We start from the raw sequence: 60,948 nt of genomic DNA, 5'->3' as shown, positions 1-60,948 counted from the left end.
GACTGGTGTTCCATGAGCTGGAAACAGTAGGCTCTTGAAACAGGCTGTTGACGCTTGCTCTACTCTTTCCAGAATGTGAGGATGGCACTCGGTTACACAGCTTTCTGAGATTTAGCAAGCACATTGACTTGCAATAAATCAATTAACTCCACAAATAAATGTAGATTTTTATTTGTTGGTTTGTTTTAATGTAGCCTATATAATTGTGACAGGCAGATGCCTGTATGAACACAACAAATAAAAGTTTGTTTTTGTGCTTAGTGCAGGGATGTGGGACTGGGAATGTGGGACTGGGAATGTTGCACAGGAAGTGGAGTGACACTTCTGCTCCACAACTTCGGCTTACAAGACTGCAGACTGCTACACGCTGGACGTGGAAACTCAGTGAAACAACGTGGATAGTAGAAGATTAAAGTATTATTTATTGAATTCAGCATTAACAGAGCATTACCAGCGTTATCGGTACCAGATCCGAAACAAAACTCACTTCCCTGTGGTGGTACCATGTTCCGGGGTGCCTAAGATCCTGCACAGGCTATAGGTATGATGGCGGTGTGTGAGTCCTGCCTCCCCACCCTCTTGAAACTGAGGGAGAGCATCTCCGGTCTGCGGGCCGACCTCAAGGAGAGGGACAAGATCTTCCTGGATTTCTCCACTGTCGCCACAACCCAGGCGAAACATATCGCCTACCTGGAGGGTCAGGAGGGTTCACAGCTTTTATCAGTCAACATTGTCCTCACTATCTGGTCCTGCACTTCAGCCACCTCCTGACTCACTGGTATCACTCATGCACACAGGCCCTCTGCCCCACACTCACCCTCACCCTCGGCCACTACATGTTTCACCCACACCATACGCACCTTTACATCAGTAACCCCCTCTCTGCCACCAAAAACTCAGGACATTCACACCATTAGAACCATCACGTCACACAGACACTTTTTAACATTCCCTTAAAACACCATGATGAGCGCACGTTCAGAACAGATATCAAATTAGCTGTGCTGAATGTACACTCTCTTTTAAACAAATCTTTTATCATAAATGATTTAATTTTAGACAAAAACCTAGATGGCATTCTCCTTATAGAGACATGGCTTGGCACCAATGCACCTGTTGTTGTCACTGAGGCTTCCCCACCAAATTTTAACTTTTTATTCTCTACTGAGGGGTGGCAAAAAAGGAGGCGGAACTGCATCTATTACAAAAATTACAATGTCTGCAAATGCAGTGCCTTTTAACAGTTTTACATCATTTGAGCACCATGCCCTTGTTTTTAGCAGCCCTCCTATTCTTTGCATAACGGTCTACAGACCACCTCGGTATTCCTCCTCTTTTATCAGCGAATTCTTTGAATTCTTATCAGTCATTCACACCACCTACAACAGGATTTTAATAAATGGTGATTTTAATCTACACATCAACAACATCTCGGACCCAGTATCCAGAGAAGTTTTAAACCTCTTAAACTGTCTGGATTTTAAACAGCACGTTACACAGCCGACCCACAGCAGGGGGCACACCCTGGACCTGGTCATAACTTATGGCCTGTCTGTGGGTGTGTCCTCTGTTGTGGATCTGGCTGTGTCTGACCACTACTGTGTGTTTTTTAACATCACCAGTTTTAATCAGCGGGAGGCTCCAGTGAGAACAGTGAGGAAACTCCTGAAGTGGCTGCAAATTTTATCCAGATTTTACAGAGTACTCCTGCAGAGACTTTACCTGCACCCTGTGATTTTATCATTGACAATTTTAACAGCAATCTGAAGTCAACGCTGGACTCAGTGGCTCCTCTTTTGACAAAAACAATTAAGAAAAAACCTATACCTCCGTGGAGAAATGAGGAAATTAAGCAACTGAAAAGAAACTGCATGAGTGCTGAGAGGAAATGGAGAAAATCGAAACTAACAATCCACTATGAAGTTTTACGTCAACACCTCAAAACTTACAATAACACTATTAAACAGGCAAGAATTTCTCACTTCAAAAAACTAATCTCTGACCACAAAAATAATCCCAAATTTCTCTTCTCCACAATTGATCTTTTAACAAACAGTAATTTTAACAGATCTCATAAGACAATAACAAATACCCTGTGTGAAGACTTTGCAGACCACTTCAGGCACAAAATTGATAACATCAGATACAGTCTTTTATCTCAACAGGTTTTAACTACCAACATGTCTGGATCACAGGTTTTGCCTGAGGAAACACTGGAGAGTTTTGCCGTGGTTGATGCAAGGACACTTGGTCGAGTTTTCTCCCAGGTAAACCCTACAACCTGCCTCTTAGATCCAATTCCCACACCGCTTTTTAAAACACTCTATGGATTCTTTGAGGAACAGCTGTTATACATGGTGAATTGCTCTCTTCAGACAGGTGTCTTCCCCACGTCCTTTGAAACAGCGGTGGTGAAGCCCCTTCTGAAGAAGAGCAATTTAGACGCCAACATTCTTAATAATGTATCCAACTTACCTTTTTTAAATAAAATTTTAGAAAAACTTGTTTTTAACCAAGTAAATGACTTTTTAAACAAAAACAACATTTTAGAAAGGCATCAGTCTGGTTTTACCGAGACAGCCCTATTAAAGATTTTAAATGATATCAGGTGCAACTTAGATAAAGAAACACAAGCTCACAGTCTACGTACTACTGGATCTAACCGCCACCTTCGATACAGTAGACCATTGCATTTTATTAGACAGACTGAGGCACCTGGTCGGTCTTTCAGGTACTGCTTTTAACTGGTTCGTCTCATACCTCACTGACCGACACTTCTTTGTAAGTTGGGATGCATATTCCTCAGGAACACATGAGATCAAGTGTGGGGTTCCACAGGGGTCAATTTTAGGTCCAACTCTTTTTAATCTTTACATGCTACCCCTCGGGGATGTTACATCAGGAGGCACCGCATCAGCTTCCATAGCTATGCTGATGATGCGCAACTGTACATTGCCGTGTCTCCTGATGACACAGGGTCAATTGATGCCCTTTTTAACTGCATTTTAGACATCAAGTCATGGATGGCAGAAAATTTCCTTCAGCTCAACCAGGACAAAACAGGCCAGAGAGAGAGACTTTTACCAAAACTACAAGATCTTAAACCAACACATTCTGTAAAAAATCTGGGCGTGATTTTTGACTCTGAGCTTACTTTTATTCCACACATCAAAAACATAACAAAGATAGAGTCTGCCCGTTTCTCTCTCAGGCCAGCACGGAGGTGCTGATGCATGCTTTTATCTCCTGTCGTTTAGATTACTGTAATGCCCTGCTCTCTGGTCTTCCCAAAAGGAGTATCTCCAATCTTCAATTACTACAGAATTCAGCCGCACGAGTGCTGACGAGGCCCAGAGGGCGGGAGCACATTACACCATTTTAAAATCGCTGCATTGGCTCCCCATGCATTTCAGGACAGATTTTAAGGTTCTTTTATTAATTTTTAAATGTTTTAACGGTCTCGGGCCTACTTATTTATCTGATCTACTTTTACCCTATCAACCCTTGTGGACCCAGAGGTCCTCCGGCACTGGTCTCTTAACCATACCAAAAGTAAGAACTAAAACACACGAGGAGGCGGCTTTTAGTTATTATGACCCCCGACTGTGGAACAGCCTGCCGGAGAACCTCAGTGCCGCAGAGACTGTTGATGTTTTTAAAAAGAGGCTCAAGACCCACCTTTTTAATCAGGCTTTCAATCGATATGTTTGATTTATCTTATTCCTTTAATCAGGCTTCTTATCATATTTAATCTTTATTCATATCTTATTTTAGTTGCATGTTTTAACAACATGTTTAATTATTGTTTATTTCATTTATTCATTTTATTTTATTTTATGGTTATGTCTTAGTCCCTTGGTTTTTAGCTCCAGTGTTTCCTCATGGGGGTCCTTGGTTTTTAGGTCAAGTGTTTCCTCATGGGGGCCCCCCCACACTGGGAGCTGCTCTTGGTCTACTGATGGGGGCGCTGCCGAGGGGACAGCTTGGCCTGGATGGCTGGAGGCCTCTGCACCTTGGTGCAGGGGCCTCCTGTCTGCCGGGGTCGTGGTGGTCTCGGGCGGCGTCCCTAGTCATGGGCCAGGGGCCCCCTCAGTGTGAATGGCCCCCAGAGGTGGCTTATTCTTTGCCTTGTCCGTATGGGTGCGTGCATGTGTCTCTGTATGTATGCATGGGGGCGGGAGGGCTGGGTTTTCTTCTTTGTTGTTTTTAGCCTCCGTGAGGTATTTTGTGTTGCTTTTAAGTATGAAAAGTGCCATATAAATAAAGTTTGATTGATTGATTGATTGAGGAAACACCGTTTCATTGTGGTGGTGGATGAGAATGCTCATGGTTTTTATTTAGAAAAAGAAGGTTTTTAACGGTGTTGGGGCTCAGACGGTTCCTCTTCTTAGAAGCAATCTCTGCAGCCTCGGAAAAAACCCTTTCACATGGAACAGAAGATGCAGGACAACATAAAAACATGAGAGCCAGCTGATAAAGGTGGGGGATGTTGGTGTTTCTGTCTACTCCAGTAGTGAAGGGGATCTTCTGTTCTTGCCCGGTTCACCTCTGCTACATAATGATCCACTTCCACTGTGGCATCTGCTGTGGCACTTGAGCCTCCTCTACTTGGATCCAATGTTGTGTCCAGCAGATGCCAAAGGTCATCTAATAATGTTAAAAGAAAAAAACATTAACAACGGCTCACATTGCTACCAATTAATGTTAATTTTGACAAAACAAAGAAACAGACTACTTATGTTGTTGCCACAAATCACACTTCCTGATTCAAGTTCAAGTTGTGATGAATTACATGAAATACGCTGACCCGTCAAAGCAGGTCCTCACTGTCTGCTGTCTTCCACTATCTGAAGTGAGCCCTTCTGACTTGCTGATAACCGTGTGGTTCAGCATCTTCAGCAGTGGAATAATCTTTGAGGCAGACACCCTCTTTTCAGCAGAAAGCTCAACTGTGGTCTGGTGGAATGGGGCAAGAACATCTTTAACTGTTTCGTACTCCAAAGCGTTTGGTGTTGGTGTGGCGCTCGATAATGCCTCGATAATGTATTGTTGCTGTAAGTCAGCTCCTTTTGACACAGCAGGCAGTTCACCTTTGAGATAAATAATACATAATAGTGAAGATTATATGGCCATATTGTGAGGATGTGCAAATAAAATATAATCATTCACATATACCTTATTGTGAGCAACCATGTCAAAATACTCAGGGGGAGCAGTGGGACAGGAGAAGACTTCCTCTTTCTTGGAAGCTCCATAGAAAGAGAGGATGAAATAATTCAATTCAGTTCAATTTTATTTGTATAGTGCCAAATCACAACAGAAGTTGTCTCAGGACATTAAACCACAGTATATCGTATCAAATCTCACAGTGTACAACACTGTAACCCTCCAGCTAGGTTAGGTGTAATTGTATGTACCCTAACTAATAGAAGCTAATACTAATAATAATACTATGACTAATAATAATAATTGCTATAATGGCACTAGTCCCTATCTACCTATATAATCTGGTTCACTCGCTAATAATCTTTTTATATAATCTACTGAACTCGCTACTAACTCCCTACTGACACGTTGAAACACTGACACCACACTGCCATACACGCTGACACACCCGCAAAGAAGCGCAAGTTTCGAACCCGCTTTATGCTGAGGCGATACTCGGAATGAGACAGTCACGTAACCCACACAAACCGAGGCCTAGTTTGTCATCAGTCACGTGATGTCCACAAGAACAATACAAGCCTCGAATCGGGGCTTCATCTGGCACATCCATTTTTACTCGACAGTCGCTCCGATGCCTCGAATTATTTGTCCCATCATTAATGTATTGTGCTGAATTCAGAACAACAACAACAACAACAACAACATATGATTACATACATATGACATTGAATATATTGTCTGTGTGCCTTTTTTCAATCTAGTATATGTCAAAAGGATGAGCAAATGATCACGTTCTGTTTTATTGAAACAATGTAAATTGGTAACAACTAATTGAAATTTAGACATGCTACACTGGGAAAGAAACTTCTTAAATATAACTACTTAATAGCACAAAGTATGTCAGATACTTGATATAACCATGCCATTACATGTCAAGTTTTGTTTTTGTATTTTTTTGTCTTTATGCACTACCACAGGTTACTAAGTAAACAAAAAAAATGGCGCTCACATCTACGCTACAATGTAATGATAATAAGAAAAAAGCATGTGTATAACAAAATAGTTGTTCATCTGTCATAATGAATCTCAGATTTTGCCCCAGCTTGGAATCAAACCTACGTCTAGATAATCATTCTTAAACATTCAGGGTAAATCTCTGCAGGATGAGACTGTTACTAGAATGAGGCCTGCTTCATCATCACTTTTGGCACATTTATGTGCTGGTGGTGCTGTTGTAGTTTTTACAGGGACTATCACATATGCAGGGAAGCATTTAAATTACAGGACTGTGACACATTTTTGCATTAACTGTATCACAGCACATTAAATGTAGTTGTGTGATCAATGTCTCAGGAGTCAGGCTGGATTATATTATTCTCATCATCAACTCCCATTCATACTTGGAAGTGTTTCTATTATTTTGTTCTCCCTATTTATACAATTGAGGGCAGGCTGAAACACTTCTCTGCATAATGCAGTGCAGTTCAACAATTTCAAGAAAAACTGAACTTCATACACTTCCTAAGTAGGTAGGATTTCTTCCTGTTGCATTAGACTAGCGATAGACAGATGTAAAGAAAAAGGTTCAGTGTCCTGAGTGTGAAAAGCAATGAAACACCAAATGAATAACAAATATCACTGTAGCATTTGCTTTATTGTAACTGCAAGGCTTGCAACAATGACAAACAGCTTGTGGGATGTGAGCACACAGAATTCATGTCACCTCTGTGACTGTACAGCAGAGTATAAACAGCATCTGAGGTCTTAACTGTGGCTGCACCAGACGAAATAGGGAAAGGATGCAGGCACTTCGATCAGAGAAGGAAACACGGGAGGAGTTTCCTTTTATCAAAACATGAATATACTGAAGCTACTCAACACCACAAGCTTTGCATCAATGGTATCATTTACAGCTGTTCCACTGTGAGATCTACTCCCACATATCCACATCCGCTTTTTCATCCTGTTGCAGCAACCCCAAGTCTCAGTTTTCTCTCAGTTCTCTACTGTTTTCCAAGGGTAAACAGTGTTGACTTACTGAGCAGGGGGCTTGGAGGTGATTCAGGGATTTAAGGAATAGGTTGGCATTTTAACAAAATTAGGTGTTCCATGTTTTGAGCTGATTTTCTTTTTCATTCTTGATAACTGGGACAACAGGTCTTCAAGTATGTTGCCAAGCATATCCTGTTATATGACTAGTCATTTACACTGCTTATTAATTACTGTACAACCACTATGATGTGTCACATCACATGAACATGAACTATAAAGATTTGGGGAAAAAAATCTTACTTACAGCTGGAAGATAAAACAACACTGGTTGAAGGTAGCTGGGGTGTTCTTCTTGTTTCCCTTATTTTTGTTTTGTTTCATGATACATATTAATATCTTAAAAATGTTTGATGATTTGATACAGGTTGTCAATACTTCTGATTACTTCTCTAACAAATGTGAACAAAGTTTCTCAATGCTGGCTCCATTCCACATCCTCATTGCAGTTTGCACTCAGAGCTGGATGGCAGCATCACCTGCTGGACACTCACAGCAAGTCTAGTTATAATTTATTGACATTTTTACTCTCACACAGACACACACACTTCCCTCCTTTGTGGTGATGTGTATATGCCCTCACATGTTTTAACCCCAGTATGTTACAAACATGAAATAATTTTTTTTGGTTTGACAAAATCATTTCAATTTAAAGTCCACTCACGTTTCAAACTGCATTTTGTGGTCCTCCTCAAGGGAATTTTGTTCAGTTGTCGTGGAGAGGGCTCTGCTGTCATCACATGAACTTTGGTCTCATAATAAGTTTTTTTTTCATGAGCCTTCAATGGTGAGATGCAGTTGAAAGCTCTGTAAATAGTTAGCAAGTGGACCTAGATAATTTTTAAGCCAACTACTGTTCAAAGGTGAACTTTAACATTCAGACCATTCAGTTCTATTGTTATATTGTTAAATTAATGCAGATAGTTACTGGTGTTCCAATCAGATTTGATCTGGTTTTTCTGTTCTCAGATGGACACACAGAGCGCATTGTTTACAGAAGAATTTAATCAATCGCAGAGCCAGTTCCATCAGATGTGTGACATCTGTATTTAAGCTTACAACACACATATGCTGACACATTTTCAGATGACTGTCAATCATCTGACACAACCTAGTTTATAATGTCTATGTGATCCCCCACTCTGCCACACCACTCCGAGTGACAGTTTTTTGACAGGTTAATGTACAGTCTTAAGATCACATTTTGTCCCAGTTCTCTAGAATGTGGCTTTCATTAAATGAATGTAACAAAATTCATTGTCTCAACGTCTGAACACAAAGAAGTTTGAAAATGTTGCCTTATGAAGAATATCTCAGCTATGAGGACAGAAATTTAGCAAGAGATAAACAAAACTCAGAACAAACTGATTTTTAGAATTCCATACAAAGGTTTAGTGCATCTTAATACAGGTCAGGTGAAGATGCCTCCTCACTGATATCGCAAGAGCAGATGTGCTGCAATGCTTTACTGATAGTGAAAATACTGAAGAACAGATGAGACCAAAGACACGTACAGACAGCACAGAGATGAAGTTGTGCTGATGGAGAAGTTGTATGGTGGAAATCAAGGTCCTGGAGTCCTGTGCTTCACAGCCACAGTCACAGTCTGTGCCTCTCAAGTCATTTTTACATTTGAGACCATTGCATTGAAGAAAACGTTCAAGTCATAAAAATAAACATAATGATAAAGTAATCAGAAATGTTATGTTAATTTGCATGGCAGTGGTACTATACATGATGCACAATGTTTATGAAAAATGTTAACACAAATCAAACATTTTGCCTGTACATCTAGAGGTTTCAACACACAGCAAATATTTTTATACGCGAGTGGAGAGGGTCAGTGGTGGGACATTTTGAGTCTTAGTAATGACAAAACTACTGACTATGTAGAACAAAAAAACAAATCTAGTTTTCATGGGTTTTGTCTCTTGTTTTTCTTTCAATTTCCATTTGGGAGAAAATTTTCCCAAATTTCCCCAGTTCCCATCATACTTTGGGCGATGTAAACAGAACTTTAACATTGCAAAATAAGTCCGGATGCAACCATGGATATACAGACAATTAGCTGGACTATGGTTACAAATAAAGAAGCTCAATTTAATGATTATGAGGAAAGATTTGATGATATGGGGAGCCTCTATTTTCTATTAATCCTGAAAGGTTTATGGGTGTTCATCCTTAATGGACAGTAACAGAGATATTTTATGTATAGTATGTGTAAGATGTGTGTGCTGTTTTGATTGAGTTTTTAGAAGAAGGCGTGCAAGTATTTGGTTCAAATTACGACTACCATTATTATTATTATTATTATTATTATTATTATTATTATTATTATTATTATTATTATTATTATTATTATGTGGCTTATTCCTGTAACTCAAATTTTATCTGCAATGCAAAAGTCTTACATATAAAATGTGTACGTGCTTTCTTTATTCTTCCAGCAGCCTAGTGCTTTCCTCAGTTCTATTACTGCTTCTCAGCAAACAAACACCTCAGGCCACAGAGGTGAGGGTATATTAACACACAATGTCATTACTGTCTGGAGGATAGAGGGATGTAGTCTGTGTTGTGAATAGTCGTTCCTGCTCACACTCTGTCCAGCTGTGTGGGATCAGCTTCTGGTCCAACAGGACTTAGTTCACACAGGTAGAAGAGTGTCTCTTCACTGGCCTCTGCCTCAGTCAGAGGCTCCAGGCGTATCAGGGAACTGCGAACTGGCTGCTTCGACTCCAGGGTGGTGTCCAGCAGCTCTGAGTGCAGCAAAGCCTCCCCACAAGCACCTGAGCTGGAACAGGGCTGGAGGTCGGTATTGGAGGAGCTGGTGCTGTTGATGCCCAGATCTAACTCTGGAGGAGGGGTGCAGCCATCAAGGAAGGCCAGCAGTGGACAGGAGGTGTACTGGATCAACTGCTTATCTGGACACGTGACACAGGGGGAGTCCAGTAAAAAAACTATAACAAAATCTGGCTGGGCTATGTCCAATTCAACACAGAAAATAAACACAATAATCACCATCTTCCTGAATATAATCGCTTTCTTTGACTGTGAACACTATTCATCATTTGTTGTGTGGAGAACAGCTATAAACGCTTGTTAAACAGCACTATCCACCACCATTATCAAAATACCATATGAAGGAATACAATCTACAAGAATGTTGTTCATCCCTACAGTTGAGTTCCACACATATGGAGCATCTATGAAAAGAGAATCTTCATGGTTGAGTCACATTTAACATTTGCTGACTTAACAGAACAGATGATGGGATGCCTCTCACTTTGACTTTTCTTTTTATACTTATCTCATTTCGGGTTACTAAAGTTTAAAATAAATAAATGAATAAATAAGGATAATAGCACTACGAATCATTTAAGGTATTGATGAAGGAATAGGGATAATTATAGTAGTGAGCTTTAAGGACACAGTCATGGGTTACCAATTTTGGAAATTTTTTCACCACCGTTTTTTGTAATTTTGTTTCAGCAACTTGTCTGTTCAGATTCCACTGCATTAGGACTGTCAATCCAAATATTAATAGACTCCATCAGTCTATTAATATTTGCTAGACAGTGAAAAAAATGCTATTTTTTTTCCTAAATTCATCACCCTCAGCCCTGGTAAATTACTAGGGCTGAGAGTGATGTCTTCAAATGTCTTTTCAGTCTGATAAAAACTCAAAGATATTCAATTTGAGTATCCTCACCTGTGTTGTCTTCCTCTGTCCTGCCTCTATTTAGTTGTGCAGTGTTCTCTTTTGAGGACACACTATCCTGAAAAGACACAGAGATCAAATCAGTACACAAAACTAGCTTGAACCTAACAAAGAATAATAGCATGGTTTTTAAAAACATAGATAGTAGCACAGATGGTGTACTGCTCTTGCACTGTGTTCACTTGTGCAATGCTAGACAGTCAGTTAACAATTTAAAATCCTCCAATAATCACACAAGGCTTGACTTTTCTTGTACTTTACAGAAGTCTTGTTTCCTCTCTAGGTTATGCTTTGTTTGTAAAACTGCAACATTACAAAAATAAAAACATGAATTAGTACAGAAGCATTTTCATTTGCATGTAAAAATGATGTGTTTTAAACACGCCCCTTAACCATGTTAAGCAAAACTGTACCATACAAAAAAAACTATCACAACAACTACCAGTCACAATCTAATGGCAGAAAAGCACTGGCCGCTGCTAGCCAGCAGAGCACATGTTTGACTAAAACAATATTTGCCATGACAAATCCCACATGATGCTGACCCTCACTGTCAGTAGCTCTTAAGTAAGCCACAGCTCCTATAGCAGTCATGGAAGCATCTGAAAAGATGCACAGCTCTTTTCTTTGTGTTGAGGAAAGTGAGATTGGAATGTAGCACCTTGGTATCTGCAGATTCTCAAGAGACTTTAAAGACTCCTTCCATTGGTTCCATTCTGCTTCCTTTTCAGGGAAAAGAGCAACATTCCACTCTCTCTCTCTTCAGATGACAGCTCTTGGACTAGTGCTTTGCCTTGTGTTGTTATGGGAGCCACAAAGCCCAAGGGGTCAAATAGACTATTGACTGCAGACAACATGCCTCTCCGTGTGAAAGGTTTCTCATCATTAGACATCAGGTAAGTAAAGCTGTCTGTTCCTAAGTTCCAGAACAGCCCAAGGCTCCTCTGAAGAGGGAGAGTATCAACTCTAAGGTCCAGATCCTTCAGATCTTTGGCACAGTCTTCTGCTACCAAGCTACCATTACAGCAGTGTGAAAACTGTCATGTTAACAGTATGTGTGCATTCTTCTGCACAGTGCTGAAATCGATTAGACATGTATTAAGTTTGAGGAAGTACTGATCAGGTGAGTGCTTTCTGGTTTAGTGTGTATGTGATATTATTTTACCTCAAGGGCATCAAAATCAAAGCCAAACTGTCTTCCATAAAGCATGGCCTGGAAGTCCTCCAAACTGCAGTCAATACTGTCCAGATAATCCATCAGCTCCACCCTGACAAGACAGACAGACAGACAGACAGACACAGTCCATCAATAACCAATAACTCTTCTTCTAGTCATCACCAACACTTAGAATGTTTTGCATCAAAAAAGTATCACCCCATTGCAGACCTGATTGACATACCAGAGGACATTATGAAACTGTCTAATCGGATACATTGGTTGCATTCTTTGCTCCAGAATAACTAATGGTGCAAGTACTACTATGAGCGCAGCTGGAGAAACCTTCAAATCATATGTACTTTACAACAGCCACAGTATAACTAATGGTAAGGTATGAGTTAAGTACAACCCTGATTCCAAAAAGAAAGGGATAAATTCTATAGTTAGGGCTGGCTCAGGCTTGCCCTGGACCAGCCCCTAGTTATGCTAAACCAAGCTCCTCTGTTCTTGTCTCCCTCTCCATCTGCAAGCTTTCATGTCCTACCATGGCGTGTTACTAACTTAGCTTCTTCCCAGGAGTCTCTGTGCTTTGTCGTCTCACAGGTTCCCATGGATGGTGGTTGAATCTGGATTGTGGATTACAGCTACGTCTCCTGCGATGGCTCTGCCTGACATCCACTGCAACTGCTACTATTACTACATCCACTGTAACTGTTGCTGTGATTGCACAGGAGCCAGTGAGCTTTCAGTTATGTTATGAGTCTTTGCAGCATGCATTGGGGTTGTGAGCTGTGGACTAATCATGTGACTGAATTCAGGTTAAAATGTAACGCATTTAATATCATGTGGGTTGAAAGTACAGTTAATAACGTGGTGTATTTTTGAAAAGTATTCAAGCTAAAAGTAATTTGATAAATATGATCTGTGTATATTTACAGGAGTTAAAAGCTGCTATATTAGGTTAAAATCATTATTGAATAGTGCTTTAAAATGTTTTTAATTTATTTTGGGTGCTTTAAATATGGGTATTTTCTACTTATTGTTTAGATTAATTTCTAGTAGCTTAAAAATTAAGTATTTGATTTAAGAATCAGAATCAGAATCAGAATCAGAAAAAGCTTTATTGCCAAGAATGCTTTTACACATACGAGGAATTTTTTCTGGTGAAATTGGTGCATGACACATCTACTAAAATATGACACATCTACTAAAATAAGAGCATAAAATTCAATTTAAATATATATACACAAGTCTGTTATTGTTGTTGCTATTTACCAGAAACACAGTACTGTTTTTCAGAAAGAAGTCCAAGTTGAGCATTAATGTAACGCATAGAGTTATATTTATATCAGTCAATGTGACAGAATGAGTCCGAGGTGGAGTGTGAAGAGTGTCAGGGGGGGTTCCGGGCCTTGTTGGTAAGGCTGACAGCAGACGGGAAAAAACTGTTCTTGTTCTTGTTTGGGTTATGTTGACTGATTATGGTTTCTTGGGTTACATTTTTCTTAACCTTCTATTTGTGTCTGTATTTTGAGGTTTTTCGCCTGTTATTGGCCTTGACAACTTTCAAAATAAAAGAAAGAAAAGAAAGAAAGCTGAATCTTGGTCATTGAGTGAATTCCAGGCCAATCTTCTGAAGCAAGCTGCCTTTTCAAGTGGGGCAAGCTGCAGGTTAAATCTCACAAGAGTGAGGGTCACTTGACACCGTCTCTCTCTCTCTGTCTGTCTGTCTGTCTCTCTCTCTCACCCGACCGGTCAGTTGGGCAGTTGGCCACCCACCCAGAGCCTGGTTCTGCCTGAGGTTTCTGCTAGTTAAAAGCAAGTTTTTCCTTGCCACTGTCACCAAGTGCTTGCTCATGAGGGAATTGTTGGGTCTCTGTAGATAAAAGAGCTTGATCTGTACCAGCTCTATATGAAAGTGTCCTGAGACAACTTCTGTAGTGATTTGGCGCTATACAAATAAAATTGAATTGAACTGAATTGAATTGAATTGAACTCATAACAGATGATAGTATCCCGATTGGGTGTGAAAGGGGCATCCTCGAAAAGCTCATCACTTTGTGAAACCACTGTTTCCAAAAAAGTTGGGACACTGTGTTAAATGTAAATAGAAACAGCATGTGACGATTTGCAAAACACTGAAAGCCCATTTTTAAATTGAACATAGCACAAAGGCAACATATCAAATGTTGAAACTGATAAATTTCATTGTTTTTGAAAACTATATTGTCATTTTAAATTTGATGGCAGCAACATGTTTAAAAAAAGTTGGGACAGTGGCGACAAAAGACTGGAGAAACACTAAGAGAAAACAACTGGTGGAAAATCTCACAATTAATTAGGTTAACTGGCAACAGGTTAGTAACATGATTAGGTGTAAAAAGAGCATCCCAGAGAGTCTTTATAAAGTAAAGATGGGAAGGGGTTCACCACTGTGACAGACTGCACTGGAAAGTAGTGCAACAATTTAAGAATGATGTTTCTCAATGTAAAATTGCAGAGGATTACTGGATGGCTGTGATCTTTGGGCTCTCAGGTGGCACTGCACTGAAAAAGGCCACAATTTTATAGTGAACATCCCTGAATGGGCTCAGGAAAACTTCCAAAAACCACTGTCTGTGGACACAGTTCCTCACTGCATTTATAAATGAAAGTTGAAACTCTACCATGCAGATGAAACCATACACAAACCAGATCCAGAAACGCTGCCTTCTCTGGTCCTGAGCTCATTTAAGATTAAGAGGTGAAGGGGAAAACTGTCCTGTGGTCTGATGAGTCAAAATCTGAATTTCTTTTTGGAACTCATGGATGCTAAGTCTCCCGAAAAGAGGAGAAAAGAGGCGAAAGAGGAGAGGGCCCACGCGGCTTCTTTTCTTCTATTAGCGTATAATTCAAAATCCAGCATCCATGATGGTATGGGGGCATTAGTGCATATGGCATGGGTAACCTGCACATTTGAGAAGGTACCATTACTGCCGAACGACAAATACAGGTTTTGCATGCAAAATATGCTGCCAAGTAGACACAGTCTTTTTCAGGGAAGGCCTTGCTTATTTCAGCAAGACAAAGCCAAATCACATTCTGCATGTATTACAGCAGCATGGCTCCGTAGTAAAAGAGTCCAGGTGCTAAACCGGCCTGCCTGCAGTCTCGACTCGACTCCCACATTGAAAATATTTGGCACATTGTGAAATGTAAAAAGATGATAAACGAGACCCCCAGCAGCTGATGATGTACATCAAGAAAGAATGGGAAAACGTTCGACTTTCAAAATTACAGCAACTGGTCTCCATTCCTAAAAACAAAATTTTTTTGAAATGTGTTGCTGGCATCAAATTCTAAATGAGGGTATAATTTTCAAAAACATTTGATATGTTGTGTTTGTGCTATTTTCAATTACATATGGGGTTTCAGTGTTTGCAAATCATCACATTCTGTTTCTATTAACATTTTATAGAATTGTTGGATAATATGTAAAGGTTTCATTTGAATATTTGACATTCCCATAAGATTAGTTGTCATCAGCCCTATCAGTCAGCATAAAGTCTCTGGATCCAAGCAAAAGGAAGAGAAAAGGAATGAAGAACAGATTTTGTTACGAACATACATACATTTATTCTGAACTCAATATTTTGAAGAGACACTTCATCTGCTTTTTTTTTTAATGATGGTGAGTATTTTAATCTGAGTCATGAGGAGCCCTGTAAAGTATGTCTACAATCATCTTTGGATACTATTTGGAGACCAACACCAAATAAACAAATGTACACATTTAGAAGAATCAGTTAGTAGCCTTGTGTGTTCTTTCATTTAGTGGAGACATTCCTTCATCAAAGGCCATAACGACATACATACAGTGGCTTGCAAAAGTATTCATCCCCCTTGGCTTTTTACCTATTTTGTTACATTACAATCTGTAATTTAAGTGTTTTTTAAATCGGATTTTTATGTCATGGATCTGCACAAAATGCACAATATGTGTGACAAGTGTCACAAGATCTGTCAGTATAAACACACCTTTTCTGAAAGGCCCCAGAGACTGCAACACCACTAAGCATGAGACATTACACCGTGAAGACCAAGGAGCTCTTCAAACAAGTCAAGGACAAAGTTGTTGAGAGGTACAAGTCAGGGTTGGGTTATTAGAAAATATCCAAATCTTCGATGGTCCCCTGGAGCAAATCCATCATCTTCAAATGGAAAGAACATGGTACCACAAAAAACCTGCCAAGAGAGGGTCGCCCACCAAAACTCACAGACCAGGCAAGGATGGTATTTATCAGAGAGGCAGCACAGAGACCAAAGGTAAACCTGAAGGAGTTGCAGAGTTCCACAGCAGAGAGTGAAGTATCTGTCCATACGACCACAATAAACCGTACACTCCATAGAGCTGGGCTTTATGGAAGAGTGGCCAGAAAAAAGCCATTAGTGTTAAAAATAAGGAGGCACATTTTGAGTTTGCAAAAAGGCATGTGGGCGACTCCCCAAATGCATGGGGGAAGGTGCTCTGGGGAAACATTTAAATGTGTTGGAATGGCCTAGTCAAAGTCCAGACCTTAATCCAACTGAGAATCTGTGGTCAGACTTGAAGATTGCTGTTCACAAGTGAAAACCATCCAACTTGAAGGAGCTGGAGCAGTTTTGCCTTGAGGAATGGGCAATAATCCCAGTGGCAAGATGTGGTAAACTCATAGAGATTTATCCAAAGTAACTTGCAGCTGTAATTTCTGCAAAAGGTGGCTCTACAAAGTACTGACTTCACGGGGGTTAATAGTTATGCACACTGAAGTTTTCTGTTATTTTGTCCTATTTGTTGTTGTTGTTGCTTCACAATTAAAAAAAAAAAAAAAAAATCACATCTTCAAAGTTGTAGGCATGTTCTGTAAATGAAATGATGCAAACACTCTAACAATCCATTTAAATTCCAGCAACAAAACATGAAAATTGCCAAGGGGGCTGAATACTTTTGCAAGCCACTGTGTTGATTATTGAGGTGTGTTTGTTTTGTTGCTTTGTGCTCATTTTTCCTTTTTTTCTCCCGTGTCAGCAGTGGAGGTGAGGCCTGGCAGTGCTGCACACAGCGCACCTGAGGCTCATCCCGCTGATTTACACCTGCACTTAAGCAACGTGGCAGCTTTGCCTCGCTGCCAGATTGTCTATGGTTCTTGCCTGACTTTCCAGCCTGTCTTCCTAGCATCCTTAGATCTCTTGTTCTTTTCCTAGTCGCCTTGTGCGGATTTTTGTTTGCTTCTTAGCGTTTGTAGCTTTTGGTTTTCTCGCATTTGTTCCCTTAGTGGTTCCTACCTTCCTACTTAGTTTATCCTTAAAGTTAGTCTGTTTTCCTACCCGGATTGTTTTGGTTGTAGTTGTAGTTTTTTGTTGGATTGAAATAAACCATTCGTGTGTCAATGGCTCCTTTTGTTCACTACTGTTTGTTTCAATCTTTTTTGGGTCTGATCCAAAAATCTTAGACTACTTGTCATAACACACTGTATGTTGGGTTTTTGCGGTGGTTCTCCATACATCTCCCATAGGATTAAACTGAATGGGCAGCAAAGTCTGGCATAAAGCAGAGCATTAGAACATTGATATTTTGATGTAATGACCCTTCCTTTTATAGTTTCCTTGGCCCAAACATGCTGACCTATTCAACATTATTCAACCATTAAAAACAAGTTGGAAAGAGAGCATTGTCAATCTATAAATCTAATTAAAACTACCACAGTTACCAGCTAGCAGGGCCTAAAATTTATATTTTGAGAATAATGAAACTGACAGTACTTGACGTTTCTGCCACTCAAATTGCAACGTCATCGACCCCGCATATATGACGTGAGTTCGGTAACTGAGAACAGCCATTTGAATGTTAATATGACCCTTAGCATAATTTAGCCCCATAGCAATGTTATCCATTTTCCTGAGCTCTGACTGATAACCTCATTCTGTGCTAAAGGAAAATAAGATTTTAATAATTTTAAAGCACAGCACAAGGCTTTCAAGGATGTTTTACTTTTTCTCTCATTTTCAGTTTCCTTTACTGGGAAATTGGTCAACTGTTTTCCAGGATGCCTGGGAACCCTGACTGTAGCGGCACCACAATCAGGAACTAAGTGACACATTGTGTTTTTATTTCTCACAACCATTAAACTTAACTTTTCATCTTCTGAAACTAATATATTAAACAAAATAAGACTTAGGCCTAGTGCAACTTGAGAAAATGTCAAAATGTTGTATTAAGGGGCCTCAGTAAATATGTTATTCCATTGCAAAATGCGTTTGAGATAAGAATTGCCACATCAATGCTCAGTGAAAAACACAGCCTTTGATTGGTTGGCAAGTTAAGAACATAATCTCCAGACTAGTCGACGGACTCCACCCCAGGCATCATAGGACTGCTAGAGGACAACAATGAAAACATGAAAAAAAGGTCTGCACATTGTCGGCCACAATTTAATAGTACGTCGACACTAATGTTTCAAACCCCTGCTCTTCAGACTTCCTGCAAGTGGATGGCTAAAATCCAAGCTAACAACAAGGATAATGGTTTTCAACATGGAAAAATGTATTAATTATCACAGAAAACATTCAGTGTTTTACTTATCATTATGGATTTATTTTTATTTTACTTTATTTTAGTTTATTCAAGAAACTGGATTACAAAGATTCTGAAAGGGATATGATTGCACTGGTGCAGTCATGGCAACGCCACAATGGTAACATGATCTTTCTGGCCAAAAAAAGTAAGTCTCTAGCATGCAGCCTACCAGAGATATTTGGACCAGCAAAACCAGAAACGACCTAACCCAACTGAGACACTTTATTTTGGTTTTTCTATTAATTTGTTACCCATGTGTAGGTAAGTAACTTCACTGGGAATGGAGAAAAAGCCTGAAACTTGTCCAGGCCCTCAGTGCATGTGTGTATATTAACACCATGGCAAATATTCATTTTCAAGTCAAATTAGGAAAAAGGTAAAGCTAGAATATATGGCTATAATATTATTATCATTATAATTTCATAAAATAAACATCAGAAACACATCATGATTTATACTAACCAGCTGTTTAAATATGTATTTCGAATAAAATGAATCATAATTAAGGTTTGCACTTACTTGCCCAGCAGGTTGATGTTCTGTGATATTGCTCCATTATCATTTAGTATGGAGTCCATCATCTTGACAGGGTCCTCCAAACTCAGGCCTGAGGGTTTATTGAGCTGTAGGGCACTGCTAGTTGGTCCACTGCTGTCTAAAGTTTTGCTCCTCTGGCTGTCATCTACTTCTACTGCTGCTGTTGCTGCTGCCACACCAGCCTCCGTCTGTTTCATTTCAGTTGTGCAGGTGGCGCTCACCTCCGTCTCAGCTGGCAGCACACAGCTGTCTAGTTCCACTTCCACGATTTCTACATCACTGAGGGAGAACATTTTCATACAGCATGTCATTAAGAAAGATACTGGTGCCAATTTAATATCCTGGCAGCAGTATATATCAACTTATTCAAAGTTTTGTTGTAAAAGATTCCCCTCACAACCTTTCCCTACAAAAGTTTTACTATTTCTTTACAATTCTTTCTCTCACAGCCTGATAACAGCAAAATGTTAATGTGGTGTACATAGTCAATAAATGCACAGAATAGACGGAATATGTTTAGCTTCTCTCCACTGCACCTGCAAAAAACTGGCTGCACTTCTTTTTCCCTGCTTATTCAAATGCAAACGCACATTTGGCTGTCATAAAAGAGGACTCATTAGGGATTGAACTGAATTAAGAAGACTAAAGTAATCACATGCTGTATTTTGCCTGACAGGAATCTTTGGCACAACAACGTGCAAATTTACTAGTCTTCAAAGGCATTAATTCAAGGGCTAAGTGGCTGACCAAGCAGAAGAGCTGCATATGTCAGTTTTGTTCAGAATCAGAATCAGAAAAAGCTTTATTGCCAAGAATGCTTTTACACATACGAGGAATTTTTTCTGGTGAAATTGGTGCATGACACATCTACTAAAATATGACACATCTACTAAAATAAGAGCATAAAAAATAACAATTTAAATATATATACACAAGTCTGTTATTGTTAGAAACACAGTACTGTTTTTCAGAAAGAAGTCCCAGTTGAGCGTTAATGTAACGCATCGAGTTATATTTATATCAGTCAATGTGACAGGATGAGTCCGAGGTGGAATGTGAAGAGTGTCAGGGGGGGTTCCGGGCCTTGTTGGTAAGGCTGACAGCAGACGGGAAAAAACTGTTCTTGTGGCGTGAGGTTTTGGTCCTGATGGACCGCAGCCTCCTGCCAGAGGGGAGTGGCTCAAAGAGTTTGTGTCCGGGGTGAGAGGGATCAGTTACAATCTTTTCTGCACGCCTCAGGGTCCTGGAGGCGTACAGGTCCTGAAGAGATGGTAGATTGCAGCCAATCACCTTCTCTGCAGACCGAATGACACGCTGCAGTCTGCCCTTGTCCTTGGCGGTGGCAGCAGCGTACCAGATGGTGATGGAGGAGGTGAGGATGGACTCAATGATGGCTGTGTAGAAGTGCACCATCATTGTCTTTGGCAGGCTGAATTTCTTCAGCTGCCGTAGGAAGTACATCCTCTGCTGTGCTTTCCTGATGAGGGAGCTGATAGTTCCCAGGAAGCGGAAAGACTCCACAGTGTCAATAGTGGAGTCACAGAGGGTGATGGGGGCGGGTGAGGCTGAGTTCTTCCTGTAGTCCACAACCATCTCCACTGTCTTTAGAGCATTTAGCTCCAGGTTGTTGAATACGGAAGGGGAAAATAAATGGAATACCTGCTTTAAAAGCCCAACTTACTGAAAAATTGTTGCCATTATATGAAGTGACATATAATCAAAGGATGTGTAAAACTTTTAAACTGGAGGGAAATCCTTATGATATTAGCTTTGACCAAGATTTTTACTATACAGAAATCCTACTGTAATTTCTTTTCTTACACTCCTCATTAAATTCCAACCAGTGTTGGGCAAGTTACTTTCAAACTACAATATATTCTTACTGTCACTGAAAGTAATAAGATACTTTACAATGTTACGGTTTGTGTGGAATAATGAGTAACTGATTACACTACTTTTGCGTTACTTTCACCTAGTACTAGTGTTACATATTACGGTTATATTACGGTTCATTATAATAACACTATTTACTAAAGCCTCAGCATAACCTGGTCTCTATGCTCCTTTTCCAATTTTAAGATTTCTGCTTGAAGTTCTTCTATTTCTGCCATGTATTTCTTTTTCATACCTTTTTTTTATTTGAGATTAATTGTCCCCTTAAATAAGCTTTTGGCATGTCCCATAATATGACACTACTGGCAGAGGAGGTGCAATTTGTGTCACAGAACACTTCTATCTGGTTAGAATTACCAAATGTAAGAAAGAAACTACCAAAGCAGTTTGGTTGCTTTTGTTTCACATACTGTCATGGTTGACTTGAAAATAAGTGACCAAGTATATTTTGCTGTCCCCCGATACCTTGAGAAAGATAAATATGATGATGAATAAAGGATTCATCAGCATAGTTGGGTGTACATGAGTTTAAGATTGTCCAAGATTCCAAGGTAATTTGACAGTTAACTAATACATATCAGCCTGATGGATCAATAATAGGGTTTCTTGTATAAAAACCAATATCAATTTACAGTTTTCTCAGGCATACCAATACTAAAACAATACTAAAATAATTTCCCAAATTGGAATAAATAAAGAAACCGTATAAGTCTACGTCTAAATCTCTATTTTCCTTTCAACCCATCCATTTAGCCAATTCACCTTAAGGTTAAGAAATTTCACTACCCTGTTCAGTGTTATGACAACTTTTGTAAAGTCGCTGTGCAAGTGAAAATGTGTCTCCTGTAGTTAAGTAACAAAAATAATAAAGCACTGACAATAAGAAAAAAAGGTGTTTTGAAGAATCTTTTCCTTCCATCAGGGAGCATTATCCTCAGTGCCACAGAATGGAGTAGCAAAATATTCTTAGATTGAAGCTCCCTGTTAACTTGGTTGCACTCCCTTCTGTATTTCACTGACCTGGTGCTCAGGTCAGGAAAGTCCAGCACCCTTATCTTGATAAGAAAAGATATTTCTTTATTAGTCCCACAGTGGGGAAATTTCCGGTATTACAGCAGCAAAGTGGATAGCAAAAAATAGAGGGCAACAGTAAAAAGGACATTAAATATCAAACAAGCAATATAAATAATATAAACAAGAAATATTGAAAAATATGAACAATAGGTACTGATATAGCACACTGGATGATAGTACTCTTGACTGGAGTATTGATATTGCACATAGGGGTAGTAATACACCTGACTGAAAGATTGATATATTGCACCTTAAGTTGAAATTCACCTGAGCTCATTATTTTCACAGTATAAGTGAACACAGTCGATGTGTATTATAATGCAGTCATATTGAAAGTCTTGGTGAGTGTGTGGTCTACTGGGAGCACTGCTAGTTGTAAAGTCTGACTGCTGCAGAAAGGAAGGACCTGTGATAGCCTTCCCTCACACACTTTAGGTGAAGCAGTCTGTCGCTGAAGGAGCTCTGCAGTGCTGTTAAAGTGTCCTGCAGGGGGTGGGAGTCATTCCCGATCATGGATGACAGCTTAGCCATCATCCTCCTCTCTCCTACCACCTCCACTGAGTTGAGGGTGCATCCCAGGACAGAGCTGGCCTTCTTGATCAGTTTGTCAAGTCTCTTCCTGTCAGCCGTCGAGATGCTGCTCCCCCAGCTGACCACTCCATAAAAGATGGCTGATGCCATCACATTGTCATAAAAGGTCTTCGAAAGTGCCCCCTGCACTCCAAACGACCTCAGTCTCCTGAACAGATAAAGTCTGCTCTGGCCTTTCTTGTAAAGTGCGGTTGTGTTGTGAGTCCAGTCCAGTTTATTGTTCAGGTGAACACCCAGGTACTTATAAGATGTCACCATCTTGATGTCCGTTCCCTGGATGTTCACCGGTGTCAGGGGGCAGAGTGTTCGTCTGCTGATATCCACCTCCAGTTCTTTGGTTTTCCCTGCGTTGACCTGGAGGCAGTTCCACTGGCACCAGTCCATGAAGTCCTGCATCAGTTCTCTGTACTCTCTGTTGTCCCCATCTGTGATGAGGCCGACGATTGCAGAGTCATCAGAGAACTTCTGCAGATGACAGGTAGGTGTGTTGTATGAGAAGTCTGCAGTGTAGATGGTGAAGAGGAACGGAGCCAGGATCGTTCCCTGCGGGGCCCCCTTGCTGCAGATGACCGTGTTGGACACACAGTCCCAGGTCCTCACATACTGTGGATGGTTGGTGAGATAGTCCAGAATCCAGCGTGTGAGGTGATGGTTCACCCCAGTGTGCTCCAGCTTGTCCCTCAGAAGTGCAGGCTGAATGGTACTGAAAGCACTGGAGAAATCAAAATACATGATTCTCACAGTACTCCAAGTTTCTCCAGGTGAGAGAGAGCTCGGTGTTGGAGGAAGATGACAGCGTCGTCCACCCCGATGCCAGGCTGGTAGACAAGCTGAAGTGGATCCAGCGGGCTCACCAGGGGGCAGAGATGAACAAGGACCAGCTGCTCCAGGGTCTTCATTAGGTGGGATGTTAGTGCCACTGGCCTGTAGCTGCTGAGGTCCTTGGGGTGCGGAGTCTTGGGCCCCCGTACCACGCAGGATGTTTTCCACAGCTTCAGGCTCAGATTGAACATGCATTCAACAATCCTGCACAGCTGATCCGCACAGGACTTGAGGAGCCTGGAGCTGATGCCGTCTGGGCCTGCAGCCTTTTTTTTAACCTGGGTTGTTGTGAGGGACAGGTTGGAGCAGGGGGGCTGCGTGCTGGAATGTGTGTGTGTGTGGGGGGGGTGGGGGGGTGGGGTGGGGTGGGTGGGCTGATGAGATAAGCAGTGGGGGGTGGCTGTGAGCTGAGTGTTGTAGAGGGGGAGGGGGAGGTGGGGGAGGAGCCGCCCGCAGCAGCTTGAAGCCATCCAGCACCGGGTCCGTGTCTGGAGTCAGCGCAGTCAGCCATGTTCCCGTCGGAAGAGTTGGGTACACTGGGTGCAGAAAGGGGGAACTGCAGCATGGAGGGCGGGGCTGGGGGAGGGACCGATGACTGATCAACTGAAGAATATGTTATGGTCATTCGCCCACTTTTGGTCCCCTGCAACTTGGGAGTCAGGTTCCTTGTGGCCAGAGATGGTTTTTAGGCCTCTCCAGACTCCACTGACATTTTTTTTGCTGCAGCTGATCCTCCATCTTCCTCCTGTAGGTGTTTTTCCCCTCTCTGATCTTCCTTCTCAGCTTCTTCTGCACAGCCTTCAGCTCATCCTTATTTCTTGACTTAAAGGTCCTCTTCTTCTCCTTAAGGAGAGCCTTTATGTTGGGGTTAATCCACTTTTTGTTGTTGGAAAAACACTGTACAGTCCTGGTAGGTACGGTGTTTTCCCACACAGAAGTTAATACAGTCAGTTATTAGAATCACAAAATTCCTCCCACACAGTAGTCTCGAAACAGTCCTTCAGAGCCTCGTCAGCCTCCTCGGACCATCTCTTCACTGTGTGGGACACAGGGGCCTGTGCACGAGAGGTTTGTACACAGGCAGGAGATGAACAAGGTTGTGGTCCGATCTTCCCAGGGGAGGGAAGGGTGATGAAGTGTATGCCTCCTTGGTGTTGGCATAGCACAAATCCAGTATCTTATTGTCTCTAGTGCAACATGTAACATACTGGGTGAATGTGGGCAGAGTGGAGGATGGAGAGGCATGATTTAAGTCCCCAGGGATAAGAAGGAGGGCCTGTGGGTGCTCTGTCTGCAGCCTGCTTGTGACAGAGTGGAGAATATCACAGGCTGCATCAGTGTTAGCAGAAGGGGGAATATACGCAGCTATCGCGATAACATGCAGGAATTCCTGGAGCAGGTAATATGGCCTCATGCTAACGGCTAACAGTTCAATGTCCTTGCAGCAGAGTTGTTCTTCAATAGTGATGTGCCCAAAGTTACACCATCTGTCACTCACAAACAGTGCCAGCCCTCCTCCTTTCCTCTTACCGCTCTCCCACATCCTGTCTGCCCGCAGCAGTTTAAAGCCGTACAGCACCGCGTCCGTGTCTGGAGTCAGCCATGTTTCCGAAAAACATCATGATGCTGCACGCTCGGTAGTCCCTCTGGTGCCGGGTCAGTGCCACTAACTCGTCCATGTTATTGGGAAGAGATCTCACATTCCCTATGTTGATGGATGGGAGGATGGGTCTGTATCTCCAGCTTCTAGCGTGGCGATCAGCTCCGGCATGGCTCCCCTGTCTCCTCCTCTTCAGCTCCCGGGGAATGTCGGGTCTCTTGTGGGGCAGCACCGCGGTGCTACGGAGCGCCAACAGCTGATCCCTACTGTAAACTATAGGGCCATGGCTGCGCACGGGGTCCCCAGACACGGTTGAAAACAAGAGAAAGACCCACAAAAAAAGACGAAACTAAAACGGAAAGAGCTCACAGTGAGCGGGAGCTGCTGTAACAAGCTGCCACTAGCGCGGCGCCATCTCACACAAATATAAGAAAAAATTGATACATGATGGCAACTCCATTTTCTTAGGACCGCTGTGTGGTGATGCCTAGGATTTTGTCGCGATCTTGATATTTGAGTAGACCTATCAGGGCAGGACTCGGTTTCTGGTCTGCAGGTGTATGGGGTGCAAGAACCCCGTGTGCTCGTTCTATTATCAGGGGCTCAGTGAAGTGCTCTTGTCCCAAGGTGGCTGGGATCCAATTAGCAAAAAACTTTTCAGGATCCTTTCCCTTGCAACTTCCCTGAAGATAAACGACACATAAGTTGTTGTGGGCTGTAGTTTCCCAGCTGGTTAGCTGCCTCGATCAAGACGTAATTTTCTTTACTCAACATCTGAACAAGAGAGTGCAGCCCCACCACCTGGTCCTCCGCCACACACTGACGCTGTTCCGCCTTAATTATGTGGCCGCTCACTTCGTTCAGTATAGTTTTCAGTCCAGAAATAGACTGATTCATTTCTGCCATTTTAGAGTTCAGTGTACTGGAGAAGGCTCCGTTACTGTTTCTTATCTCTTGAAGATTAAGTGAGTCTCTTTTATGGTGATTCTGTGCCTCTGCCATTATATGAGCTTCTTGATTGCCATCCTGGGAATAATTTTCTCTGCAGATGTTGGGATTTGCTCAATAGCAAGAGTTTATTTGTTAGGTCTCATACTGCAGCTGTCTGACCAACTAAAATTGGGTTTGAGAGCAATTAAAGGGTTTAGAATATTTTTTTTTTTTTCGAGAGCCTTGGACCAACAATAACCTTGCTTTGCTGCATCATGTGATGGACAATGGGTCCAACAATAACATTTTCTTTTGCTGCTGGCTCGGTCAGATAAGAGGGTGAAGAATCTGGCTCAAACAACATTTCCACTTGAGTTACCTAAACACACACAAACACACACACTGAATACAAGTACTGTACTTAGAAATTTTATGTGCTTGTACAGTACTTAACTTGAATGTTTCCATATTCATGAACTTAATACTTCTAGTCCACTACATCTAGGGGACAAATATTGAATAACATATTAACATATTAGGCACACAGAAACAAGAAGCAAGTCTTTGAAGTATCTCAGACATCAGCAACACGACTCGGTGGTCTGCTTATTTCACAACAATCCAGTAAAACTTCAACAACAGTACAGCTTAGAGGAACACACTATTATTATGCTGTCCCCGCCCATAAATAGCCTCTTACTTGAGAATGCTTCGAGAGTGATGGGGCCATTGTGCCACTTAGTCTGCGGGTTAACGGCAAGCTGCTCCTTGTAAGCAGCGAAGAAAACAGTGGAAAGTTCACTTAATTGATAGAGAGCGGGGCCTAGAAGTTATCCTTCTCTTTCTTGAAGAAAGCAGGTAATCTATGTCTTCCTTCTGCAGGCAAAGTGAGATTGCCAGTTACACATACTGCTGATCTCCTCCAGCATGCAAAAGGGTTCTGTGAACACAGTCTGTTACTGAGTTACAGGACTGTTGCCAAGGCAACTTCAAGTGCAAATGTTTCATTAGGAACAATACACCTCCTATAGCAATGAGGACATTGCAGTGGAAAGGTGAAGCAGAGTGGGATGCGTTGATTCTTACATCCTTGGTGACATCATGGCCATGTTCCTGTGAGTTTCGTCCAATGGAAAACCAGGATATGAATTTGCAAGGTCTGATAGAATTTTGGTGCTATTTCTTTGTCCTTTGTCCTGAGTTCTTTTTCAGACTTTGGTCTTTGCATGAGGATCTCTATTCAGGCATTTGGCTTTGCATGCAGGCCTCTCTTTGTTCATCCATGTGGTGAGTCCCAAAATGAAGTTTTGAATTCTTGACTTTTACTTGTAATGGGGTATTTTTACAGTGTTTTATTAGCACTTTTTATGCAAAGAATCTAGATACTTCCTCTTTTGTAGCACATCCGAAGTCTAACTGCACGTATGTGTTACTCGCTGAGCCTAAATCTGCAATCTTGACCTGCATTTAATCTATGAGGTAAACATGCCTGTCTGTGTCTGTCTTAGCACAACGTGCACTAGTCACATTTCTGCAAGGACAGATAGAGTACAGTGATGAGACACAGTGAGTGTGGAGCAGGTGTTACATCAGAAATGGAAAGCCAATGATTTAGGATGTGTTTTTTATGGGTAGGACAGTTGGATGAGTGGTTGGAGAACACTCTCACTGACTGCAAAGGAGACACAGAGGGGAAGGTTGTTGTTTCTCACAAACAAGGTTTTTAATCGATGCTGTGTTAAGTTACTGCTATTTTGCAAACCAAACTTTTCCTGCTGTTGCTGCATTACATAAAAAGCTTTCCACCTGTGAACCACTGGATATGATTTTAAAGTTCATAGGAAATGCAATGTGTTTGTCATAAGGACAAATAAGGACTCAGCTGTAAGGACAGTTTGAGTTGTGAAGCTTTTCTTTAATAAAACCAGGTCTAATCAACCTGCGCTATTTGATTAGCATATCAGTTTCAAATATTGCTGGCAGGAATAGTATAACCATAACAGCCACAGTGAACTGAAAAGGGCTCTTACTGTGGTTTGCTACGATATCATCATTGTAAACAACTTTACCTTGGTGTAAAGGAAAAACACAAGGTGTTTGACTGCTTGTGGTCGTCATGGCATGGCTCAGTACGACTAATCTCCCCTGCCTTAAAAAACCTTGACTGACCTTCAAGAGAGCATTATTGAGAAGCAGACACTTTGTATTTGTCTTGCAGCTGTTACCAGTTTACCTTAATGTATAATGTATGGTAGTTTTGAAAGCAGTACAACAGTGTGAATGTTTTGAAGAGTCAAAGGTGAATAGTCTTACCCTTGCTCGCAGGCTCTGGGTGACCCCTCTGTGATCTCAGCCGCCACGTCAGTATCATTCTGAGTCAGATCACAGATGATAACGTCGTCTGATATCTCTGAGCCCTTCACACCATTTAGACTGTTAACAGATGACTGAACAGAACACACACAGACAGAATCAGATCTATCCCAATAAAATAAATGACATATTTAACATTATCTACAACCCTGTTTCCAAAAAAGTTGGGGTGCTGTGTAAAATGTAAATAGAATAGAATGATTTACAAAACACCAAACCCCATATTTAACTGAAAATAGCACAAAGGCAATATATTAAATGTTGAAACTTGAGAAACTTAATTGTTATTGAAAATTTCATCATTTAGAAATTGATGCCAGCAACACGTTTCAAAAAAGCTTGGACAGGGTCATGTTTACCACTCTGCTTACTTAAACAACACTTTGTAAGCATTTGGTAACTGAGGAAACCAACTGCTGTCATTTTGAAAGTGGAATATTTTCCCATTCTTGCTCAATGTACAATTTCAGCCAATCAGGAGTTTGGGGTCTCTTTCATCATATTTTAGGTTTCACAATGCACCAAACATTTTCAATGGGTGACAAGTTAGGACTGCAGGCAGACTCTCTCTCTCTGGAGCCATGCCGTTATAGTACATGCAGAATGTGATTTGGCACTGTCTTGCTGAAATAAGCAACACCTTCCCTGAAAAAGACACTGTCTACGTAGCATCATATGTTGCTCTGTCTTTCAGCATTAATGGTGCCTTCACAAATGGGCAGATTACCTATGTCTTGTGTACTAAGGCATCCCCATATCATCATGGATGCTGGCTTTTGAATTGTGCGCTAATAACAAGCCAGATGGTCCCCCTCCTCTTTAGCCCAGAAGATACAGTGTCTATGATTTCCAAAAAGAATTTCAAATTTTGACTTGTCACACCACAGCACAGTTTTCCACTTCACCTCAGTCCATCTTAAATGAGCTTGGGACCAGAGAAGACAGCAGTGTTTCTAGATCTGGTTTTTATATGGTTTCCTCTTTGCATGGTAGAGTTTGAACTCATATTTGTGGATGCAGCAATGAACATTATTCACACACAATGGTTTTTGAAGTGTTCCTGAGCCCATGCAGTGATGTCCACCACAGAATGATATCTGTTTTCAGTGCAGTGCTGTCTGAGGGGCCGAAGATCACAACCATCTAGTTTTGGTTTTCAGCCTTGTCCCTTGTGTACAGAAATCTTTTAATGACAATATGTACTGTAGGGAATGAAATCTCCTAATTATTTGCAATTTTATATTGAGAAACATCATTCTTAAATTGTTGCACTATTTCCCAGTGCAGTGAACCCCAGTTAACTTAATTAATTGCGAGATCTTCCATCAGGTGTTTTCCAGTCTTTTGTTGCCACTCTCCCAACTTTTGTAAAGCGTGTTGCTGGAATCAAATTTTAAATGATGATGTCATTTTCAAAAACAATGGAATTTCTCAGTTTCAATATGATATGTTGTCTATGTGCTATTTTAAATCAAACAATAAGAGTTGTTAAATATTTCACGGGCAGGGATTAATGTGCACTGAATGCATAATATATATAATATATATAGAGGACATGTATTTACAGTTCATCCTTAGTTTTAAAGTGCACTTAAAATGTATTGAAAATGCTCAAGTAGTATGTAAAAATACACTAGTATGTAATCTGTTAATGTCAGATGTAATGTACACTCAAGTAGGACTGAGAAGTAACTGATCCTATCATGAATACACTCATTCACAAGTGTTCACGATAGGTAATACTTCTGATGTTTATTGCTAGGTACTTCTATTCACTGACCTGGTCCACACACACTTTCTCATCATAGATCTGATGAATGTATTTGGGCTTCTTTCCATTGCTGTTCATAAGAACTGGCCTGTCAAAAAGATGGTGACATCAACATTCAAAGTTAATACAGACGACAGTTCATGTTATGAGAGTGCTGAAACAGTTACTTGATTTATTATGTACTTGTTCAAGACAAAAATATGACAATTACAATAAAAAAAAAAAAAAAATCACCTAACTCATTCAAAAAAGATTCCAAATTCTTGCTGGTTACAGCTTAAACAATTAAGATTTTATCTCTTTTCTTCATCTTATTGTAAACTATGAACAATAATTTAACCAAAAACACACCAGTAACTAACAGACTAAGACAGAAAATCATTAGCTGCAGCTTCAGTATTTACACAGCAATGTAACTATCATGCAATCAAGTAATTACATTCTGTGACACCTACAACAGTTACAGTTTGTGTATTTTGTACATAGTGCATTTTAAACCACTGTGTCTACTACTAATTTGGTCACAGCTTATTAAGAATACTCCCCTATATTGTGATAATTACTAATTATAATTAGTAACAACTTCACCAATGCATCTCTGACAGGTGCACGGAATGTGTGTTTGGAGGACAATTTAAAGGACCAGTATTCTCACTCCAATCCTAGCTGACGGATGTCAGAACTCACCTTTTGCGCTTTAAATTCAGGATGTGGTTGTTCTGTACCAATGTGACGATGAAATGTATCAGCTGAAAAAAGAACAGTCTCTGAGATTCAACAGAAAATTCCATTCAATTCAATTTTCAAATCACAACAAAGGTTGTCTCAGGACACTTTCCATATAGAGCTGGTACAGGCTGAGCTCTTTTGCAAAATGCAACTGGTAACACCTGGGGCCCATTGCACAAAAGTAGGATTAAGACATCCAGGATAAGTGACTGAACTGAGTTCAACCAATCCAAAACATGAGTGTCCAGGCTTAATCGGTTGCACAAAGACCAAGTCAGGATGAGCAGACACAGATTCATCAAGCCAGGTGAAACCTATCCTGGATAAGTATGTGCACGCGGCTTCCTCAAATAGACCCAGACATCGATCACAGATTCACCGATTCACTATGGCAACTAGAGCGGAGTACTTTTCCCCGTCGGAGGCAGAAATCCTCATGGAGGCTTACGAGGGGGTGAAGGACCAAATTAAAAAGAAAGGCAACACCGCCACAGTTATAAAAACGAGAGAAAGCGTGGCAAAGTATTGCAGACCGCCTGAATGCGTAAGTAGCACACAAATACACACTTACTGCTCCATGGAAACCATCACGATTACAATCCAAATAGTTAATTATCTCCACTCTGATTATGAATCAGTTGAAATTGTAAGTGAAATTGACTGCAGATGTGAGTGAAATTGTGTAAATGTAACTCCATCTGACTGTATAACTCCATGATAATTTCCCTTTGGAATAAATAAAGTTGATCTTATCTCATGTATGTTGTTTTATTAGCATATATAATATAAAAGTGTGTGGTGTGTGTATATAGATTAAACATGACTGGGTCGAAACGGACATGGCAGCAAGTCAAGATTAAATACAAGAACATCTTGCAGAATGGTAAGTGCCCTGACTAATACTTAAGAATGCACAATAACCAGTTTTTACATCATAGCTGTGTCAAGAATGTCACTCTATATATGAGGTTGTGATGATGAGATTTTGTATTGACAGGTGAATTCTCTGGTGTCTTGCTGGGGGACAGGGGGTATGCCTGCCAGCCTTTTCTCCTGACGCTGTACACAGACCCACAGGAAGCATAGCAGGCCTACAATCATGCCCATGCCTGGACGAGGGCCAGGATTGAAATGACCTTTGGCCTCCCGAAGGCACGCTTTCATTGTCTTCATGACTTACGGGTCAGCCCTTTGAGGGCATGTGACATCACTGTGGCCTGTGCTGTCCTCCACAATGTGGCCTGTGCTGTCCTCCACAATGTGGCCTGCCTGAGGAAGGAGAGGGCCCCCAGAGTGCCATCATACATGGGACTGGGACAATCCTGCCATCTTCCTTGATGACGACAGTGGTCGGTTGGTCAGGGACCAATATGTGTCAAATTATTTTAGTTAACATGCATGCTTTAAATTTCAGTTAAATATGTCCCGCATTGGCAGAGACGCATGCTGTGAATTTCAGTTAAATATGGCCTGCATTGGCAGAGGAATTTGTGTTTTTTTTTTTTTTTTTTTGGATTTAGATTGATTTGGCCTCTTGTGTTTGTGCTGTATACTGTGTGTATACAAGCTTGCAGGGAGGCTACTGCATCCATTCATTTGTCTGTTCATTTGTTGTGTACGGATTTGTCCTTCATTTATTTCAGTGTGCAGACATGTGGGGTGTATTATATACAGACCTTTGAATGTGTATTTATTCTTGTGTTGTATAATATGCTTTGATTCTGTGCGTTCTATCTTGTAGAGTCACTGTGTGACTTCAGTTTTGAAAGGATCTGATGCTTTGATTTATCCTTATTCAATAAAGGAACATCATGTTACTCTTTGATGTGTATTTATATTTATATTGGATGTGTATTTTATATATAGTCTATGGGAAACTATCTAATGATTGCAACATCATCTAATATAATCATTTATCTACAATGATTGAAATTAATGAAATTAATTAAAATTGAAATTAATGATTCTTACGGAGCCCCTAAAGTGCCACGAAGAAAAAAAAAAAACTATATCGTGCCCACAAGATACTAAAACGTGCGCATGAAATACTAAATCGAGCGCAAAAGATACTAAAACGTGCGCACGATATACTAAATTGAGCGCAAGAGATACTAAAACGTGCGCACGATATACTAAATTGAGCGCACGAGATACTAAAACGTGCGCACGAAATACTAAATCGTGTGCTCGAGATATTTCCCACGCTTTGACTTGTCCGTGCATACGGCTCTCCGTAGTGACCACTTTAGCTTAAACATGGCATCTCGTGCGCATGTTTTAGTATCTCGTGCGCTCGATATATGTATTTTTTTTCTGCGTGGCACTTTAGGGGCTCCGTAGATTCTTATGTTCTGTGTTAATGTTTAAATAATGACAGTGGATCTAGTTGAATGTGATAACAATGTGTAGTGGGCAGCGGAATAACTATTGGTTTCCATTTGTGATGACTACTGACTGAGATTAGGGATGAGATTAAATAGATCCTGGAACTTAGCCTGGTCTAGAGCAGGCTAGCTCCACAGAATAAATCTCCATGGTAACTTATCCCATAACATATCCCACTTTCCACTATCCTGCTTTTGTGCAAACAGATCACGGATAAGTTGAGCCAGGATAACCAACATATCCCAGCTTAATCCTTTATCCTAGTTTTGTGCAACGGGCCCCTGGTGGCTATGGCTAGCTGTCTGAGAATTAACAGAGAACGCAACCTGATTTGCAGCTTGAATGCCAATGATGAGCATAACATTTGGTGGATGTCATTACATTAAACATTTCCCTTCCCAGAGCAATCAATTCAGTGCCGCAAAAATGCTTACATGGGCACTAAATAAAATGACAAGTCTTATTTCTATTTGTAATATGCAGATTCCTCCTCAAGCAAACCTGTGATAAAGATGAAGTAGCATAGAGTGTTTGGTACTCTTGTTGGTTTAGAAACATTTGGTTTAGAACAAATTAGTGGTGGAGATACTGAACAGAAAGCTCTCATTCCATTTGTCCTGCTAAAAATAATAACACATATTTAAAGACGGTTCTCCTGTGAAGGCAGCACCACTCACAAAAGAGGTCGAAAGTGCTCAAAATGACTCAAACATGCGCAGAGTAAGACTTTGGTGATGGGCAGGACAGGAAGGGCCAAAGTCATCTCCACCTGCTAAGAACATTAAGGTCCTTTGGAGTATGTAGGACACTGTTAAGAACATTTTATGACTCTGTGCTGTCATGTGCAGTTTTCTATGCAGTGGTCTGCTGGAGCTGTGGAAGCTTTGAGAGGGACAGGAAAAGACAGAACAAACTGGTCAGCAGAGCTGGCTCTGTCCCGGACTGCCCTCTGGACACCATCAAGGAGGTGGGTGAGAGGAGGAAGTTCACCAAACCAATCATGGACAACCCATCCCGCCCACTGCATGAGACGGTGGGGGCCCTAATCAGCACCTTCAGCAGCAGACTGTTGCATCCAGTCTATAAGAAGGAACGCTACCGCAGGTCCTTCATTCCAACTGCGATCAGACTGTTCAACATTACTTAATTACTATTTTGCACTTTTGTGATTCTATGATTTCATCATCTTGCCATTACTTGCAATATCTTGTGTAATATTACATATTTTCTTCAAAATTACATTTTTTCTTTTTGTATCAAGTCTATAAATATGCATATTTTTCATTTATATACTGTTACATATTTTTATAATCTAATGTGCAATGGTGAAAAAACACTGTACTTAAACAATCTGTAAGTCTAAATCCATTCTATGTTGTATTTTTTTTCCCTTCTATGCCTTTTTATATTCCTAATACTATTGCTGCTGCCTGTAACACTCAAATTACCCCTAAGGGGGAACAGGTTTTCTTCACCTGGATTGTGAAAGGTTTTAACGACCCCTATGAAGTATAATAAAATGTCTTTCAGAAAACATTAAAAAATGCGGCGTATTCTAGTGGAGGTGTTTACAGGAGACATGAATGTGAATAAACTTCCAGATAGTGTAAACTAATGGGTGCAGTGAAATGCTCACCTTTTTGATGAGCTGTTGTTGGTGGGCGTGTTTCTGTCTCAGATCTGAGATCTCCCTCCACAGAGCTTCATTCTCCCTAAACAACAAAACAAGTTACATTTACAATTGAGAGAATGGACTGCAGAACAAACACCATCTCCTATGAGGTCCTGTACCTTCATTCTGATTTTTGTTCACTGACAATGTTCTGTGCTGAAGAAATTAGTGTCTGACATGTAATGAGAGGTGTGTTTTCCCACTCCAAGATAATGTTGAGGCTGTAGTAGCAGAGGTGGTGTTCTATCCTATAGCATTACATTGACATGGGTTTCTATCACTCTGTCCTTCTCATGCAACAGGACAATGCTTTGAAAGACATCTGACTATAATTACAAATGTAGTTACCGACATATACACATGTACACACACCCACACATATAACACAGTTGTAACAATATAGCTAGTGAGTAAGTAAAGTTTAATTTTTTCTCTACACAGAATTTTCAAAAACCATGGTTACAAATTGTTTCAGTTACATAAAGAAGATTGCATTTTAATAAATAATTACAACAAACACAGCCAAAAATTGTTACAGAAATAAAGACAAAGCAGGGCAATTTTAGAATAAATACGTTTTGTGATTTAAAACTCATAACAGAGTTTGCTGATCAGACTCCCAGGGGAAAGTGTTCAATAATCTATGAGCCTTGACAGAAAGTGTTGTCACTCCATACGAATCTTGAGCTTAGCATTTAAGCTTGTCTTAAACAAGAAAACAGACCATTAAAATAGTAAAGACTTGATAAGACAAAACGATGGATGATTTGTTTTAGCTGTTTGCAAAATAAAAAGAGACATAGCATGTTTCCTTTGGAAGGACAGGTTTGATGCGGGGGCAATGCTACCAGGTTGATAGATGCTATCTTAATAGCATTAATTCATGTTTCAGAATTTTGAGGTCTGAACAATTGGCTTGTCAAAGCAAGAATTGTGAGGGTGTCATTTTAGGCTCTGGGTAATTGGGATGCACTTTTACTAGTGATATGTCGGTCGCTGGCTCACACACACAGAGCTGCAACAGAGACAGACTGCTGGAAAGGTAAGAAAATGAGAGTGACCACAGGAAATGCAGTAAAATTTGATAATAAAGTATGTTTTGTACATCAGTAATTACTTTTACACATAATTTTACATTATTTTGGTAAAGAATTAATTTAAGCAACAAGAAATCTGAGGAGCCACTTGGGAGCTGAAACAGCTGGCTCTTTTAAGAGAGCCAAGCCATAAGACGGCTCTCTTAAAAAAGCTGTAATTCCCATCACTAACTTTTACATACCAGAGCAGAAGTAGTTTTACAGTGGTGTATTAATATTTTGACTCAATTCAAGTACCTGAATACTTCCACCACCACTGCCCCCATCTGTCTATCAAGGTAAACAGACAGATCATAATTATATGATTTGCTGTAGTTTCTACACTTTTGAATGAGGCAGATTAGTGCATTCGCAGCCTAACTGCACTTGGCCTTGTGGGTAACCTGTGTATATCTGTCTTGCAGGTTTATTATAGGATGTGAGTCTTCCACGGTGTGCGAGAGAAGTCCATGAAAACGTGCATATGCTTGGGGTAGTTAGGTTAGCCAGGTATAACATTGACAACAAAAGCATATGTACTGACGAGATGAATCAGATGACTGATCATGGAAATTTTTGTTTTCTGATTCTGATTGTGTAACTGATTTTATTTTGCTGTGACGGCAAAGATTTTGGCATGGAAACCCACCATGGTAAATGTTATCAACAGAGGTATTGCAGCTTGGCAAAGTTTCTGAAATGAAAATGATGGAACTCAATAACTGAACTCAAAAATTCAACGTGGAATCAAAAATGACCCTTTGGTTTCTGGAAACTACTTTTTAGCTAAATTCGAGGATCTTCAGAGCTGATGGAGTAGAACTTCAATTTTGTTGTGGTATAACTGCAGGAAACTATGAGACACCCAGGCACTAATATCCTTAAGAAAATTTTTGGAAAATGGACATATCTGAAGCTTACCCAGGCTTCACAAGTACACCTGGTCACCAAAACAATGATTAGTGACTCAGCTACTGTCCCCTAAAGGGGATCATACAAAGGGAGAATAAAACAGGTCCTACAATTGACCCTTGAGCAACTCCACAGGTCAGCGTACCACAATCAAGACACATTGTCAGGCCTTGATTAAAAAAAAAAAATCTGATCAGATTATAAGAAACCCATTCAAGTGCTATACTAGGTATTCCAGATGATCTAAAGGAGCACTTAAATCCAGATGGTTTCACCACGATTGGACACCAAAAACATGTAATTTGTGAGAGAAGAGCTGTCTGTGTGCTGTGCCTCCCATGGCAACCAAACTGGAATTTGTCAAATAAAGATGCTTGCAGATAACTTTTTCACAAGATTTTAGAAATAAAGGGCAACTTTGAGGTTGGTTTGTAGTTCTGAGGTTGAACACGTTTTTTTTTTTTTTTTTTTTTCATAAGCAGCAGAGTAGAGATCATCTTAAAACGACTTGTAACACAACTAGAGAAAATAAAGTTATTGCAAAATAACGGAGGGCCAATGGTGCTCAATACATCTTCGAAGAATATGTCAGAGAAGATGACAAAATACTAGAAGTAGGAGAGAGTTAGACAGAGATAAGGGGAATACAGTGTCAACTAATTTGTTTGGTGAAATTGGAGTAAAATTGTACAGTATGGCAGGGGAAGGACAACATGACTCAATGAAGGAATGAAACCCTCTGCTAACCAGTTAAGTAGCAGTTTACATCCATGTCTGTCCAGACTAATATAGCATATGTAGTGAAGACTTTGAAGGAATTTAATGAAAGGTATTACACGTATCTTTCATTATTCATTATTATATTGACATGCATGATTCCGGTGAAAAATCTCCCGAGCAACATACTGTCTTACTTTATGGACTATTTTTACAGAGGAGTACAGAGGACTGATAAGCTTTTTCACATGGTGGAACAAGCCCTGAATCATCTAAAGCTCAGTATCAGTAAAACCACTGAGCCTGTGGTGGTCTACAATGCTTCATGAATGTGGATGTTGCTGAAAAGACACTACAAATTGTAAAACATGGATGCTTCACACACATCTTCACCCGGCAGCACAGGCAATCTAACACAGTTTCAAGATGAATACCCAAGATTAGTGTCTGCAATCCAAAATCTGACTAAATGTGACATATGGTCACAGTGACCTTGATCTTTGATTACCAATCAATTCTTCCTGGAGTCCACATCGCTAAAGTCAGCTACGGAGTTCCGCAGGGTTCTGTGCTTGGACCAATTCTATTCACTTAATACATTTTCATTGCTATGCAGATGATACCCAGCTACATTTATCAATGAAGCCAGAAGAAACCAATCAGTTAACTAGACTACAAGCATGTCTTCGGGACATTAAGACCTGGATGACCTGCAATTTTCTGTTGCTAAACTTGGACAAAACTGAAGTTATAGTACTAGGCCCTAAACACCTTAGAAACTCACTTTCTGATGATGTACCAGTTATGGATTGCATTGCGTTGGCCTCTAGCACCACTGTAAACAATCTGGGAGTTATCTTTGATCAGGATATGTCCTTTCACTCTCATGTAAAACAAATTTCAAGAACTGCCTTTTTTCACCTACGTAACATTGCAAAAATCAGGCACATCCTGTCTCAAACCGATGCAGACAAACTAGTCCATGCATTTGTAACTTCCAGGTTGGATTAATGCAATTCCTTACTATCACGCTGCCCAAATTTGTTGCTGAATATTCTCCAGTTGCTCCAGAACGCTGCAGCACGTGTTCTGACAAAAACGAGAAAGAGAGATCATATTTCTCCGATATTAGCCACTCAGCACTGGCTTCCTGTACAATTTAGAATAGAATTTAAAATCCTTCTCCTTACTTACAAAGCCATAAATTGTCAGGCACCATGAGCTCATAGTACCTTATTACCCCACTAGAACACTGCGTTCCCAGAATGCAAGCTTACTTGTGGTTTCTAAAGTCTCCAAAAGCAGAACAGGAGCCAGAGCATTTAGCTATCAAGCTCCTCTCCTGTGGAACCATCTTCCAGTCTTTGTCCGGGAGGCAGACACTGTCTCTACATTTAAGAGTAGGCATAAAACTTTCCTTTTTGATAAATTTTATAGTTAGAGCTGGCTCAGGCTTGCCTTAAATGCTTGAATTGAATTGAATTGAAAATACTGTAACATGGGACTATTGTGTGTGTGTGGTTTGCCACAATAGTCCAATCAACTTAACGGAAGTCAGTCCAGAATCTCGGGTTTAAGTCGAGTCTTACAGCAGTTGATATTCTTATTATTTAACCATGACAGTGATCTTAACGAAGCCCCTGTACTTGCCTAACTGCAACCACACCTTGACCAAACACATCTTCAAATTCAAACTCAAGGGGTGTACCAATTTTCAGCCCTTCACTGTTTGTCTGTCTTTTACTAATGGAATTCTCTAAATGCAACATTTCTAGGGTTGTTGTTCTTGATTTTGGATTCCATATATTTTCTGGGATGACCTGTAAACAGCTTTACACTCACCTCTTCAGTGTTGCTAGCCGGGCATCAATGTTCTCCTGTTTGCTGTGAACACTCTGAACACTTGCCAAGATCTTGGTCAGGTCTTCCTGTCGAATCTTGTTGTCCTCTGGCCGAGTGTTAGAAACCTGAAAGACAAAAATTTCAATCCAATCTTGTGTCTACACCATCCCAATACTGGAAGAATCAAGGACAGCAAAACTGTGACCTAAAGAATAGGAGTTTTGCACAAGATATGAACCAGTAAATGAGAAAAGGAAGAGATAGAGGAGTCAAAGGTCTTGATGCAGCAAAATGGTTTTGGAACAAGCTCAAAAGTAATTCATGTTATCACAATCCCAATTTTAACCTCGTCTGTATAAATACAAACACCCTACATCGGATTCATAAAATTTGAAGTACCAGATCACTGGGCTGGCAAAGAGCCAGTGTCTCTGTATTTCCAATAAAGCTTTGACAGGAGTGTTCCCCTGCATGTGCTAAACAAGGTTTTACAAGTCTGTACCTAGATCTGTCCGGGGTGTAAAGAGACAAAACCGACATCCATCGTCTTGTCTGCCTGTGTTCAATGTCAAAACAAGTCTTGCCCAAAATTTCACAGTGAACTGCTCAAACCCCTGCTGAGCAGTTTGTTAGGATGATGCTTTTTGTAAGAAAGTAATACAAACCAAGGCTTGTACTGATCACTGGAAGCAGACTTGAGAGCAGGAAAAGTCATGCATGCATTCCTCCTCCATTAGAATGACAATTCAGTGCTCAGGCCTTCACGATCAGCAATCATAGTAGGACCCAGGCTGTGGTATGTTACATAGGCCACACCCTAGTAACACATCTGATCATGTTTAGATAATCATGTTCCACCATTAGGTTAAAAACATCTATCAATACACCTTCAGCTAAATCAATTTTTAATTAGATAATTAAATCTATTTAAAATTCATGTATTCTTAACATTTTGGAAGATACTTAACCGATACATTGCATGTAAAATTTATATCTCTGTGTAGTATGACACATTATAGTTCTTGTCACTTTGACGTAATCTAATTGGCTATAGCTGCTGTCACTATTTGTTTAAAATTTTGATTTTCTGAAGACCTCTTGATGTTGTGCCTCACCCTAATGGGGTAACATCATTACCTAATCATGTTCTCATCCTAATGATGGAACACAATTAACCAATCACCATCAGATTTGTTACCAAGGTGTAGCCTATCAAACCATTGCCTCTGTCCTACTGTTGATCTCGAAGAAGGCCTGAAAGCTGAAAAATCATTCTAATAAAAAACACCTTTTCCTACTCTCAGGGATGATGTTTTTGGCAAGTGCATGGTACTTTCCCTATGCCTTATTACATTAATTCTGTTGACAACTGAAAAGAGAGATGACTCCACCTTCCTCTTGATATTCTCCAGCAGGTCGTCCTGTCCATGTTTGAAGTAGGGGTGCTGAAACTCCACTGGACCATCCCTCTCCTGCTTCACAATGCCTGTGTCAATGTGCATCACTTTACGGAATCCATCTGAACAAATGGAAAAAAAAAAAAAAAAACACACACACACGCACGCACATGCACGCACACATGCATGCGGCACGGGCATGCACGCATGCGCACGCACACACGCACACACACACCCACACAGGTAATCTCATTAAAAAATAGCAAAAAAAAAAAACTCCCTCCAAAATGTATGTATATAAATGTACGTGCAAACACAGAAATATGCAGGTTCCATTAAGGGTACCCAGGATACCTGGGTTGTCCCATGTTCATAACCATCACAATACAAAGCTGTCCTTATACTGATGTAGTAGACTGGGTTTACAATCTACACATGCGATAAGGATCTGAGATGGTGATATACAAATCTTGTCTCTTAAGTTATTTGCTATTTGGTCTCTCTGGAAATTTGTGTCAAGAAAGCAAACAACAAACAATTTTCAGTATAATGCAAAATGGCCAATCAAAACCTCTCTGACATAGCGTCAAAAATAACTGCAGGTCATTTGCATTGGACTGAATTACATGGAACAATGTGTAATCTGTTCAAAGCATAGCAGTGTTTTAGACCCTGACTGAAACTAATAAAAAGGAGGGGAGAGGGGAAGAGGAAGGAAAGAATGAAGGAAGAGAGAGCGAGAGAGAGCGAGAGAGAGAGAGAGAGACATCCAGCAATGACAATAACATATACACACACACACACACAAAATACTACACAATACCAAGAATATGTACTGTATATCATGATATTAGAAATATGACACTAACAAAATTAACAGCAGTTGTATACTGATCTGCTCACTGACTATACTGCATCAGACCTCTCTCTTGGTTTTTGGTTGTACCCAGATTCAGTGAAACTGAATGCTGTCAAATTTTATATGGTCATATTCATTTTGAGCAGAAGTCCAGTGCGGTTCTCAGTAAACCTACTATGGAATCATCACAGGACTTCACTGGTGATAGCACATATTCAACAAGACTTACTTAATAACATTATGTGATGTGTATTGGAAAGTTGTTTAATTTGGTTTATTAAATGTGGGAAATAATTGCTGAAATATGGGCCAACTTCCTTTTTGGTCACTCCAAGCAACCGTACAATAACTGCAACAATAGATGGGCATCAAAATCCAAACTGCAACCAGCTTGACCGCAGCCGCTGACATGATACACCGACAGATCCGGCTTTCACAAGTTCAACTGAAACTCCCAAATCTCAAATTTCTCTGTGGCTGATTTTTACATAGAACCTAAAATTAGCAATGAGAGCAGACATTAGTTAAGGTGAGTAGCCGTTCAAGCAGATCTTTGCCAGACCAGCATAATGTCAGTTAAAAGTTACTTTTAACCCAGTCTGGTTTCATATGAAAAAATGACAGCAGAGAAACAGACTTACTTGTGATTTTGGCAGTTTCAAGTTAACTTAACCAAAATGGTGATATATGTTGAAACTGACAACCAGTGACACTAAAAATAACTGACTGCATTAAAAAAAGTCAGCAAAATAAAACAAGAAGAAAAACTGAGTTTTAACATCGTTTACACTGTGCCTTGTGGTTACCGTTGTTACCATAGCATTTGCCCCTGCATCTATCAAGGTCTGTTTAACATAGAATAAACCCTGGTGCTAGATTTGCAATGATTAGTTGATTAACCTACCAATAAAACGAGATAGACAAAAGAATTCACAACCATTTTGATGGATTCATTGTTGTGGTCCTTGTCAATTAAAAATACTTTATGAATAAATCATGAAGTAAAAATATTTACTCGTATCAGCTTCTAAAATGTCAGAATATGATTGTTGATCCTATATGTTAGTAAACTGAGTAGCTTTCGAACTTTTCTCTTGATCCTTTGGACAGTTTGCTGAATAAAGCAAGCTATTTGACCACATCACCTTGAACTGCAGGAAATTACAACAGCCATTTTCTCTATTTTCTGACAATGAATGGACAAAATAAATAATTGTGTCATTGAGAAAATAATGTTCATATTGAGAATGAAAATAATTTTTAGTTGCAGCCCTAACTGGTTCTGACCCTGCTTTATGGTTAGGTGGAGAGGTGGGTCAGTACCTGAGCTACTTATCTGCGAAACTAAGACCTAATACCTGTCATCTGTCTTATCTCAGCGTGGCTGCAGATTAACCCAATGAATCAAAAAGCCCTCTCCATCAGACACCTGTGAGTCACTAACAACTATGAAGCACTGACTGATGGCATAACGCGGGTGTCCCGATAGGTAGCGTTACAATTCAAAACGAGGTGGTGATGACTGTCTTACACATATTGAGCTGCCTGATGAAACTGGCCATGTTGTTGTGCTTGAAGAACTTCGGGAGGATCTCCTTGGCAAAGCGCTGCTCGTCCAATACTAGGAAGCTGTTGCCCTCCTGGAAACAATGAACACCAGACAACAGAAGAGCTCATCTGAGGCTGTGCAAACACGCATCTGTATAGTGACTCTTTGCATAAAACTCAAAGATTACCGTATGCATGCACAACGCAGAAATCGGATTTGACCTAACGTTGGCTAACTAGCGGGACGGACAAAAAATACTGGCTAGCTAACAGTTGATGTTTAACTTCAGCTTCTGCTTGCCGATCGCTCTCTATGCTGAAACGAATGGGTCGCATGACAAGCCCGACTGCTGTACCCTAACAGTTAATTGTTGTCTGCTTTGCGTTAGCATTTACAACTGCATGCTAACCACAACGTTTAAGTTTAAGCATTACCTGACTCCAGCAAATAAATTCATTGGTCTCTGCATCCTCGACTAGCGTCCACAGCTTTGTGAGGAAAGCCGGGACATTCGAGTTGTGCTTCATGTCTTTAATTCAAGGAGAAATACACTTTAACTGACAAAAAGCAGTATTTATTCTGTTTTGTAACGTTAGCCTGTAAGAAATGTTTCTCATTCTTCTTCTTCTTCTTCTTCTGCTGCTGCTGCTGCTGCTGCTTCTTCTTCTTCTTCTACTTCTGCTGCTGCTGCTTCTTCTTCTTCGAGATTTTACGGCAGCTGGCATCCATAAGGATGTATTACTGCCACCCTCAGGTTTTATTCTCCCCCTTTAGTGTTTTTAAGGGCAGATACTATAGCGACCTCTTAGAGCAGTCTCTCCAGTCCAGTCGTCCTTGGAAAAATTATTTCCACATTCTAATATACTTTTAACGTTGTCCTCCACCCGCCGTATTTTCCGTAACTGTGTCATCATTTCTTGCCTGCCATGAGTAAATCCCATAGCCTCAACTGTCTTAGCCTAATGACACTGCAAAGACCTGTTGGACGTTTTCCTATGATGAAAGTGTGCTGTTAAGATGGCTGACAAATAGATAATAAAAAGGAATACTAACTAGAATCACCACTATATATATATTTGTGTGTGTGTGTGTGTGTGTGTGTGTGTGTGTACATAATAGACAAAAAGTGTATAAAAATAAAATTGCCTTTAGAGGGATGGCTCAGTTTCTCAATGGATTTTTTTTGATTTGCACATAGTAGGATATGGATAATAAGATACAGTGTTTTGTACTATTGCACAGTAGAAATATATATATATAACACAATAGAAATAATATATAAGCACAGTAATAAAATATGTAACATTGCACAGGATATTTGCACAAATGTAGTATTATTAGTATTAGGTGCCCCAACAGATAGCGTTACAACTGAAAACGAGGTGGTGATGGCTGTCTTACACATATTGAGCCGCCTGATGAAACTGGCCATGTTGTTGTGCTTGAAGAACTTCAATAGGATCTCCTTGGCAAAGCGCTGCTCATCCAACACTAGGAAGCTGTTGCCCTCCCTGAAACAATAAACACCAGTCAACAGAAGAGCCCATCAGAGACTGTGCACACATGCATCTGTATAGTGACTCTTTGTACAAAACTCAAAGATGACTGCATGCTGGCATGATGCAGAAATCGGGACGGACAAAAAATACTGGCTAGCTGTTTTACATATGTACTTTCTGTTTTTCCAAAGTGATGGGCAGTTTTTCATATGTTCTGGGAGTGTACCCCAGTGGCCGAATTTTGGAAGATGGTTGCCTTTATCCTTTCTAAGTTGTTTAAGATCAGGTTGCCATGCTCGCCTGCTACACTCATTCTGAATGATTTGTCAAGGCTGGGTCTGATACTGGATAAGAGAAGACCATTGTTGGTTGGACTTACGGCTGCGAAAAAACTATATAACACAATAGAAATAAGGCGGCACGGTGGCGCAGCAGGTAGTGCGCGTGCCCCACAGCAAGGAGGTCGCTGGTTTGATCCCCGGGTCGGGCAGTTCTTCCTGTGCATGCGTGGGCTCTTTCTGGCTTCCTCCCACAGACCAAAAACATGCTCATTAGGTTAATTGGTGACTCTAAATTGTCCATAGGTGTGAGTCTGAATGGTTGTCTGTATGTCTGTCTGGCGACCGGTTCAGGGTGTACCCCGCCTTTCGCCCATTGCTAGCTGGGATAGGCTCCAGCACCCCGCAACCCCGAAAGGGATACGCGGGTATAGAAGATGAATGAATGAACAATAGAAATAATACAGAACTAAAAAATGTAACATTATTTGCACAAATCTTTTATTATTAGTAAATGTTAATCACAAATAATGCAGTAGTGCAAAGCAGTAGGTTTGTGATGTGACGTGAAACAACATCAACACAGTGCTATGTTAAATGATGCTGACAGTTAAATGTTAATGTTGGAGTCAAACAGTCTAATATTCTGATGATACAGCAGTTGTGGCATGTGTGAAAGGGGAGGATGAAGGGGAATACTGGGACTCATCACTGCATTCACTGACTGGAGTAAGAGGAACGGTCTAATTTTGAATACATCAAAGACCAAGGAGATGATTGTGGACTTCGGCAGGAAGAAACTCCCCCATCCGCCTGTCACAATTGATGGAGAGGTCATTGAGGTTGTTCAGTATTACAGATATCTAGGAGTGCACCTTGACAGCAAACTGGACCGGTCCGTACACTTGAGTGCGCTGTACAAAAAAAGGACAGAACAGATTTTCTTTCTAAAGAAACTAAAGTCCTTTGACATATGTAATGAAATGCTGCACACTTTTTACCTGTCTGTGGTTGCTAGTGTTCTGCTCTGTGGTGCTGTCTGATCACAACCCCAAATATAAAACACCCACTTCCTGGATCCAGATCTCCAATCCGCAGTCACATGTTACACCTGATACCCACGGAGGGTGGTTAGAATTGAGTACCAAGCCTTTACTGCCGACTCTTTGGCTCCGTGGACTCTGGCTGTCGACAACTCCAAATAAGCAATGTCTAAATATGTCAAAACCCACGCTCGGAAAGAAAGTGAGTGTGGAAGTTTCCAATGTGCGGTGACTAGTTTTTTCGCAGCCGTAAGTCCAGCCAACAATGGTCTTCTCTTATCCAGTATCAGACCCAGCCTTGACAAATCATTCAGAATGAGTGTAGCAGGCGAGCATGGCAACCTGATCTTAAACAACTTAGTAAGGATAAAGGCAACCATCTTCCAAAATTCGGCCACTGGGGTACACTCCCAGAACATATGAAAAACTGCCCATCACTTTGGACGAACAGAAAGTACATATAGGATCATCAATAACCTTCATCAAATGAAGCTTCCAGGGTGTTAAATATACCCTATGTATATTATTGTAGCGTATTTGCTGATGATCAGGATTTCTGGATGCTAGGCTCACATCAGTCCACACTTTAAAACCAGAAAGCTTGCCATAATGTTCAAAGATTGACAAAACATGTGGGATACATTGCACTGGATTGTTTATATACAATAAAACATCATCAGTGAGATGTGATGGTGTATTCCTTTAATAGAAATTGGAGAGATTGTGGATGAACTGCGGATGGCTTGTGCCAGTGGTTCAAGAGAAAGGATGAATAACAGAGGGCTGAGAAGACAGCCTTGTCCTGATCCTCTGGAGACAGCAAAGGGAGGAGAGCTAATTTTGCCTGTGAGCACTACAGCTGTTGGGTTATCATACAGCACCTTAATCATATTAATGAACGGCATGGCAAACCCCATAAACTCAAGCACTGACCACAAAAAAGGCCACTCCAGGCAGTCAAATGCCTTCATTGCATCTAGTGAGAGGACAGCAGCAGGGGAACTTAAGCTTGAAGCACCATCTATAACGTGTAATAATCTTCGAACATTATCTGTAGTCAGTCTAGACTTTATGAACCCTGTCTGGTCACCATGAGCCAACTCTGTCATATGGCTTGAAGCTGCCGGGCCAGTAATTTCGCATAAATCTTTAAATCTGCACTTAAAAGTGAAAGTGGCCTGTAGCTGGAGCACTCGGATCTTTTCCTTTTTTAAGAAGTAGTGAAAATAGTGCTGAAATAACATCCCTAGAAAAGGAACCTTCTTTAATTGAATATTGGATCATGTCCACTAACAGTGGACCGATCAAGATCACATTCCTGTAATGTAACACGGCCATCTAGTTCAACAGAGTCATCTGTGTTAAGGCGAGATGTATTTATAGATTGTATTTTAGGTTTCAATCAGCTGCTGTTTTGCCCTTGGCTCTAGCTGTTGTGTAGTGTTCAGGCACTGTTTTGGATTGAACCAACTGGCATGATCTCTTGTATAGTTTTGATTTTTCTTTTTCCCTTTTTCTAGTAGAGCTGGTCGCCGGTTTGTGGTGGGGGCTAGACACTGTAGCATGGTTCCCCTCACAGATTTGTAGTGGTAAGAGCACGGGAACACAATATTGAACCACAGTTTGAAGTGATTGCCGGTGAGTGGTGGGTGAGTTGCACTATTGGAACACACCCTTAAGTAGGCTGCCTCCCCACAGCTAGCCTCAGCCCACGTTCATTCCTCCCAGTTATTTTAGTTATTTCTACTGGAAGTTACTCCCTTCACAGATACTTCCAACTACCTTTTAATCAATAATCAATAAATTCACTTTTGTTTTGAAACACTGTCTCTGTCTTATTCCAGTTAACGAACCTGAACCTTTGTTGCCTGTGTAGAACCTGAGTATTGGTTTAGCCCATAATACAATTCCTGGGGTGAGACTCCCCAGGTGGCATTGTTGAGTGGTTGCATTTTAGTAGTCTTCTGGCTGGCCCCCACCCCCCACCCCTCGCCACATCTTAAATGCAAAAAATATCAGCAAAGTGCTCGTCCGTCCGAAGCTTCATTGCTAGTAAATGACTGGGTTTTGAGGAGTTAAAATGATAAGTTTGCCTGGTTTTATGCATGAGAAATTCTGAGCGGTGCCTCAGAAGAGAGTCTATCTCTTTTTAATCAGTTCCTTCTGTAAGGCTATGTGGTCGTTATAGTTATGTTTGCAACGTAGCATCAAGGGTCACATATTTTAATTCTAAAGCTTCCAATTTGGCTGCACATCCCTTATTTTGTGTTGAAGCATATAGGGTGGTATTACTCCTTATAAAGCCCTTCACTGCCTCCCAAAGTATAACTCCAAAAACCTGACTAAAATTACTTTCAAACTGAGCTTTGAATTTTTCATCTCGCAATAAGGATGAATTTAACCACCACCTAGGGGCTTTATAGGATGATGGATGAACAGTAACCAAACTATATTGGTTTATGATCAGGCCAGGTAACTTGAATATAATGCGCATTTTGAATATTTTGAAATAAACCTTTTGAGGCAAAGATAAAATCTAGCCTTGAAGGATTTGTCTCCTGGAGTAAAATGAAAATTCTTTTAAAGAAGGGTTTAACATACGCCAAATAGACTATGTCTGTATCGTTGGCCACTGGCAGAGTGCCTCAGACGCGAGACATTGATCCCTACTTTCGATGTCACCCTGTTCTGTCCATGCTGCTGTCCCATGCTGCTATGAAATCTGCCCCTAGAACTAAAGGAAATCCTGTAAGATCAAGCAAAGATCATGTCAAATTTTAGTTTGCGTTTACACAGTACCATTAGTCCTTTACATTTGGTAGCTGCAGATGAAGTAGCAATAGGGTGATAAAGCTTATTGGCTAATCGACCCACATCTTTGAACAATAAGTGTGATTCCTGAATCATAGCAAAATCTATGTTTTTCTTACGGAGAAACTCTAGCACAGTGGTTCTTTTGTATGGAATGTTAAGACCCCTGGCATTGACTGTAATGAGATTGAGAGCTGTCATATGCTGAAAAATAGAGTTGCCCCAACAGCAAGGGAGGAGCAGAGCAGCAGCCAGAGGCTCTGCGGTATGGTTTTACCAAGAGACTGGACGCTTTTAGATGCACTGACCAGTGAACTTATGGGAACTTATAGGAATGGTGATTTGTGGTGGTGACTTTAATCTGAGACTGAACCCAAAGTGGGATGTGTCAAAATTAACTCAGACTCAGAATAACACAGTAGGCAATAATGTGAGAAAGATGGTAAGTGAGAAGGAGGGAGTTCAGTCCTACAGCTAGAGACTATACCTTTTACTCCCCACCACATAAAACTTATTCAAGGATCGATTATTTTTTTATGTACAGTAAAGATGTCGGTTTTGTAAGGTCTTGTAAAATTGGGATAATGGATTTGTCGGACCACAGTCCGGTTTACCTAGATTTAAATTTAAAAAATAGCAAGAGTGCTTTTTCCTGGAGACTTAATTTAAATGTACTTAAAGGAAAAACAAACAAACAAAAAAAAAACATAAAAATAAAAAAGATGTCCAATTGGACATTACTCAGAAAATTAAGGAAATTAAAAATCAGATCAAAGAAATTTACGAAATTGACATTCAGAAGAAGCTAACCTTTTTGAAACAGAGGTATTATGAAGTAGGTAGTAAATCAGCTAAAATTCTGTCTTATAAATTAAGAAAGCAACAAGGAGAGAGGGTAGTAAATAAAATCAAAGACCCAATCACCAAACAAATGAAACATGACTTTCAAGACATTCACAGTTGTTTTGAAAATTACTACAAAAATCTATATGCCCAGGTGGCCAGTAAGGGGGACAACTCACCTGAATCCCTGCTTGCCTCACTTAATTTCCCAATTACAGAAGACCAGAATAAAGTCTTATTGGCCAATGTGACTATAGGAGAACTTCAAAAGGCAATCTCTAGATTCAAACCTAGTAAGTCTCCAGGCTCCGATGGGTTTACAGCTGAATGGTACAAGACTTTCATGGACTCTTTATCAGCATTACTACTGAGAACATTCAATTGGGTCCTTATAAAAGGAGAGATTCCTCCATCATGGAGGGAAGTGATCATAACTGTAATACTGAAAGATGGTAAAGATAAGACAGATTGCTGTAACTACCGCCCAGTTAGTTTGTTGAACCAGGATTATAAACTCTTCACATCAATTCTAGCAAAATGTTTAGAAATAATACTTCCAGATATTATACAGTTGGATCAAGCAGGGTTCATCAGAAATCAGAAATCAGAAAAAGCTTTATTGCCAAGTACGATTTTACACATACGAGGAATTTGTTGTGGTGAAGTTGGTGTATGACACATCTACTAAAAATAAGAGTACAAATATAACAATATAAATATATATACACAAGTCTGTTGTTGTTTGTTCATTAGACAGAGGCAAACACAGGACAACGCTAGGAGGACATTACATGTCATCAACCATATAAACAAAAACAATTTAGAGGCTCTCTTGTTAGGGTTAGATGCAGTGGCAGCTGGTGAATTTTTGTCTTGGAGGGGTGCACTTAATTTACCAAACCAAAAAGCGGAATTGGCAATGCCGGACCACAAGAATTAATGTATATTATGTTTACAAATAGACAGTTAAATGCAGGTGAATGTTACCAGTTCGTGAATTTGAATTTATCTCCCCAGTGTTTGATACAGAAGCCCTGAAAGGCAAGGTGGAAAAAAAAAAATAAAACAGCCAGTGTTTAAGTTTATCTCGTACGTACGAGATACTATCTTGTACGTACGTATGAGTTAGTATCTCGTACGTACAAGATAACTCGCAATTATCATTTTTTTTCACTTTTCCTTTCAGGGGCACTGGCCAAGCTATTTTGGAAGAAAAAAAAAATCTGAAACGAAAGGTTTTACCTTCTCAGTTACTTTAACTACAAATATCTGCTGTAAACCACAATGGGACTGAGAGATTTCTCCATAAAATATTTATATCACATAATTTTATATAGAATTATGAATGAAAGCTCCATGTGACAACACGTAGCTGTTCTGCCACTGACAGTATGCCACGTCATCCAGACTGACCTGCCATGCAAAAGTGAGCCGCAAGCGGCTCAAACATATTTGTAATCATTTTTATCAGGTGTTTGTCTTTTTCAATCGATGCTTTAAAGTAGTGGGCTAATGCACGTCATGTAGCCTACTGACTCTTGCGACAACAGATTTTAGATTCAGATCGTGGTCGATTTGTTTTTTTGTTGTTGTTGTTTGTTTTTTTTACTGTGGTAACTAAGTGGCATGCTCTGATTGAGTGGAGATGCAATCTATATCTATCTATCTATCTATCTATCTATCTATCTATCTATCTATCTGAGAATGTCTTTTTATTTGCGTTATGTCGATTTGTGTAATTTATGGTACCACTCAATCAGAGCACGCCACTTAGTTACCACAGTAAAAAAAACAAACAACAACAACAAAAAAAAAAACAAATCGACCACTGTAGTATAATTTTTCTCAACTGATATGTGAACAATTGAGTCAAACACTGTAATCAATGGTAGTTTTCAACAATAAGTGTTGTAGCAGAAGTGTGATAGTTCATGTACTCAAAAATACAAGAGAAATGGAGAAGAGGCACATAGAGGAGTCAAGATGGTGATGCCGTGCAAGGATGACACTGCGCAGCAAATGTCAAATATCAAGAGATCATATGAGCACATGTCTGCGTCATGAATCTTTGGTACTTTCCATGGTTCTGCAGGTGTCTCTGCAGCCAGTGTTAGTTGGTTCTAACCGGTTTTGGCCGGTATTGTCTGTAACCTTGCATAACCCTGTGTGTCCTTATATAACCTTACTTTATTCAATCTATATTACGTATCTATCATTAATCATGAAAAGATAACAATGTTATCAATCACACTATGATTTGTTATGTCTTAATGAATGCTGATTTCTGGTGATTATTGTGATTATACATACTTTTTAAAAAAGAGAGCGTACGACAATCAAAAACTAATGGTGTAATTGTAAGAAGTGAATACTTTTTAAAAAAAACAGAGCCCGTGAGAATCAGAAGCTAATGGTGAAATTTCAAGGGAATAAGAAGAATAAAAGTACCTACAAGCCCAGGCTAGTGGCCAAAAGATAACGTAATGGTGTATAAAAAATAGAAGAATCAGAAAAAGAGAAGATACCCCAAGGGCGTGGGTGACCTTGAGCAAACTGTATAAAAGACGGGCACTGACTCTTGTAAGTTGGAGAGACTTGGAGAACTTCATTGGAGTTACACCTTGTGTGTCTCTGAGTGTTTCCCCTTTGTTGTCGACAATAAAGTTGCTTCTCGGACTTCGACTCCTGCAGCCTTTTTGAGCATTTTTCTTGGACAGCTGAATCTGATTTACAACACCACGATCTGAATCTAAAATCTGTTGTCGCAAGAGTCAGTAGGCTACATGACGTGCATTAGCCCACTACTTTAAAGCATCGATTGAAAAAAACAAACACCTGATAAAAATGATTACAAATATGTTTGAGCCGCTTGCGGCTCACTTTTGCATGGCAGGTCAGTCTGGATGTCAGTGGCAGAACAGCTACGTGTTGTCACATGGAGCTTTCATTCATAATTCTATATAAAATTATGTGATATAAATATTTTATGGAGAAATCTCTCAGTCCCATTGTGGTTTACAGCAGATATTTGTAGTTAAAGTAACTGAGAAGGTTAAACCTCTCGTTTCAGATTTTTTTTTTTCCTCCAAAAGATAGTATCTCGTACGTACGAGATAAACTTAAACATTGGCCGTTTTATTTTTTTTTTTCCACCTTGCCTTTCAGTGCTTCCGTAGCCCTGAGAGGCAAGGTGAAAAAAAAAAATATTTGCGAGTTATCTCGTACGTACGAGATACTATCTCGTACGTACGAGATAAACTTAAACATTGCCCGTTTTTTTTTTTTTTTCCACCTTGCCTTTCAGGGCTTCCGTAGATTGATATGTTTGGCTCCAGATAAGATATAATTGGTACACACAAACCCTTAAAATCTCCTTCCAATCCAAGAATGTATGAATATATTTTTTATTTCAAAAGTAAAAAGAGAAACAATTCATTTTCACAGCTTCCAAGTGACATGATAGAATCATGTCAAAAGGGGGAATTGTAATGATCAGGCCCTTTATGGTCATTTCATGTGTTCTTATGCTCTGATTTTTAGCCTACATGAATGTCCTTCATAGCCTAGAGCCGTAAGGATAACATGGCTGGTGAAAGCCACTTCTCATAACAAAAAGGCAGGTGGCACTCTGGTTGTTGACAGTCTTGTCTCCTCTTCTCTTTTTGTGATGTCTATTGCATTTAGATCTGGCATTCACGCCTTGACCAATTATATTCTGTAACGTATATCTGATTATTGTACTGGGTTTGGTCAAACCCAACATGATAAATGTGAACTTTTGTATGACAACTGGGCTCATTCTGGCTGAGATCCTCAGGGAACTCTGACTTTCTGAGACCAGCGCTGCATTACTTTGTGACCTCAATAAATACTTTGACTGTGAACTGAAGATTGCTTCGGACTGTTCTTGGGCTTCCAACAAAGAACCGAGTGCTAAAACAAGAGTACCAAGTTCTTCTTCTGTCCAGCTAATTGTTTGGAACAACAGCGGGGCGCAGTCAGCCTGCGCCCTGCTGTCTTGCATCTCTTGTGTTGAAGAGGAACGAACTGCGCAAAGTTATAACGGGGAATGGGTCAATGGGGAAAGATGTGTGCTAGATATGTCAGCTATTAGTAACTGTAGACAATGTAGGACATTTCTAATCTGAATATTTAGTGCAGATTTTACATTTTAGTAACTCGCTTCAGACTATATTATTCATTTTGCCTTTTTAAAACATAGAATATAGTTGTAAAAGTCATTTTAAAAAACGTTTTATTAAAGGAAGGGCTGTGTGATTCTACATGATGTGAGACAGAGGGGGTGGCGCCCTAGCGCCCTCTATCGGCCAGCCGCTCCTGCCCAGGGGACTAGAGGTGAGACAGGGCCCAGTGTAGCAGGTAGGTGATGGCGTCGTCCACCCTGATGACAGGTCGATATGCGAACTGCAGCGGGTCCAGCACAGAGCTCACCTGGGCGCGGAGGTGGCTGAGGACGATCCTCTCCATGGTCTTCATGAGGTGGGAGGTTAGGGCGACAGGTCTGTAGTGGCTTGGAGCAGAGTGGTCTGAGGGGGAGCTGAGGTGTTAAGGACTGCAGCTGAGGGGAGAAGACTGGCCTGGAGAGGTGTGAGGAAGCGGGGCCCCAGTGAGAGGGGGCTGGAGTGGGGGCAGAGTCAAATCTATCAAAAAACAAGTTTAACTCATTTGCCCAGGCCTGATCTCCAGTGGTGGCTTGTCCATCCCCACTTTTGCCATGGCCCGAGATATGTTTAAGACCTCTCCACACATCTCGGACATTGTTCTTCTCCAGGCGCTGCTCCAGTTTCTCTCTGTAGTTTTTCTTACACCTCCTGATGTTATACTTCAGCTCCCGCTGTACTCTCCGCAGCTCCTCCTTGTCCCCTGAGATGAAGGCCCTCTTCTTCTCATTTAGCAGAGCCTTCAGTTCAGGGGTCACCCAGGGCTTGTTGTTGGGAAAACACCGTACTCTCTTGGATGGCACAGTGTTTTCCACACAGAAATTGATATAGTCCGTGATGCAGTGAGTCAGACTGTCAGTGTCCTCCCCATGAGAGCTGCACAGTATGTCCCAGTCAGTGGTGTTAAAACAGTCCCTCAGTTGCTCACATGCCTCCTCAGTCCAGGTCTTCACAGCCTTCCTCTGTGGAAACTGTCTTTTCAGCACTGATGTGTATTCTGGCTGCAGATGGACGAGGTTGTGATCAGAGCGACCAAGAGGGGTGGAGGTGTATGTGTCCCTGACATTAGCATACAGAAGGTCCAGAGTTTTATTGTCCCTTGTGTGGCAGTTTACATACTGTGTGAAGTTGGGGAGAGTGGCAGAGAGAGAGGCATGATTGAAGTCCCCAGAGACAGCAGCAGCAGCAGCCGACGGGGGGATGTACACAGTCAGCACAATAACATGTGAGAACTCCCGAGGAATGTAATATGGCCAAACGCTGACTGCAAGAAGCTCAGTGTCCCTGCTACAGAGCTTCTCTTTAACAGTGATGTGGCCAGGGTTACACCATCTGTTAAGAAACGCACACAGTCCACCACCTTTCTTCTTACCGCTCTCTGCCACTTTCCAGTCCGCATGGACAAGGGTAAATCCATCTAAGGAGACAACAGAGTCCGGTGTGTCCTGGTTCAGCCATGTCTCTGAAAAACACATAAGACTGCTCTTCCTGTACTCCCGCTGCAGCCTTACTAGTGCCAATAGTTCGTCCATCTTGTTGGAGAGAGAGCGGACATTTCCCATGATGACAGCTGGCAAACATGGTTTATATCTCCGTCTTCTCTCCCGGCGCTTGAGACCCCCTCTACAGCCTCTCCGTTTCCTCCTTATCTCCCCTGGAATCTCTCGTTTCCCAGTGTGGAGCAGTCCAGTGTGTCTGAGGGCTAACAGCTGGTCCCGTGTGTAGACAATAGAGCTATGGCTGAAAGAGTTTCCCAAGGCAGACTCAAAAAGTCCAAAAAATAACAGAAAAAAGAACGCAAAAATTACAGATGTGGAACCCTACTTGCGCATATCCATAGGGGTTTTAGAAAAAAAGAAAGGACACAAGAAAAACACACAGAAATACAAAAAACACTAATACAAAAGTGAGGAAAACAGAAGACAGAGCTGCTGCAACTTGCTGCCACTCACGCGGCGCCATCTTGGATTAACGAGATACTACTTTAATAGGTAATGCAACACAGACAATGTGAATTAGATATGTAGTGTGCACAAACCTTTTATTATACATTTGCCTTGCCACGAGGATGATCAGTCAGGTTCTCCCGGTGCTCATACGCGTGAGCTCTCGATGCATGGAGCCTGGTGCGGTGTTTGGATTCGTGGTGGAGAACGTCTGTCGACGTAATGACGTGTGACGTTCGAAGCACAAACAACCCAGTTGCTGAGTCAGCCGATGTATGTTGGGTTGATGGATTTTGACTCAGCGCATGAGTTGCACAAAAATAACCCAAATCACATACAAATAACCCATAATGGGTAAAACATTTCATAACCCAGCAGCTGAGTAGATGAAATAACCCAGCTGTTTTTAGTGTACATCTAAAAACTGGACTACATGAAACATCCTGTAAATAAAGGAGAAAATAAGACAACAAGAGAGTGCATTCCATTGGTACACAATGTCAAATTTTGGATGGTAGCTAGCATTAATAATTTCACTGAAATGTGCATAAGTCCTCAATTTTTCTCCCATTTGACACAAATGTACATATAGACTGACATTAATTGTCTTTTCAAATCACAAACCACAGAGTGCTCACATCCCATCAAAAATGAAGATCACACTGTACAACATTAACTACTGTTTCAATCCATGCAGTAAGGGCATGACCACAAAACCTCCCCTATGAGGGAGGGCCATGCACTTTTTTGTAACTTGTGACACTTCTGACACTTGCACACTTGATTCAGCCTGATGGATGAGACACAGAATATATTTAGAAAGTCAGATCTGAATGGGTACTGAAAGAAGAGTGACATTTCTGAGAAGACCTTGTATACAACATATATTCCATCAGTGCACTTTTTTAATCACACAAACATCATCTCCAATAAAAAAGATGTCGTTCCCTGTTGAGATTTTCATTGTCGATTTGTCAGTATGTAACTGAGTGTACTGTGCTTTCACATCAAGTCCATCTGGAATCGGTCCATCAAACTGTCATATTTTTAAGGAGCTTGAAGCCACACCAGAAGCCCCATCAGTAGCTGCAGCAGATGCCCTGAAAGAAGATTGTTCGGACAAAAGGGCGATCTGGTTTTCTAACAAGTCTCTTTATCTTTTGGAGGTTGTTTTCATAGGGAAATGCTGAAATGCGATCCAGACAACGAAACTGCTGTACATCCATTGGAAGATGAACTAAACCATGCACATTATACACAATAGCATATTTGCCATATATCTCACCAAAAGTGGTGTCTGAGAATATTGACTGTAGGTCAATGAGAGGTCCACAGTGATGACGGGGCCAGGGCAGCAGGTAGTGCGCGTGCTTCACAGCAAGAAGGTCGCCGGTTCGATCCCTGGGTCGGGGACTTCTGTGTGAAGTTTGCATGTTCTGCGTGGGTATTCTCCGGGCACTCCCGCTTCCTCCCACAGATTAAAAAACATGCTCATATTAAAAATTGTCCGTGAGCGTCTCTATATGTTGCCCTGCAATCGACTGGTGACCGGTTCAGTGTGTACTCCGCCTCTCGCCCGTTGACAGCGGGGGATAGGCTCCAGCCTTATCCAAAAGGGATAAGTTGGTATAGAATAGAAGGACAGGGCCAGTATACAGTAGAAACTGTCTAAATTCAACGGCCTTCCATCTGTCAATTTCTCTAAATGACCGTGGTTTCCATGAAAATTCCACTCTTTCATGCGATCAGACATTTGATTTACAACATTTGCAGATAACCTAACATTGAGAGGACCTCTAAGCCACATCAGCAACAACTTTTTAACCACACCAAAACAAACCAAATGCATATAGTCCATTGGAAATTGTGACACCATACCAACATTTGAACCATGAAAAGAATTTGGACCATTTTGATGATCTTCATAAACCCACTGTGCAAAAGATTCATCAGTCCTGAAAGTGCTATCAGTTAGTGGAAAAGTCATCCATCTGTTCACATATAGTCCTTGTTGCACACATTTGTCACAACTGTAATATCCATTATGTAGCTTTATGTTCTTTACAAATGCTTTTGCAGGTGCATCACAAATTACAGACTCAACATTCAGAAAAAGCTGTTTTCCATTTAAGTCAAAGCCCTTTTCCAGTTCCAGTAGCTCAACAACAAAATGTTTGTTGGGGGGCATCAAAATAAAGCAAAAATGACAGACTCTTTCTCTGGAACACTGACTAACAGTCCTAAAACAGGCCAAAGTTGAATGCTTGTGCTCTTAAACAGAGGTAACCCAATATTTATTTGTAACTTCAAGGTAAAACAATCAGTGAGTCAGTGATCTGAGACAGTGTCCTTTTGATGGAGTACAATATGCCAAAATAGTGATACTGTCCCCCAACCAAATAAATCTCCTCATGTCAACGCACCTCCTGCTTCCCGTCGAGTCAAACTTTAATGAACTTTGACCGATTGGGTGTACAGCAATAGCCCCCACTGGACTGGGAACTGGTTGTAGTTTTTTGGTGAGCCAAAATATAAAGGACAATGCCGACGCCCACTCAAAAGGACTATGTAATATCTGCTCTTCTGCAGGATATTCCTATCTCCTGGGCTCGAGGAATCTTTCTACCCGCATATAATGTAAACCTTTAACATAAACGTTGAGAGGCCATGAGCGTATTAGGCACCCTCTTAGTTTGCAGTATATGCTCTGCCATAACCATATTAGGTCTTCTTCAACCCTTCTGTGTTAGTTGTATGAACTAGCTTATATAATTCATGTTTGAGATGCTGTATGTGTGTGTTGATTCAATTGGCTGAAACCACCCAGGCATAGCATGTTGTCTGAGATGCTGTACTTGTTTTAATAAACCTTTTTATATATGAACAAGACGGTATTGGCGGAGAACTTCTTCATCATCTTCACTTCATTGCTGCATCATTTGTTCACAATAACTACAAAACCAGTCAGTTTCCATGTGTGTCATAGCCTGCAATGCACACGTTGATTGACGTTCACAATTTCTTTTAGCAAAGTAAGGATACAAGAAATTAAATGTGTTAAACTGCGTCTTTTCCTGCATGTGTCCTCATAATAAAAATAACGTTAAGTTTGTCGCTATATCAGTGTCTCCCACGTTTACAAATTGGTTACGTTCGCGTTACAATTTGAAAACCCTCCAAGCATAACTGACTCTTCGTAGCATTAAAGCTCATGTTACAGTCATTGTAAATATAATTTAGTAACGTTAGGCGGTGTAGCGTATTAACGTTGATGCTCCCCGACAAGGGCAGATGATAAAAGTAATGTGAGCAAGCTATCCACTGTTAGTCAGATGCTAACAGTTCGTGTGCTAGTTAAGGCTTGGTAACGTTGACGCTCGATTGAGTATCATTTTCAGTCATGCAGTCTGCTTACAACAGAAACAGAACCATTATGTCACTGAATTAATTTGTGTTGTTTTAATATTTTCAGTAAGAACTGCCATTTACATTTACGTTAGCTAACGCTAGCAATGCCAAATGTCTTTCAAAAGATAACTTTAACAAGAGTCCAAGAATAAGAGAAAAAAAACATGCCGATATCGTTCATAGCAAGCATTATGTTAAATGAAGCACTTTTAATATTTTCCTCTTCGTGATCCAGTTTGACACCTGTTGAATGCCTGTTCTCCCGGTGTCCAACTCTCTGCCGCTCGCTGCTGTGACGTCACGTGTTGGCTGTTAAATTTTAATCATGGTGCATTTGGTCTGTACAGTCCGCCCCTTAACAGCCCCTAACCAATAATTTCGACTGTCAGTCTGACGGTCCTGGCTGCAACTGGTACACAGGGGCTCAGCGGGCGTGACTGCTATGCGAATCTGGCGACTTGTAGACGGATCTGGCACAGTGTCAGCTGCTATCTGGGTGTTCTTGTTGAGGCAGGTGGGTTTCTTGTAAAAATAGTATTTCAGGCTTTTCTTTTTTCAATCTAGCAAGACCCTGCTTCTTTTAACTAGGTTGTTCATCCCATTTACATTGAGCGACACCAATTTCATATCGTTATATGTCATCTAAATTACCCACTCATAAACTTCCAGACAACTTGAAACTACCAGTAACATGTGCTAAACAAAGAAAGAGAAGAAAAAACAGTCGACTTCTAAGTTAGGGTGATTCCTTGCCACCATGAGTCCCTGTTGGCAGGCAGAGGGGAAAACCTCCCCCTAGAAGGCCCTCACTAGGGGTGAAAGGCACCATTTCACACCTCCTAGTAGTCCAGCATCATCCAATAGCACTTATTGTGTAATCCAAATGAGGTCTTCAGCATTGATCAAAAATGGTTTAGCCCATTATTTACCAGCATCAAAAAAGAATAAAAAGAAAAGAGGGAGATAATTTCCTTACCGCTCTGTCCCTTTTTCAATGGCAAAGTAGGCCAGAGATGGGGACTCGAGTTTGCGACTCGGACTTGAGTCGCACTTAAGTCACACACAGAGAGACTTCAGACTTGACTTGGACTCGTGCTCTAACGACTTCAGACTCGACTCGGACTCCTGTTTTGGGATTCGTGAACAATCATTATGTTTTCCTTTTTCCTTTCTTTTCTTTCTTTCTTTTTTTTTGGTGTATTAACATTGGGGAAACTCTGAAACGTCTGACGAGCTTAATGTCATTCCCTCCTTTTTGACATGGTAACCATGGTAACCATATTACGAATCGGGTGCTATGTTTAACTTAGCTTGCTGCCAGCTTTGTAACTGAATATTTGAATAGATGAGTGAATGTTAGTTTGCTTGTCACACTTACTTGCATGGAGCGGCGTTAACATGATGTTTATTGGGTAACGTTATTCATCTACTTTCCTACAATGCCTTGCCTACAATGCCTTTGACTGGGTGAGGTGTAACATTTTCTATATTTTTGTTCTTATTATGGTCCGACTGAGCCTGCA

General features: G+C 40.7%; 1 protein-coding gene across 1 annotated transcript; it reads right to left on the bottom strand.

Moving 5' to 3' along the window:
• Positions 1–8,200: 8,200 nt before the first annotated feature.
• Positions 8,201–44,099, bottom strand: hsf2 (heat shock transcription factor 2). The gene is made up of 12 exons (XM_076756698.1): positions 43,851–44,099; positions 43,399–43,507; positions 41,003–41,130; positions 39,612–39,736; positions 35,029–35,104; positions 30,966–31,027; positions 30,288–30,366; positions 28,448–28,581; positions 19,207–19,503; positions 12,099–12,201; positions 10,925–10,991; positions 8,201–10,136 (listed from the first exon to the last, which is right to left on the bottom strand). The coding sequence occupies exons 1-12, from the start codon at positions 43,941–43,943 to the stop codon at positions 9,808–9,810; spliced, it is 1,602 nt and encodes a 533-aa protein (XP_076612813.1). The 5' UTR covers positions 43,944–44,099; the 3' UTR covers positions 8,201–9,807.
• Positions 44,100–60,948: the final 16,849 nt, after the last annotated feature.

Source organism: Chaetodon auriga, chromosome 18 (genome assembly GCF_051107435.1).
Source record: "Chaetodon auriga isolate fChaAug3 chromosome 18, fChaAug3.hap1, whole genome shotgun sequence".
NCBI classification, from domain to species: domain Eukaryota; kingdom Metazoa; phylum Chordata; class Actinopteri; order Chaetodontiformes; family Chaetodontidae; genus Chaetodon; species Chaetodon auriga.
The sequence above is the reverse complement of the archived record's forward strand: the minus strand, read 5'-3'. Positions and strand labels throughout refer to the sequence as shown.

Excerpts from the sequence above, each read along its gene's own strand:
- hsf2 (XM_076756698.1), bottom strand. The coding sequence starts at position 43,943 with ATGAAGCACAACTCGAATGTCCCGGCTTTCCTCACAAAGCTGTGGACG. Across the intron at positions 35,105-39,611 it reads CGGCTAGCAACACTGAAGAG|GGAGAATGAAGCTCTGTGGA; the intron begins GTGAGTGTAAAG and ends TTTGTTGTTTAG. Across the intron at positions 30,367-30,965 it reads CTGAATTTAAAGCGCAAAAG|GCCAGTTCTTATGAACAGCA; the intron begins GTGAGTTCTGAC and ends TCTTTTTGACAG.